Consider the following 65,000-nt stretch of genomic DNA (forward strand, 5'->3'; position numbering starts at 1 on the left):
ACATCTTTCTCTCTCAGAAGTTGTCGCATCCAGCGGTTACCCTTGTGTGAGGGTGATGTCTGATTGGTTTGCCATAACTTTTAGGAGGGAGGTCTGGTAGAAGCTTGATGCCCCGCATCCGCCAGTCTCAACCTTCGACCTTTTAGGAGTATTCTAGGCCAAGTTTTAGATATTTCAGACCTACTTTGGTTTATTATACAGCAGAGTACATATGTTTTTTTCAGTCGCTCTAACATGCACTCCAAATAATTTCAAATCAACAGAATCAAATTAACATCTCTCCTAATCACTGGTTTAAGTAAAAAAACCCTTTTAACTCAATCCAGACCCCAACCATGCAATTGTGGATCTGGTCAGGCCCAAATAGCAATTGGATACAAGACACGCGCTTGGGGCTGATCGTCCAAGCGAGCCGGCCTCAGCGTGAGGGTGTATAGTGTTTAACGGCCGAAACACCCGATGATCCTGAGGTACACTACTGAAGAGGTTGTCTTGAACATTTCCCTCACTCTAACTGTTTTGGGGGAGCAGGAAAGAATAATGACCAAAATGTCCTACTATAACAAATATCGTCCTTGAAACATGGCATTTGCCTGAAACAAAACTTCTTGGCGTGTTCTCACATCTACTCGCAGCCTTCAAAAACCCAACCGGTTCAACTCGGGTACTGTTAAATCTATAGATGGACCAAACCGCGCTCTAAACCTAACCACCATAACCGCAGCATTTAAAAACCTAGCCGGTTCAACTCGAGGACTGCTATTTTTAAGGCTGGACCAAACCACACCCCTAAACTTAACCATCACAGACCCAACGATTATAATTTAACTATGACATTAACCGTCTTTGATAACATGGCAGTCTGGCTGAAACTGGACTTCATGACGGAACGCGATGCTGGGTCGGGATCGTCGGACTCTGAATTTCGAGCTGTGGTCTGGTGAGTACTGCTAAATTTAAGGCTGAACCAAACCACACCCTAAACTTAACCGTCACAGACCCAGCGGTTTACAAACCTAGTCGGTGTAATTCTAACACAGCTAAATTTAAGGCTGAACTAAAACACACCCTAAACTTAACAATCACAGACCCAATGATTATAATTTAACTATGACATTAACCGTCTTTGATAACATGGCAGTCTGGCTGAAACAATACTTTTTGGCAGAGCACGATGCTGGGTCGGGATTACCGGTCTGCGACCTTCGAGTTGTGGTCTGGTTCGTCGATCTGGAACAAGTTCAGTCAAGAACTTTGTGTTCTCATATCTACTTAGATCTAGATTGAGTGCTGGAACAAACTGCACTCTCAAGCTAACCGCCATAACCTCAGCAATTATGAACCCAGCCGGTTCAACTCGAGCACTGTGAAACTTAAGGGTGAAAAAATTCAGAGCCTAAATTTAACCAAAAACATAACTTTCACTTTTTTAGGCCCAATGCTTAGACAAGCACAGCTCCTAGACCGGAGATGATCTCATGCGATATGGTATAGTCTGACAAGCGTGGGCCCGTGCACCTTTCCCTCAGTCTCCCTATCCCAAACCGGCCTAGACGAGGGCTAGGTTGGGGGGAGCTGTTGTACTTTTCCAAATCTAACCCTAACCCTAACCCTAACCCTAACCGTCACAGACCCAGCGGTTTAAAAACCTAGCCGGTTTAATTCTAACACAGCTAAATTTAAGGCTGAACTAAAACACACCCTAAACTTAACCATCATAGACCCAGTGTTTATAGTATAACGATGACACTTACCGTCTTTGGGACAAGGCAGTCTGGCTGAAACAGGACTTCATGGCGGAACGCGATGCTGGGTCGGGATCGTCGGACTCTGAATTTCGAGCTGTGGTCTGGTGAGTACTGCTAAATTTAAGGCTGAACCAAACCACACCCTAAACTTAACCGTCACAGACCCAGCGGTTTAAAAACCTAGCCGGTTTAATTCTAACACAGCTAAATTTAAGGCTGAACCAAACCACGCCCTAAACTTAACCGTCACAGACCCAGCGGTTTACAAACCTAGTCGGTGTAATTCTAACACAGCTAAATTTAAGGCTGAACTAAAACACACCCTAAACTTAACAATCACAGACCCAATGATTATAATTTAACTATGACATTAACCGTCTTTGATAACATGGCAGTCTGGCTGAAACAATACTTTTTGGCAGAGCACGATGCTGGGTCGGGATTACCGGTCTGCGACCTTCGAGTTGTGGTCTGGTTCGCCGATCTGGAACAAGTTCAGTCAAGAACTTTGTGTTCTCATATCTACTTAGATCTAGATTGAGTGCTGGAACAAACTGCACTCTCAAGCTAACCGCCATAACCTCAGCAATTATGAACCCAGCCGGTTCAACTCGAGCACTGTGAAACTTAAGGGTGAAAAAATTCAGAGCCTAAATTTAACCAAAAACATAACTTTCACTTTTTTAGGCCCAATGCTTAGACAAGCACAGCTCCTAGACCGGAGATGATCTCATGCGATATGGTATAGTCTGACAAGCGTGGGCCCGTGCACCTTTCCCTCAGTCTCCCTATCCCAAACCGGCCTAGACGAGGGCTAGGTTGGGGGGAGCTGTTGTACTTTTCCAAACCTAACCCTAACACGATCTCTACTTACCTAACTCTTAGTTAGGGTTAGGTCTAGGTAGGGGTAGGGGTAGGGTTAGGGGTAGGGGTAGAGGTAGAGGAATGGTTAGGGTAGGGTTAGGGGTAGGGTAGGTGTAGGGGAAGGGTTAGGGGTAGGGGTAGGGGTAGGGTTAGGGTTAGGGGTTGGGGTAGGGGTAGGGGTAGGGGAAGGGGTAGGGGAAGTTGTAGGGTTCAAATGCCAAACTTTACAGTTGGAATAACGTTTGCAGCCTTATGGAAAAATTATTTCAGTCTATATAGTTAATTTTGCCTTTCATGATAACTATGGGGGGTGGATTTTTTTATAACTCATCCATTTAAATTATATTAATCCTTAACGTTTTGCATAATTAAGGGCATGGCTACTGGAGTGACATGCGGATTGCAGCTGCTGTTAACACTGTCGCACTATGTGTGCGTGGCTTCAGCATCCAGCTCAAGCCTTTTTTTTTATTATTATACCAAAGTGAAGTGCAGTGACATGCTGCAAAGATGGTGACAGTCTGCTTTACCCACTTTTGGTTGCAATAACTCTCTTCAGGTAACCTATGGGTGTAGTAAAATTTCAATACAATTTCTGCTTTGACAGTTGGGGTATAAGCCATAAAAACGTAACCATCCATGGTAGACTTAAAACCAGATACGGCTGTACTAAGCGATAGTATATGCTCATATAAACGCCAAAGGTTCATGCGGCACTAACCTTTTTTTGAGATAAATGCCTTTTATTTGCGATGTCTTGGCTCACTACTTCATTACCCACAATCCTGAACAATCCCACAATCCCACAGTGTTGCATCTGTTTGGTGAAGCTCGTGTAACCATCTGGTAAACCCCACAAAGGTCCATGAAGACTGAAGATCATTAATAAAAAAAATTAAATATAATAAAAACCTGTGTTGCGTTTTTGCACAGTAGACTTATCAGTGCAATCAGGATCTCCATGGCTGCCATGAGAGTTTTGCAGGGAGGTTGGTAACGTTAGTTAGCATTATGGTTCACTTTAGCTAGGCCTTCATATGGTATGAGTCATATCAAACATTTTATAATGCCACTGTCAAAACAATATTTAGCCTAGGCATACCTTTTTGTGCATTTACTGAACATTTGTGTAATGGCAACGACATGTGTTGATGACTGAGCGGTGATTGCAGTCAGGTATAAAGCACTGCACCATGTTGCTGACGTTATCGTTAACCACTTTCACACATGCACACAATATAAAATACACTATGATAAATTTAAAAATCAATACACATTACATATATAAAACACTATTTATTTACACGATTAATACTGGAAGATCTGCCATTACTGCACATTCACTATATAAAATAAAATTCACTGGAGGAAAAAGTTTGCGCAGGCAGCCATCATCAGAATTGGAAGTCGCCCAAAAGGCTCGTTCGTGGTTGTGGCTTCAGTTGAATTTAGTGAGGCGCGGTGTTTCATGGGATGAGAAGTTCCTGCGCTCGAAATGAAAATATGTACACAGTCTTGTACCTTTGACTTTTTTTGGATTTTCCCTTAATTCTTTCACTCGAAATTATATGTTATATGCTTATGAGTTCAGCCATAGCTGGTTATCCTCACACAAGCTCTAAAACTCTTTAGATACAGATTTTTTTGAAAGTCAATGGGAGAAATGGGAAATTTACTTCCAGCACCAAAGCTCTCCTGGGCTATGGGTGGGACTGTGATACTCTATAGTTAGATTACAGTCGAATACATGTTTATAATGACAAGGTTGCATTGGGATCAGAATTCATAGATATTCTGAAATCTATTGGGGTTTAGACAACATGTCTCAGGACCTACTCGTTTTTGAAATCATACTCTAAATTTAATACTGTCACATGAAATTGATCTTGATAGTGTTGAAATTATACAGCCAAGCGATTATATCTCAGATTATTATTTAGTTTTGTACAATCTTCATATAGCTAAAACTGTAAATTCTACTCCTTATTACAAGTATGGAAGAACAATCACTTCTACAAAAAAAAGCCTGCTTTGTAACTAATCTTCTTGATTTAAGTATATTCCTTAGCACATCCAAAAACTCTTGATGATGTAACAGAAACTATGGACTCTCGCTTTTCTAGAATTTTAAATACAGTTGCTCCTTTATGCTTAAGGAAGTTTAAGGAAAACAGTCTGACACCGTGGTATAATGAGCACACTCACACCCTAAAAATAGCAAACCATAAAATGGAACACAGCTGGAGGAAAACAAAACTACAGTTATTTTGTATTGTTTAGCTTGTACTCTACACTATCGAATAGCACTGTCTTGAGGCCATAGTGTTTTCTTTATGGAAAATGTTTAAAGTGCAGTTTTGCGCATTGCATATCTTGCGTTTATATTCTGGGCTCATCTACCGGTATTTAGTATGCAACATAAGTGAGATGTATTCTGAGTTTACTCTTTTAATAGCTTTCACTGTGTTACTCCAGTGAGCCACGTGAAGCATTTGATTTATTTAAGTTAGAATAAGTTATATATTACAGTTTAGCATCACACAAGCCATGATTCAAAGTTAAGGAAAAAAAGCAACCAAAAACAATATATGTCTCCTTCCAATGTAATGTTAGCTCTGTACAATATCAGCATCAGTTAAAATAGCATTATAATTTCCTTTACAGAAGAGAAAGCTGCTTACATACAGGCTAAACTAGTGACAGCGAAGATGTTTAATTAAATGTAAACACAATCAGCTTTTCCACATATACCTACTGGCCCTGATTAACATAACTTCTGCTTACCGCTTGCTTCATTACTGCAAATCAGTTTTTATGAATGAATGAATGAATTGTGGTACCGGTTGTTTTGGTCTTCATCAACAGGCACCTGCGCCTGTGCCTTTTATTGCTGATCTGGTAGGTGTTTCCACAGTCTAACCTTCTGAATGTGAAATAAAGATAAGAGGGTTTAACAGGGATAGCTTAAAATGCCACAAGAATGTAAAGAACCTTGGAAAGAAAATTAAAATTTCATACAATATTCCTGATTTCAATATGACATCATTTTAAATATGCTCTTAAAGTGAAATCTTTGTAATTACTAGTACAATGTGATTGCACAAGTTTGTTTCCGTAGACTCTGAGCCATTACAGGAAAGCACAGTCTAGCGTTCCATGTAAGGCCGATGTAGCAGCGGGAAGGAACTGACATGCACTGCACAATGACAACAATACACAGAACAGTGCATCTCTCGCTCTGTCCATCCACAGTAGAGCTGCAGCAAAAACACATCCTCCTCACATCCATCCAGAGCTGTCTGCTCTGGTCTGGCGTGTTTCTCCTCAAACCAAGATTTGTTTTCTCCTTTGGTGAACATAGTAAAGGCATCTTTTAAGTACTGATAATACAAATCACTTGGTTCCAAAAACAACAGTATGTCAGACATAATTAGAACTAAATTAAAACAGTCCTTACTCAAACATGATAAAGAGCAATAGGGCAGAATAACCTTATATATGTATATATAGATATCAAAATAACAACAACTCTGTAACACAGCGGTTTACAACTGCGACGTCCGCACGGTCCAGACTGTAAACCAGCAATATAAACCGAGTTTATAAAACAGCTCTGAGAAATGTATACAAAACAGCAGCTTGCGCTCTTTGGCCGCACTTCACCAGCGAGATTAAACTATTGTAACTTTACACTACCTACGTTCATCCGCACATCCCTATAACAAACACACATTTAGACTATAATCGGCGGCTAAAGAAATAATAATAATAAAACAAGCAACTCATTTAACTTTATTTTTAATTTTATTATGTGTTTTTTTAACATTCCCTTATTGTATAGTTGTATCTACATTTTATATTTTGATCAAGATATTTAGGCTTTAATATTAATGTTATCTGTGTGCACCGGGGTCTGAGAGTAACGCAATTTTGATTCTCTGTATGTATGTACTGTACATGTGGAAGAATTGACAATAAAGCAGACTTGAACTTAAACTTCTCACCAGGGAAATATAGGAAAATATAAACCAACAAGACCTTTTCTGTCCACACAACACAGGGGAAGAATCAAAGCGGCTCACTTGAATATGCTGTTTATAAAGCCACTAACACGCCTCAATAATTGCGTGGCACAGGTGTGTTCAATGCCAAGGCTCAGCTCCACGGAAGTGCGCACGTCTTCGCCTTTGAAATACACCCATTAAAATAACACCAAATAAACCCAAATGAATAATATTTAACCAGTCACACATGTAAAACTGCTTCTGAGACCTTTATCAGAGTACACAGCAGATGATTCCCAGATCTTTAGCAGACGTCTTACAGATGCAATAAATAAATTACATCTGATAAAATGTACTTTTATTAGTGTCATTCATAATGTGTAAATATAATTTAATGAATACAAAAATATAAAGGCTATATTAAGGATTGGAAATGGCCTAAAAGTAATTCTCTGCTACCATCTACTAGTGGTCATTTAATATCTTTATTTTACTTTTAAATAAGTGTTTGCTTTCCTACATTATAAAACTTTTAGTTACATACATGGGGGAAACCTATTAATGGGATAGTTCACCCAAAAATGAAAATTATGTCATTAATGACTCACCCTCATGTCGTTCCAAACCCGTGAGACCTCCGTTTATCTTCTGAACACAGTTTAAGATATTTTAGATTTAGTCCGAGAGCTCTCAGTCCCTCCATTGAAGCTGTGTGTACGGTCTACTGTCCATGTCCAGAAAGGTAAGAAAAACATCATCAAAGTAGTCCATGTGACATCAGAGGGTCAGTTAGAAGTTGTTGAATCATCGAAAATAAATTTTGGTCCAAAAATAACAAAAGCTACGACTTTATTCAGCTTTGTCTTCTCTTCCGTGTCTGTTGTGTGAGAGAGTTCAAAACAAAGCAGTTTGTGATATCCGGTTCGTGAACGAATCATTCGATGTAACCGGATCTTGAACCAGTTCACCAAATCGAACTGAATCACTTGAAATGGTTTGCGTCTCCAATACGCATTAATCCACAAATTACTTAAGGTTCAAACAAACCAATATACCAGAGTAATTCATTTACTCAAACAGTACACTGATGAACTGCTGTGAAGAGAGAACTGAAGATGAACACCGAGCCGAGCCAGATAACAAACAAAAGATTGACTCATTCTCGAGTCAAGAACCGTTTCTGTCAGACGCGTCCGATTCGAGAACCGAGGAGCTGATGATACTGCGCATGTGTGATTTAGTGTGATGAACAAATATTGTCATAGTAAAAATATCGTTCAAACTTGGTAATACTTAAAGCATTGAATTTTTAGGAAAAGTTGTGTGAAGCATTTAAAATCACTCGAAAACATTGGACAATTTCTGCCACAAACTTTCCCTGTAGTTTTCTGTTAAATCTATGGTGAATGGATGAGATTCTGTGTTTATTGAACAATGTTTTTCCTGGTTTCCATATCAGTGGTGTTTGTTCTGATCAGCTTTAACAGAATTCTTTGCTGAATTTGAATGTTTCTCACAAAATTTCACAGAGATGTTGATTCTGTGGTGAATTGGACAGCTTTCTTCACTGTATCTCCTAGCGCTGTGTATAATGGTGTCTAGATCAGCTCGAGCAGATAAACGGTCTGCGCAACTCAAACTAGAAAGCGATTAGTTCTGCTTTCGATTTGTTTATCCAATGTAGCTCTTGTAAATCCATAGACAGTAAAAGAAATGGACTCAGCGACCCAATTGGAACTCAGTTGAGACAAGAGAAGCCCCTTTTTAGCGTTTTTTAGCACTTCCATTTCTGACGCGCAGACCACCCGACAAGTAAACTTAACTCAAACGGTTTGAGTAAACAGATATCCTTAAGTTATGTTAACTCAAACCATTTGAGGAAACCGATTGCCTTAAACCGTCTAACAGTTATGAGTACTCTGAACTTAATTCAGTTGAGTTCACTGAAAGTGTCACGGTAGGAGATCCAGTGTTTCCTCCGTGTCATGTTTTGTGGTTGTTTTTGTACTTACGTTGTCTCCATGTGCTCGTTTAGTTGATTGTGGTCACCTGAGTGTTGATTGTCTCGCTCCAGCTGATCCTCATCACCCTTCAGCTACATATACTCACCTCTCTCTCTGTCTGTTGTCAGATCCTCACTCATGTTGCAGTCTCCCTGTTGGCTTACCATCTCCCGTGTTAGTGTTCTGGATTGTGTTCGTGTTGTCGTCTTCGTGTTAGTGTTCCGGTCACTTCCTGGTTTCATCCATCGACCGTCTACACCGTCACCACCGACTTCACCATCCAGCACTTCTCACGCCACTGTAGACCTTCCGTCACCATTGCCCACATCCTGGACTGTGCCTTCATATTTCAGTTTCGCTGTATTTTCTACCATCAATAAACAACCATTCTAATTACCTGCAATTGCTTCCTCCTCTCTTACGAGTCGTCACAGAAAGAAGATGCACATTGCAATTAAATGATTAAGTGATTAATTGAGTGATAATTGAGGTTTAGTGATGAACAGCTGCTGTTAACAAACAGAATTACTGAAGAAAAGAGAGAAAGGAACTACAACTGACTTCAGACACAGCCTCACTCAAACCTGACAAGTTATTTTAACTCAAACCGTTTGAGAAAACCGATTGCCTTAAACCATTTAAGTTGAAAAAACTAACAGTTATAAGTACTCTGAACTCTGAACAGCACTCGTTAGCTTGTCATTAGCGTTTTCTTTTCTCCTCTCCTCTCCTCTCTCACGCTGCAGTTTTCCACAAGTTCATCAAACAACCGCAGTAAGAATATTTCATCAAGCACGGTGAGTAATGGCTTCTCCTACAATTGTTATTTGCACCTCTTGCCACATGTACAGTTTATCTATCTCTGTCGCTGATGAGGGATTCATATGTGATAAATGCAGGGAAACAGTTAGGCTGACAGAGAAGATTTCAGAATTAGAGACACGCATCCAAACTTTAATTGAGGACAGTAAGAATGTTAGGGCTCTAGATATGGCTTTGGATGCGTCTAGCTCAGGGATTCCTGTACATTGTCCGGTTCCAGCAGAGCCCCTGCAGCAGGGCAACTGGGTGACGGTGAGGCAGCGTAGTCGTGGGTCAAAACACCGCTCTTCTGTTCCGATCAAAACATTAAACAGGTTCTCCCCACTCAGTGATGCACCCACTGAGAAACCTGATGAAAGTGCTCTAGTTATTGGCGATTCTATTGTACGGAACGTGAATATAGAGACACCAGCCACCATAGTCAAATGTTTACCGGGAGCCAGAGCGCCTGACATCTTGGCAAATTTAAAAGTGCTGGCTAATGCTAAACGTAAATACAGTAAGATTGTTATACATGCCGGCGCTAATGATGTTCGACTTCGCCAGTCGGAGATCACTAAAAATAACTTTAAAGAGGTGTGTGAACTTGCAAGCACGATGTCAGACACTGTAATATGCTCTGGTCCCCTCCCTGCTTACCGTGGTGATTACCCAGGTCAGGAAGCAGACAGACTGGCTAAACCGACCGTCTGCTAGCTGCCTCACGTCACACAGGTCAGTTAATTCTCAGCACATAGAGACTCTTTCACCTAAATATCACACTATAGAGACTGTGTCTGTTCCACGAACTAGAAAATACAAAAAAACGTCCAAACCAAGTTAAGGTTAACAATTTAATTGAGGTTCAACAAATAAAAAACAAATGCAATATGGATAAACAAATGATAAAGATTGGCTTATTGAATATCAGATCCATTTCTACGAAAACACTTTTTGTAAATAATATGATAACTGATCATAATATAGATGTGCTCTGCTTGACAGAAACCTGGCTAAAACCTGATGATTACATTATTTTAAATGAGTCCACCCCCCAAGATTATTGTTATAAACACGAGCCGCGTCTAAAAGGCAAAGGGGGAGGTGTTGCTTCAATTTATAATAACGTTTTCAGGATTTTTCAGAGGGCAGGCTTCAAGTATAACTCGTTTGAAGTAATGGTGCTTCATATAACATTATCCAGAGAAACCAATGTTAATGATAAATCCCCTGTTATGTTTGTACTGGCTACTGTATACAGGCCACCAGGGCACCATACAGACTTTATTAAAGAGTTTGGTGATTTTACATCCGAGTTAGTTCTGGCTGCAGATAAAGTCTTAATAGTTGGTGATTTTAATATCCATGTCGATAATGAAAAAGATGTATTGGGATCAGCATTTATAGACATTCTGAACTCTATTGGTGTTAGACAACACGTTTCAGGACCTACTCATTGTCGAAATCATACTCTAGATTTAATACTGTCACATGGAATTGATGTTGATAGTGTTGAAATTATTCAGCCAAGTGATGATATCTCAGATCATTATTTAGTTCTGTGTAAACTTCATATAGCCAAAATTGTAAATTCTACTTCTTGTTACAAGTATCGAAGAACCATCACTTCTACCACAAAAGACTGCTTTTTAAGTTATCTTCCTGATGTATCCGAATTCCTTAGCATATCCAAAAACTCAGAACAACTTGATGATGTAACAGAAACTATGGACTCTCTCTTTTCTAGCACTTTAAATACAGTTGCTCCTTTACGCTTAAGAAAGGTTAAGGAAAACAGTTTGACACCATGGTATAATGAGCATACTCGCACCCTAAAGAGAGCAGCCCGAAAAATGGAGCGCAGCTGGAGGAAAACAAAACTAGAGGTATTTCGTATTGCTTGGCGGGAAAGTAGCATATCCTACCGAAAAGCATTAAAAACTGCTAGATCTGATTACTTTTCTTCTCTTTTAGAAGAAAACATACATAACCCCAGGTATTTATTCAATACAGTGGCTAAAATAACGAAAAATAAAGCCTCAACAAGTGTTGACATTTCCCAACACCACAGCAGTAATGACTTTATGAACTACTTTACTTCTAAAATCGATACTATTAGAGATAAAATTGCAACCATTCAGCCGTCAGCTACAGTTTCGCATCAGACAGTGCACTATAGACCCCCTGAGGAACAGTTCCACTCATTCTCTACTATAGGAGAGGAAGAATTGTATAAACTTGTTAAATCATCTAAACTTACAACATGTATGTTAGACCCTATACCATCTAAGCTCTTAAAAGAGGTGCTTCCAGAAGTCATAGGTCCTCTTCTGACTATTATTAATTCCTCATTGTTATTAGGACATGTCCCCAAAACCTTCAAACTGGCTGTTATTAAGCCTCTCATAAAAAAGCCACAACTTGACCCCAGAGAACTAGTTAATTATAGAGCAATCTCGAATCTCCCTTTTCTGTCCAAGATACTAGAAAAGGTGGTATCCTCACAATTATATTCCTTCTTAGAGAAAAATGGTATATGTGAGGATTTCCAGTCAGGATTTAGACCGTATCATAGTACTGAAACTGCTCTCCTTAGAGTTACAAATGATCTGCTCTTATCATCTGATCGTGGGTGTATCTCTCTATTAGTTTTATTGGATCTTAGTGCTGCGTTTGACACAATTGACCACAACATTCTTTTGCATAGACTTGAACACTTTGTTGGCATCAGTGGAAGTGCATTAGCATGGTTTAAATCGTACTTATATGACCGCCATCAGTTCGTAGCAGTGAATGAAGATGTATCATATCGATCACAAGTGCAGTATGGAGTACCTCAAGGCTCAGTTCTAGGGCCGCTACTCTTCACGCTTTATATGTTACCCTTGGGAGATATCATCAGGAAACATGGTGTTAGCTTTCACTGTTATGCTGATGATACGCAGCTCTATATTTCCTCGCAGCCCGGTGAAACACACCAATTTGAAAAACTAATGGAATGCATAGTCGATATAAAAAATTGGATGACGAGTAATTTCTTACTGCTAAATTCAGAAAAAACAGAGGTGTTAATCATAGGGCCTAAAAACTCTACTTGTAATAACCTAGAACACTGTCTAAGACTTGATGGTTGCTCTGTCAATTCTTCGTCATCAGTTAGGAACCTAGGTGTGCTACTTGATCGCAATCTTTCCTTAGAAAGCCACGTTTCTAGCATTTGTAAAACTGCATTTTTCCATCTCAAAAATATATCTAAATTACGGCCTATGCTCTCAATGTCAAATGCAGAAATGTTAATCCATGCATTTATGACTTCAAGGTTAGACTATTATAATGCTTTATTGGGTGGTTGTTCTGCACGCTTGGTAAACAAACTACAGCTAGTCCAAAATGCAGCAGCAAGAGTTCTTACTAGAACCAGGAAGTATGACCATATTAGCCCGGTCCTGTCCACACTGCACTGGCTCCCTATCAAACATCGTATAGATTTTAAAATATTGCTTATTACTTATAAAGCCCTGAATGGTTTAGCACCTCAGTATTTGAATGAGCTCCTTTTACGTTATACTCCTCTACGTCCGCTACGTTCTCAAAACTCAGGCAATTTGATAATACCTAGAATATCAAAATCAACTGCGGGCGGCAGATCCTTTTCCTATTTGGCGCCTAAACTCTGGAATAACCTACCTAGCATTGTTCGGGAGGCAGACACACTCTTGCAGTTTAAATCTAGATTAAAGACCCATCTCTTTAACCTGGCATACACATAACATACTAATATGCTTTTAATATCCAAATCCGTTAAAGGATTTTTAGGCTGCATTAATTAGGTAAACTGGAACCGGAACACTTCACATAACACCGTACTTTCTACATCATTAGAAGAATGGCATCTACGCTAATATTAGTCTGTTTCTCTCTTGTTCCGAGGTCACCGTGGCCACCAGATCCAGTCTGTGTCCAGATCAGAGGGTCACTGCAGTCACCCGGATCCAGTACGTATCCAGACCAGATGGTGGATCAGCACCTAGAAAGGACCTCTACTGCCCTGAAAGACAGCGGAGACCAGGACAACTAGAGCCCCAGATACAGATCCCCTGTAAAGACCTTGTCTCAGAGGAGCACCAGGACAAGACCACAGGAAACAGATGATTCTTCTGCACAATCTGACTTTGCTGCAGTCTGGAATTGAACTACTGGTTTCGTCTGGTCAGAGGAGAACTGGCCCCCCAACTGAGCCTGGTTTCTCCCAAGGTTTTTTTCTCCATTCTGTCACCGATGGAGTTTCGGTTCCTTGCCGCTTTCGCCTCTGGCTTGCTTAGTTGGGGTCACTTCATCTACAGCGATATCGTTGACTTGATTGCAAATTAAAACAGACACTATTTAACTGAACAGAGATGACATCAATGAATTCAATGATGAACTGCCTTTAACTATCATTTTGCATTATTGAGACACTGTTTTCCAAATGAATGTTGTTCAGTGCTTTGGCGCAATGAATTTTGTTTAAAGCACTATATAAATAAAGGTGATTGATTGATTGAACTTAATTCAGTTGAGTTCACTGAAAGAAGATATGTATTGCAATTAAGTAATTAACTGAGTGATAGTTGTTAATTAGTTATCAATCAGCACTTAGTTAATCACTTAATTACTTGAATGCAAAGTTTTAAAACTTACAGGGTTTAAATCAAGGCAAACTGTTTACTCAAACGGTTAGAGTTAAGTTAACTTGTCGGGTTTTACTGCCATCGTTAATCTTGCAGAGACGGCGAGCTTGAGCGGGGAGTTCTTTGGCGTGAGTGAGCAGGAGTAAGTATTCTGATTAATTATTTTGTATAGTATTTTAAAATGTAACGCCTGTATGGCATATTAAGTAAAAAATATGTGGCAATTACAAAAATTTGCGATCTTTTAAGAAAAATGAGGAGTTTGCTTGATTTTGCGATCAATTCAGCGATAGCAAAATCGTGAAATACTGGAGGGAGTGTCTATGATCTTCCCGATCTCTATGGGGAACACGTGACTTCTAGGGTTCTAGGGTGAGTGGAGATTCGGGGCTTAGCCCAGAAAAATCCATGTATGTTACTTTTTATTTTAATAAATCAGAAAGATTTAATTTGTTTAAAATAAACAAAAACAAAAAACAAATGTAAAACATTTTATTTAAAGTTTATCCCTTGTATACTGACACATATGCTGATGTTGTGTCTCTATCTCAGTTTTTTTTTTTTTTTTTTTTTTTTTGTCTCTGTCCCTGTTTTCTTTTATTTTCCAATCAAGCCTGACTGGCTACACTCGTCCTGGTAGAACAGGGATCAGAAGCAAACATTAAGCAGTGCACTAACACACTCTTACTCTACAAAGATATCTGGTCAAAGGACTTTATCTCTGTGTTTATGTACACTCAAAACCAAGTGTAATTATAAATGCAGGACTCTATACCTTTATATTTTTGAAGGAGCACTTACACATTACTTACAAATTGCATAAATAATCTTATAAGGCTAATGTATCAAATATAAAATTTGGAATACAGAAATATGAAATTATGAAAAAAAAATTGAACGGTACTTTGCCACTAGGTGGCGGCATGCCACTGCCTTAATGAGTGAGTCAGTCTGTCATTTAATCAATGGATTCGTTTGAAACGGATGATTCATTCAGAAAAAAAGTACGCTAAAAGTTACTCGAGCAAATTTATTCAGTAAACACCGCTGTGTGTTGCTGCAGAGCACAACAACATGCTTTGTTTGGAAACATTTCCTTTGCGAAATATGTATTTTTGAATTGTTGTCTTGACAGAAAAGTCTGCCACAGACCTTGCTAAGCAAACATTATAACCGCTCTGTGTGTGTGTGTGTGTGTGTGTGTGTGTGTGTGTGTGTGTGTGTGTGTGTGGGCATGTTTTTGTGACATATCAGGACACAACTCTGTATAATGACATGGGTATGACACAGCTATTACAAGGAGAGGGTGACTTATGAGCACATAACCCATGTCCCCATTTTTCAAAACGCTTATAAATCAAACAGAATGAGTTTTTTTTGAGAAAGTAAAAATGCCCAAAGTTTCCTGTGAAGGTTAGGGTGTGTGTGTGTGTGTGTGTGTGTGTGTCCTAAAGACTGTGCTGCGCAACCGTTAACTGTTAGATGTTCAAAATGTAACGTTAAGACACAATTTACAACCGAAAAAGAAATATAATACTATGATTAAAAGTTACAGATACCTGAAGCTGTTGTATCTTGGCGTTCAAGTGTTGGCTGGGGGTGTTTTATTCCTTTTTTTTTTTTTTTTTTTTTTTTTTTTTGAAGAAGAAGAAGAAAAAGAAGAAGAAGAAGAATTTTGAAATATCCATTTTAATTTTCAAATAAATTGATCTAGTAAAATTCTACACGCCAACAAACCGCCTGCCTCCAAAAGATCTCATTTCATTGGCTGGATCGTACAGACGCTCATCGATGGTTGGCCAGTTTCATGTCAGTCAGAAGCACTAGATTCAGTGGGCGGTTTTTGTCGGGTGTGAATGACAACGCGTAAATTGACAGACACTGTAGACGTGAGAGTCGAGAGATATTTATTTATTTAAATTCTAATATAAATTACTTTATTGGGCATGAAAACTCATTGATGGCATGGTGGTATTAAAACATTCGGGGCCCACCCCTAACACCGCCCCTGCGTGACAGAGTAAAAGCATTTCAATGGTTTGGACTACAAGGTCCAGAGTTCATAGTGCTTCAGAACGCGGAAGTGCCCTCGATCCGTCCACAGAGGAAGTGCGGCTGTTGAAAATGCGGTAAAATATCGATAAAATACCCAATTCACGCATGTAATTGATTTTATTTTAATTTTGCTGAATTGCTTAAAGTCAATAAGGTTCATCTCTGATATTTCCTGCTCGTGAATCCGTGTTGACGTTTTAGCTCATGCTGTCATGTTTTGGTTGTTTAAACATTTAGCTTAACGTTACACAATTAGGTGTAGTAAAAAAAAAAGTGTTAAAATAAAAAGGCTTTTAATGCAGTTTATTAACGAAAAATGACAAACAGCGTTGAAGCAGTTACTTATAGGATAAAAACAACAAAAATGGTTCATTAACTGGTAGCATGCAATATCTTTGCCAGTGTTTATCTCGTTTATTTTAGATATTTATATATCTATATGTCTCGTTGTGTAGCGTTTTTGAGGGGATAAAGTGTAGTTTGTCATATGTGATCCTACCCAGCATTCAAAATATAAAAAGATGCTATTAAATCTTTATAAAGTGAAGTGAAGGTGAGTGAAGTGACATTCAGCCAAGTATGGTGACCCATACTCAGAATTTGTGCTCTGCATTTAACCCATCCGAAATGCACACACACAGAGCAGTGAACACACACACACACACTGTGAGCACACACCCGGAGCAGTGTTCATCATTTATGCTGCGGCGCCCGGGGAGCAGTTGGGGGTTCGATGCCTTGAGCAAGGGCACCTAAGTCGTGGTATTGAAGGTGGAGAGAGAACTGTTCATGCACTCCCCCCACCCACAATTCCTGCCGGCCCGAGACTAGAACCCACAACCCTTCGATTGGGAGTCCGACCCTCTAACCATTAGGCCACGACTTCCCTTATCCTCTTTATTTTTATTATTATTATTATTATTATTTTTTTTTTTATTTTTTTTTTATTTTTTTTTTTTTAAGTGAAGTGAAGTTTTAAAGTAAAGTCTTTTATAGTACTTGATATAGTATAGTACAGTTATTTTCATTGCATGTGATCAATAATTCTCAGATGATATGATTATGATTGTTATGAGCTAGTTGAGTCACAGAATTAAAAGAGTCTGTTGCTCAGTATAAAGAATAACTGAACTGTGGTTCTGCAACAAAGATGGTGTGTGTGTGTGTGTGTGTGTGTGTGTGTGTGGAGGACCATGTCGGCAAACACAGAGTTCATTCAGAAGTGCCATTTAACAGAGACCGCTAACAGCGTGTCAATCATGGGATTTAACGGTCTTCTCCTTTGAGATGTATTTCATTCTGCTTGAGTATCATGTTCTCTTGAATGTGTGTGTGTGTGTGTGTGTGTGCAGGTGTCGGTGTGTGTGAGCAAGACATGGTGCCAGAACATGGGAATCAGCAGAAACGCTCGTCGCAGCCGTCTAATAGCGAGGGTGACGCGGACGGATCGTTCGTGTTCGAGGCTAAAGAGGCCTGGAAGGATTTCCACAACTCCCTCACACAGTTTTATGAGAACGGAGAGCTGTGTGACGTCACTCTGAAGGTATCTGACACCGTGAATATAGTCTCACAGCAGCTTCTTCTGTTTCTAAGTCTCTCCCTTTTGTTTCTCGCTCCAGGTTGGGAACAGACTGATACCATGTCACAAACTGGTTCTGGCCTGCGTGGTGCCGTACTTCCGCGCCATGTTCCTCTCAGATATGGCCGAGGCCAAACAGGACTTGATTGAGATACGAGATTTCGACGCCGATGCCATCCAGGACCTGGTGCTCTTTGCGTACTCCTCGCGCCTGACTCTGACGGTGGATAACGTTCAGCCGCTGCTGTACGCGGCGTGTATCCTGCAGGTGGAGCTGATCGCTCGGGCCTGCTGTGAATACATGAAAGCACACTTCCACCCCTCCAACTGTCTGGCCGTCCGCACCTTTGCAGAGAGTCACAACAGGGTGGACCTGATGGACATGGCTGACCGCTACGCATGCGAGCATTTCAGTGAAGTGGTGGAGTGTGAGGATTTCATCTGCGTCTCGCCGCAGCACCTCAAGACGCTGCTGGCCTCCAGTGACCTGAACATTCAGTCTGAGACTCAAGTGTACAACGCCGCCGTCAAATGGCTTAAAGCCAATCAGAAACACCATGATGTCTGGCTGGATCAGATCATGTCTCAGGTTGGCTGCTCAGGGCTGGGATGGGAAGTTTGTTGGGATTATTTTCACACCCACTTTTTAGTGTTATATTTAGAAAGAGCCTTTTTCCCAGGTAGGCTATGTTTACACATACGAAGAATTTGTTTTAGTGACAAGCTTCCACAGTTTTTGCAGAATGACAGTGACTAGAAAGATGATAGAAAGAATAAAAATGGAATATGTAATTAGGATATAACCATGTACAATACATAAATGTATAAATAGTGTTGAGTTTAACACGTTTGCGGCCAAGTTAAGTGTTCATGAGATGGATTGTCTGAGCGAAGAAACTTCTTATGTCCCGACCGGACCGCAGCGGTTCAGAAGTACTCTGTCGGATCCAGCTTCAGCTTGTGGCCAGTGGGGGCGCTGTACAGATCCAACATCATATTTCAGAAACAGGCTTGGATTCTTTTTAAGCTAATGTTGTCAACAAATGTATTAAAAGTCTGTTCTGATGGGCTTTTCTCACACAGGTGCGTCTTCCTCTGCTGCCGGTGGATTTCCTCACAGTCACTGTTGCTAAAGAGGAGATGATCAAGGCTAATTTGAGCTGCAGAGACCTTCTGGATGAAGCAAGAAATTATCATTTACACCTGAGCAACAAGACCGTTCCTGACTTTGAGTATTCGATCCGTACGACTCCCCGGAAGCACACCGCAGGTCAGGAGATACAGCCGTGATTGTTCCTGCTCTCTTGTGTTGTTCTGCTGTGTCTAACGGAGAACCCTGACAGGTGTGTTGTTCTGCGTCGGGGGACGAGGGGGATCCGGAGACCCGTTCCGCAGTATCGAGTGTTACTCCATCAGTAAAAACAGCTGGTTCTTCGGCCCTGAAATGAACAGCAGACGCAGACACGTGGGAGTGATTTCAGTAGCAGGTGACAAAGAGATATGAAAAGCTAATAAAACAACGATTTAAGGAGAATTACAGAGGGATTAAAAAACTTATGACTTGACTTTTACTTTACTAGTGTTTTAAAGTAGGGATGAACTGATACCACTTTTTACAAAATATCAGGGTGTTGATTTATGTCAATAGAGGACATCCTTAACCCAAGTCTGGTTAAATAATTATTACTGTTATAAAACAGACCAATTTTATATATTATTATTATTATTATTATTATTATTAGAATTTTTGTCAGTGTGGGACAAAGTAGTACACAAGTAAAAGCTACAGTGAATACTGGAACCTTCTGCTTACAATAAATGACTCTAACATAAGAATAAAACTTCACATTCATCATTTTATAGGGAAAGTTTATGCTGTTGGAGGCCATGATGGCAACGAGCACCTCGGGAACATGGAGATGTTTGATCCACACACCAACAAGTGGATGATGAAAGCCTCCATGAACACTAAACGGTATGAGGAATACAAGGTTTCATTGACTTTGGGTCCCTTCTTTGTACGTCGCTTACATCCAAGATTAAATTTCACATCCAAGATGATATCATCACACTAATCAGGGTCTGGCTAATTCCAATCTTCAAACACACCTGTTGTTGATGATTAGTATAACTGGATTGAGTTATCTGAGATAATCGCGCGTTCATGGGTTGGGTTTAAAAGGCGTTATGTATCGATACTCGAAACCACGATCAGCAGTGCAGTGATTGGCTGGCGGCATGATAGTGACATAATGACATCATATAATAAAAAAAGACACCTGACGAAAAACTTGACACATTTTTGAATTTTTATAAAGAAACAGCCAAATGAACAAAACAACATAAATGTTATGATAGATAAATGAAATGTGCACTGTTTTTAATTTACATTTTTTACATGAATTCCAATTATTTAAAGTCACGGCTTCTAATATTTTTACAGGCTTTAAATTTTATTTCGATGTAGTAATTAGCAATTAATATTTCAGCTTTAATTTTATATTTGAACAGATTTGTTATGTGGCAGCATTAAAGTTTCTTAAGGGTCAAGATATTGTTATCTGCATCTCCTGCTCCATCAAGCCACGACTCTATATTATCTGTGTGTAAGACTTGAATACAGTTATGAAGTAATTCTTTTATGATAAATAAATCTTTCAGTGAGTAAAACTGGCTGTGTCTATAGTATTGTAGACTACACAACATTATTATGTTATCTTTTAATTTTTAAATGATTATTATTTTAAATGACTCTCCATGGATCAGTAGGATACTCTAGTAATAAAGTAGTGGTGGTAGTTGACGGATTTAAAAAATAAATTCTGCTTAAAAAGATGCGATCTAATCCTGTTTACACGAAATAAGCTACTCTCGAGCAGGTTTGAGTTACTATGACAGCAACTCCACACATGGTTCGGCACACGCTGGGACGGCTTTTCAACTTAAATCTGATAAATTATCTGTAAAACAATTTGCTATAAATAACACGTTGACAAACAGGGTTCTGCTAATGTATGTCTGTTGATGGATGCACATTCTGGACAAACCATTCAGTCTTGTTCAATGTGAATGCTGTATGCCGAATATGAGCAGTAATTTACGTCTTTATCACCCGAGTGCTGATAGCTCGCATGCGCAGGTGAGACCTGAACATCACATGTTGATATCATAGACGGTATAAAAAAACGTGGATGTATTTGATAATACCTAGAATATCAAAATCAACTGCGGACGGCAGATCCTTTTCCTATTTGACGCCTAAACTCTGGAATAATCTACCTAACATTGATATCTCCCAAGGGTAACATGTCAAACGTGAAGAGTAGCGGCCCTAGTACTGAGCCTTGAGGTACTCCATACTGCACTTGTGATCGATATGATACATCTTCATTCACAGCTACGCACTGATGGCGGTCATATAAGTATGATTTAAACCATGCTAATGCACTTCCACTGATGCCAACAAAGTGTTCAAGTCTATGCAAAAGAATGTTGTGGTCAATTGTGTCAAACGCAGCACTAAGATACAATAAAACTAATAGAGAGATACACCCACGATCAGATGATAAGAGCAGGTGCTGTTGCTTGTAGTTAGATTATTCTTATTTTCTTTATTTTTATTTGACAGTTTTTCTTTAAGTAGAGCACATACCTAACCGTGACTCTGAAATTCACAAACCGAACCGTGTGAGTTGAACCGCTCCACCCCAGTATTGACACAGAAGACGGAGCTGAACATGAAGAGGGAGATATCGTCCTGTGTTTGTGTTGGGCAGGAGGGGGATCGCGCTGGCTGCTCTCGGCGGACCCATCTACGCTATCGGAGGTCTGGATGATAACTCCTGCTTCAGTGATGTGGAGCGCTATGACATCGAGTCGGACCGCTGGAGCGCCGTGGCTCCTATGAACACACCCAGAGGAGGCGTGGGATCTGTGGCGCTCGGGGTACAAAACCTCATCAGGAGTCACTTACACACCATTGTACACTTGTTTGTTTATAGACTGCCATGTTCATATGTATATTATACACCATTGTAGAAATAAAACAAAATAGAAAGAGAATGAACTCTCCTAAACATTGGTAAATCCTTTCATAATAACTATCAACGTGAATCAATAGAGATTCATTGTGTAATATAGACGACTTCAGAGATCATAACTTTATTTTAACTGAATCATCCAGCCTGACTGTACACAATATTCACCAGCCCAGACGAGCTTTCACATCTATTGTTTTGAGAGGGTAAATGACTTCTGTTCCTTCTGTTTATGGGTTTGATTGTGTTCAACAGGGCTATGTGTACGCGGTCGGGGGAAATGACGGTGTTGCGTCGCTGTCCAGCGTGGAGCGCTTCGATCCTCATCTGAACAAATGGACAGATGTGCGAGAGATGGGGCAGCGGCGCGCTGGAAACGGTGTCAGTGAACTCAACGGATGCCTCTACGTTGTTGGTAACAATCAGAATTTGTTCATCTTCATAATTTGAGATTGATGTGAAACCAGGCTCAGCTACGCTCTGCTGGAGGGAGATCTGTGAGCTTCATGTGATGTGTATTTGTCTGAAGGTGGGTTTGATGATAATTCTCCGCTGAGCTCAGTGGAGCGCTTCGACCCCAGGACCAATCACTGGGAGTATGTGGCGGAGTTGACCACGCCCAGGGGCGGAGTCGGCGTTGCCACAGTGATGGGGCGTGTCTTTGCAGTGGGGGGCCACAATGGAAACATCTACCTGAATACGGTGGAGGCCTTCGAGCCCCGGATGAACAGGTGAGATATAAAACTGAACATCTCTGCAGAAGATGGGTTGTGATTAGGGCTGTAAAAAAAAATCAAATTTTGAATATTCGTCGAATTTAAAATAAAAACCCACATTGGAATGCAAAAACGTTGCATTCTAATTTTAAGTGTGCAGGAAGCTGCCTTATGAGCCCCGGTACTGTTGCATTCAATCTCCCCGCGCGCACAGCCGTGTTACACAACTTTCAAAGGCAGTAGCTACTGTCTCATCTTTCACCTCGTGTACGCTCACCGTCCGCAGTCTCAAACAATGCCAACACGCGGATGAAGAAAAGGGCATAATGCAGATAGTGTGTGGACGGCCGAAGTATACTTGATCTTTATCAGTGGCGCACGAGATGCGATGACGATGTGTGTGGCATTGCTTTATAAGGTTATGTTAGCCTATCCAGTTGAAGCCACTACAAAAAAAAAAAAAAGAGAACATCAATGTGGAGAAGATCTTGTTTACATCAAAACTGAAACCAAGCTGTTCACACAGAACGCATATTTCGCACATTTTCTAGAGGGACACCGTTGGACTCGCGTCTCGCACAAGAGAGCCGCATATTTAGAAAGACATGTAAAATTAATGTATTTAATTTTCTAAAAATATCTCGAGACTTTATGTTGGGTTTTTGTTCCCCATCCCACTGCATCTGATGTTTTAAATGAAAAAAAATTATTCTGTGTGACTGGTTTTCTGCCCTTTTTATTTATTAAACAATGCATGCATGCATGATGCTGGTTTGTTTATAGTTCGTAAAGCAACTTAATAATAATTGGTTAATAAAAATTATTTTAAATATTGTTTTTTCACAGTCATGTATTTTAATGCTTTGAATAAACGTGCAGTAATATTTTACTCGATGTCTATCTTGAGGCCTCAGAAGAGAAGTAAAAAGCTTTTCTTCACCCTAACTGAAATTATGCATTTTAAATTCGAATTGAGTTTTTCAGCTATTCTGACAGCCCTAGTTGTGATTAAGTTCAGATGTAATTAGTTTGTGTGTGTGTCTGCACCAGATGGGAGCTGGTGGGCTCTGTGTCTCACTGTCGGGCCGGAGCTGGAGTCGCCGTCTGCTCCACTCACATCAGTCAGATTCGAGACGTCGGCCAGGGCTCCAGTAACGTCGCTGACTGTATGTAGCTACATCGTCAGAGTTAGACACACTACAACACTAACGCTTCAGCCTAATTACACACCAAACACCTGCTTTCACCTGTAATGTGGCTCTGAATCTTCTGTGTACTACACCACAAGAAAACTTTGTGTTTTAGCTTGAATTTTGTGAGTGGAAAGTGTTTGTTTTTTTTTTAGCAGTGAGATCACACGATCCCTGTATGTGGTGTTTGTACGGATTATAGTGCTCAGAAATCAGAATTGATGTTCAGTCTGAATATCCATGACATGAGTTCAGTAAATCATTCTTGTGTTTGATTGGCAGAATGACTTTAGATTTTTATAAATGCACACACTTAAAAAAAAAAACTATTTTATGACTTCAGGACACAAAGAATGATCAAAAAGAGATTATTCTATAACCGAGTGTTTGTTTGCGTGAGGACAATCACAGTAATCAAGATAAAGTGAGAGATCCATGAGCACGAGCAGAGTCATTTCTAACGTGACGCAATTATACTTCTGTTGTGAGCCACGTCTCATTTATGACTTCAGCAAGACTGTCTTAATGGAACCCTGCAGAGGATCTAGACTGGTTTTGGGTTTATATTTGTGCTGGACCGTCTGGAGCGATGATGTGTGATAAAGGACTGTGCTTCTGTTGTGTTTTTTCACTGCCAAACATGAGCCGAGAGAAGCTCAAAGATGCTTGTTTATGTTGCTTGTGTATTACAAATGTAAAGCTTTTCTGGCTTGATTTTGTGTTTACTGTTTTACATTATTACAAAAATTATTACATTTTGAAACCAATCCATTATGCATTGAGGGAATACAGGTTTTGTTTTTAAATAGATCTTTGGTGGGTTTTTCTTTGACGAATCTTATTTTTCCTGAAGATAATTTTTTTGTTTTTTCTGAGATTTGTAAAACATTCATATTGTTGCTTTTATTCAGTTGTAATTGGTTGGACTCCAGCATGTCCATCTGATTATATTTGAGATTTGCTGTTGAAATGTTGATATTGTTGAAATGTTTTTTATATTTTTGTGGTGTCACAGATGTTAAAATATTGCATTCGGTGATGTGAAACAACATTAAATATATTCATAAAGTGATTTATTTAACATTTGTGCAACTTTATTCTTTATTATGACAGAACGACTTTCAATTGTAGCTGTATTTCTGTACCTGCTGATTTAAGAGCAGTATGTTTGTTAGATATATCTCCTGAAGTCGACTCTTTTTAGCATATTTTCCCATGTGAACATTTTTGTGTTTTGCACAATGTTTATTTCCACTTTTTCTTTTGTGAAAAAAAATAAAAATAAAATATATATATATATATATATATATATGTATGTGTGGTTTTTTTTTTGTTTTTGTTTTTTTTAACCTTTTGTAATGATTGAATAAAAGAACAGAGCAGTTTCCTTTTTACATTTCTCTGTTTTTAAAGAAAAAAATGGAAAGAATTGGGTTCGTAATCCGTTTCATGAGATTTGCTTGAATGTGAATAGAATAATATCTGAAGTGTATGTATTACAACAATCTGCCCTGAAATAGTAAACCGATTATCTAACATAAATCCATGCATGCAGTTTATTGGATGCATCGAATAATTTGTATTTTAGTTTTGTATTTGCTTCATTTTTATTGTTTACTGTCAATTTGGTAGTCATAAAAAAGGTTAAAGTGTAACGTGAAGGTAAAAGATTTTATTCAAACTATATTGTCCTAAAATATGTGCTGTCACAAGGGTTTTGAAACGACCTCTTCGGACTTTGAAATTTTAATTTTATTAGAATTACAAAAGAAACCGAATTGACAAAAAATATACGGAAAGAATTTATTCCAGTACTTCATCAGCATTGGGTTCTGCACGTTACATTTAAAATAAATCAGGAAAAACCCTCTGTAACAGCCGATGCTCTGGAACTGTTAGATCTGTTGTTTCTCCAGGTCTAGCTGAGGACGATGGATCTGTGCTGCAAGGGTTTGGATCCACACACTTCATTTCTTCACTTCTCCAGTTCTGTCACCGATTGAGTTTCAGTTCCTTGCCGCTCTCTCCTTTGGTGTGTTTAGTTGAAGATACTTAATTTTTGGCATCACTGTCGACTTGATTGCACACTTTTAGAGGAGAGCTGAGCTGGCTGATAACATCACTGAATCATCAATGACTTTAACTGAAAGACTGACTCTTCTTGACAAACTGTAAAGCAGCTTTGACCCAATCAGTATTGTATACAGCGCTAAACAAATAAAAGAGGACAATGTGTGTCTATAAAGGCTTTTGGTTCCTTTCAAGTGCTTTGAAATAAACATTTTATATCAAAGAAAAGATCTGATATTTCAACTATGTTCATATTTGCTCAGTTCTGTGATGCTCTCGTACCAGAGGTCATCTGTTTCCTGACCAGAGCAAGAAATCAGGCAAAGAGTCAAATCTCCTGTCTCTGGACACTGGAACTGAAACAGAACATTTGAAGTACATATGATTATGTGATATGTGCAGACTGAAATGTTTTTGGTAGAAATGTTTTATTTAAAAACATGTAAGTGCAGCTGTTTTTAAAGGAATTTTTTATTTTTATTTTTTAAGTTCAAATAAAGTCACTCTTAACTGAGAGAGCCCAGTTAAAGCCATTCAATGTTTAATGAAAGAAAGACATGTCTCAAGCAAAGCACCGAGAATCACTCGCATGCAAATGTGCTACTATGTGACCATACCCTTCAGAACAGAATGTCACATGTTTTTGTCTTTCCAGAAGGAATTTGATGTAAAATGAATATGTTGAACTTTACCGTGTGTCACAGCATCAGATGATTATGAATGTTTTACTGTTTAATCTTTGGACTCTGGTGAGGGTAAAAAGAGCCTTCGATGTGTGATGATGAGCAGATCTCCAGAGGACAGGCGTGTGGACAAACAGAAGGAATGACAGGAAAATAAACCCATGTAAAAACAATATATTGAATCATGCTTTTGTTAGCCTTCACCCTCATTGGCCTCGTTCATTCTGGTAAGTTCACTCATTTTCAAAGTAAATTGAATAGGATAACACATTTAATAGAATAATTAATTTGTAGAAATGGCAAAAGCTTAATTCTTTTTTAATCAGTAATGTTTCTTCCTAGCAGTTTCATCCAGGATCGAGTCATTCAGAAACTCTATAACAAAACAAAGAAGTATTTTATATTTAATATATGAAACATATTGTTATATGGGTTATGAATCCGCATTCTCTGTGTATAGGATCCAAAATATGTTTTTTTCCCTGTTTAAAATACAAACTAAATGGAAATATACATTTAACCTTCAGATAATGTTGATCAAACAGTATATATTATGAGATGTTTGGCCAATTTTATGAATGTAAAGATTTGTAAATACTTTTTTAAATTCAATGTAACCTAAAAAAAATAATCATTTAACAAAATTAAGTATGCATTATAGTGAACTAATGCTGACAGTTTTAAAAGCAGTCGGAAACAAATGTGTGCTCTGTGTCTTTACTACAGTCATTTAACTTTGTAGACTTTACAATCGAGGTAAACTAATAAAATGGTGATTCTTCTACAGCGTCTGATTCGAACCATATAATCGTTTATGACACCGTTTCCAGTAAAACATTAGCAGTGCATATGACAAGCTCACATCTCAGTCATGAGGCTATTTTATGATGGAGAATTTAACCATTGTCTTTCACAAGCAGAAAGTTTGTTTTCAGCAGCATAGAATAAAACACAATTTGTCTTAGAAAAACTGTTTAATGAATTTATTAACCAAGTTCTGTCTGTACATGCAATGATCTCGTAGAAAGGCTTGTGAATAGTAATACTGAACACATAGTTTCTCTTATTTGTTCTCTTTCATTTCTGACCTCATGTTGTTTCTGAGTAAATATGAGAAACTAAAGTGCACTGTTGTGTGTAAGGCTTCAGTCAGTGTGAGGAGGGCTGGCGGCCGTACGAGGAGAGATGCTACTTCTTCTCTTCTGATTTGAAGTCATGGCACGACGCTCTGGAGGACTGTGTCAGTAAAGGAAGTAATCTGATGAGCATCCAGGACATTCATGAGCGGGTGAGACACACACCACAGTAACGATGAGAAATAGATCACATCCACATCTGACATGCTCTTCTGTCTCTGTTCTGTTCAGATGTGGGTCCGAACGCAGATCAGCACCTCCATCTTCTGGATCGGACTGAATGACGTGGCGTCCGAGGGGAACTGGGAATGGAGTGATGGCACTGTTTTCTATCCCTTCCTCTCGTGAGTCAGAAAATCACTGGTTTCTGAATGTGTTCGTTGTGCAGCTCCACATCATGCAGATGAAAAGACACTGCTGTTAGAACTCTTGCAGGAACACGGTTTATATTTTGTAAATCCCTACAACATGAACAACAGATATACAATCAGTCACATAATCAAGCAGACAGAGATCGTAATCCAAGATAAGGAAGCATGGAACTGAAAACTGAGACAGTCTTCTACAATTATTTAACTAAACTCTGTTTTTGAGCAGGTGTGTTAATATTAGATCTAGCCGACATATTAGGGTTAGATGTGTTGGTTTGTGTAATGCTGGAGAGTGGATAGTGTCTGAGAGGCAGAGGTTTCTGGACGAGCAAAGGAAGAAACAGATCCGCTGAATTGCAGGTATTGGAAGGAGGGTCAGCCGGACAACTGGGCAGATAATGAGGATTGTGGCCAGGTTTTGGGAGCCAATGAAGGCAAATGGAACGATGAAACCTGCTCAGCCAGACGGCAGTATATCTGTAAACGATCAAACCGTACGTATAATGTACTTACTATTAACTCCATATATCAACCATATATATCTGCTTGAGTATGTGTGTAACACGTTGTCCTGTGTCTCTCAGCGAACCCAGCTCCGGTCTGTGACTCTGCGAACGGCTGGCAGGGCTTCGGCTCTAACTGCTATAAGAGAAGAGCAGGTGTCCGGAAGAGTTGGGCTGCGGCTCGCAGTGACTGTGTCCGAGAAGGAGGAGACCTGGTGTCAATCACATCTTCTGAAGAGGAGCAGTATGTCACAAGCCGTCTGGACGCGTCCGCCTTTGACCTCTGGATTGGCTTTTCCACAATGGTGAGAATCATCAACGTCTGTGAATAATCAACACTGGACCACTTGATTTAATACACGACATGCACCACAGTGAAATCTGTTGAATCGTCTGTTAAACAACTAAGACAGTACAGTGCGTGACCAATTCTTTTTCATTAAAAAAAAAATTATTTAAAGGCAAGACTAGGCTACATATTTTGTCACATGTTAAATAGTCACAGTTCAAACAGTTATATTGCCAGTGTGTAATTTGTAATCAGTTTTATACTTTTCACAGAAATGCACAACTTTATCCTGTCAAATACAACCAAATGCCACGACCTTCTCCTGGTCAGATGCGAGTACATCCACATACACAAACTGGCCGGCAGGACAGCCGGATCTCACGTAAGACAAATGCTAAACTAGTTATAACACATGATTAGTGTTATTACTATGGCCTTCTCAAAATTGTGATAAAGAAAGTGCTTTTCACTATAGCACATTAAAGCATTTAAGTGTTGACCTGCGCGATAATAACTCAAACTCTCACTGTGGAACCCAGTGACAAAGCCAACGGTGTGTGTACTGCTATGATAAAAGAATCAGGAGAGGATTATGGGAAATGGAGAACACACGTCTGTCGTTATGAGCGACCTTACATGTGCAAGAAAGCTTTGAATAGTAAGATCCAAACTTCCAGTCATTGTCCAAATATATATGCACTGAGATACAATATGATGTGTATGATTCTGTTGTTAATATTTTATATGCATTACATAATTTAGTAGTTTTTTCTGTTCAGTGATATGCTCTTCTGTTTCTGTGACTCCAGCCATCTGTCCTCCTGGATGGTTGAGTTACTCAGGAAACTGTTATTGGGTGGTCAGTAACCAGAATCTGCTGACCAGCTGGTATCTGGCTCAGACCAAGTGCTCTGAAATGGGAGGAAACCTACTGACCATCAAAAAGTGAGCATGAGCACTGAAGTTTAGGGAGATTTGTTTGGTTCTAATGGGTCACACACATGCTCATATGTTTGTTTTCATCTCAGTGAAGGGGAGCAGTTCTTCATTAATGCACAGTTGCCTGATTTTCACCAAGCAGATGTTCCTGATCTGTGGATTGGCATTTCAGGTGAGTGATGCATACAATACAACATTTTACCTTTGTAAAATTGACCCTAATCCTTATCAAAATTAGGTTCTTTGAATGCTTCTATCACAGAAAATAACTTTTAAAAGTGAGCTTCAGTTCAGTGACTCAAACAGTGGGTTACAGAATGTGTATTTTAGCCAAACTTCTGACCCTAAAAGGCTTCAGTTCACATTTATTTGTTTTGCATTTTCACAATACATATTGTTTCTACGTTAGGGTTAAGAGTGATCTGTTATCAGAGGTTCCTGTCAAAGTAATGTTCAGTTAAAAAATTTAAAAAATCATACACACATTAATGTTTCGTGTTCAGAAGCATATTAAAGCAATGATTCATTTGTGTGATCAAAATGATTACAATATAAGGAAAAGTTGGCATCATCTGAAGTCCTCGCAGGGACTGGCTTCATTTCTTCATGGTCATCTGAAATCTTCGTAAGAGGCTAGATCCAATCTGAAGCTGGCACAATCTCTAGTTATAAATAGAAAAGCAGATGGAGGATAAATAGTGTAGCTGCAGTTCATAATGTTCACAAGATGGTCTCTGATCAGAAATACTATGATCTGCATCAGATATCTGAATGTGAACAGTCCATTACGTTCCATCACTCATCTTGGTGTTGTCTTTCTGAATTATAACACAGATAAGGAACAAGATGGCACATTTAGGTGGGTGGACAAAACTGCAATTGAGTTTTCAAACTGGAGCCCAAATTTCCCTCAGAACTCAGCAAACCAGTGGGACTGTGGTCAGATTTACACCGGTAAGATTGACCATTGAGTTACAGAGAGACTCAGAGATTGACCATTGAGTCCAGGGAGACACACAACGACAGCCTTAAAAGATTTCCTTGTAAAAATTGAGCTGAATCTGTTTTTTTCTCTTGTAATAGGAAACTATGCTGGAAAATGGGAAACCACCAACTGCTTTAAAAACCTGGGATATATTTGCAAGATGCCTGGAGGACAGAACGTGCAGCCCACAGCGGCTCCAGGTGAAAACAGACGGCTGTTAACGCTTGTTTTCAGAACGACACAAACTTTCCCATGACCTCAGTTTTACAGAGAAGGGTTCTAGTCTCTTTTCCATCACACTGAAAAGAAAAATGGCCATCTAATAAGATTTGTACTTTTGGTCAGAGCTGTTACATAAAACAAGCTCTCGAACAGCTCACTTGCAAACAGTGTATAGCACAGGAAGAATCTACCACCTATATCTACTTACAGAGGGATTTTGTACTTTCATTCTTCCTGTCTGCTGTTTTTTTTTCACATTGGTCTGAACAAACTGAATGTGATTGTATTAGAATGAATATCCTGGTAGAAGGGTCAGGGTTGTGTTTTAACTGTGGTTCACTGAATGCTTTTCTGCAGACTCACACTGTGATGAAGGCTATCTGCTCTACGATGAATACTGCTATCACTTTGAGACTGAAACAGTCATGAAATGGCAGGATGCAGAGAATTACTGTGTGGCTCAGAATGGACACCTGGTCAGCATCCACAGCCAGGAGACCGTCAGCTTTCTGACAGGTGCGATTGAAGACCGGATCTCTCTCTTCATTATCTAGAAAAAATAATGTAATATGTTTTCAGATTATTTGTTTCATATGGTTCTTGTTATCTAGTTATAAACACTTAGATAAGGGCTACAATGTACAGTAGGTGCCCCGTATATGAAGTTTAATTTTGGCCTCTGATCTCACAGCCCACATGAGCAGATCTTCCTGGGTGGGTCTCAATGACATCAGCAGAGAGGGAACGTTTGTTTGGACCGATGGCACTCCAGCAGTAAGTGACCAGCCAATCAACTTCTGCACATGAATGAATACTATGCTGAGATTGAACATAGATTCTTAAATCTTAAAATGTATTGAGCACATAGATTATATCTATAAGAAGGCAAGCCAAAGATTGTTTAGTTTTAATTTGTGTAAGGGAGTCCTGAGGATGGTTTACACCAGTTTGCTGGAAAGGGTTATTTCCTAAAACATCACCTGCTGGTATGGGATCACAAAGATTATTAATATAGACAGTAAGATCATATTGGACGCCCAGAGGCAGCAAACAGACCTGGAGGAAAGCCTCACAAATAGTTCAGGACTCACTAACTCTCCAACAGGAATTAGAAAAACTTCCTTCAGGCAGACGATACATGGTACCCATCGCAACAAGAAATATTTATATAATACTTTTATATTTATGTATTTATGTATTTGATTACACAAAGTGAGAAGCTTCTGGTGATGGATTCTGTCCCTGAAGAATGAGCAGCAGTTCTGCATCCAGTTGTTTAAAGCTTTATTTTGTTCCATGTCAAGCATGTGAGGATCATTGTCTGTTCTCTCTGGCTTCTGCAGGAATTCCTTCCCTGGGAGACGAATCAGCCGGACAACTGGCAGAATAATGAAGACTGTGTTCACATCCGCGGAACCGAGCACCAGGACACGGGAAAATTCAACGACCTGCCCTGCACATCCACGTACCCCTTTATCTGCCAGAAAGGTGGGACAAATCTGAGGTTTTCCTGTTGGATCAGTCTTTTATTTAATTTGTTAGTTTTATTGTATATTAATCACACAATGATTTCACATTCCGTATTATATAAAATGCTTTAAAATAAAGGTGATTTACTTTGATCAGAGAATTGTTTTTGAGACACTGATGTTTTTTTTTGTTTGTTTGTTTGTTTGTTTATTCCAGCAAAGGGTCAAGGGCCACCGCCTCCCCCCACATCTGGCCCAGGTACAGGTTCTCTCTCTACACACCAAACACTGAGACATTCACACACTTGTGTTTGTTTCGAAGTCTTACGGGACATCTGTCTCTGTATCAGACTGTAAGCGTCTGGTGGTTCTGTGTCTGTTCCTGACTCTTGAACTGATTTCATCTGCTCTTTCTGTCAGGTTGGAATGCAAAGTGCGGCTCCTGGGTTGGTGACCCGTTTAATGATTACTGCTACCTGTTTATTACTCTGTCCATGAGGAAGTGGGCCGACGCTCGTGCAGATTGCTTGAATCAGGGTGGAGATCTCGTCAGCATCACGGAGCCGTTTGAACAAGGTTTCATCCAAGGTTAGTATCCAGTTACTCAACAGACTCTCGAGATGTTCCAGATCCACGTATGCTCACACAACTCTTGTTCATCTGCAGCTCAAATCCAGTCTGTTCCCACGGGCGTCTCTCTGTGGATGGGAGCGCATGACTCCATCACCGAGGGAGGCTGGACATGGACGGACGGTTCTCCATTCCGCTATATAAACTGGGCTTCAGGTGAAGCTGTGAAAAGATTTGAGATGACAAAACACCATTTAGGCTTTTGATAAAATAAATCAAAATGATGTTTAATGAAGAAGATAATCTGTGCCTCTCATTTACTGTTAAAGGAAACCCTGATGATTACTATAATGAAGACTGCCTGTCCATTTTAATCAACTCTGGAGCGTGGAACGATGATGAATGTGAGAACAAGAGAGGATATATCTGCAAGCGTCGCGGTACGTTCGGCTGCTCTGTTCAGAGGATCAGGATTTATATTTAGTGAAGTATAAATGTTTTGAAAATAGACCTTTTTGCTTTTTCAGGGAACACCCCCGAGCCCCCTCCGCCGCATGATGGTACGTTTGGCTTCTGTTTCTTGTGTGCTATGAATCTCTTGAGGCTCTCGAGCCTCGCTGAGTTTGTTCTTGTGTTGTACTCTAGGTTTCTACACAACATACGCATGTCAAGACTCAAGCTTGGTCCTTCACTGCCCCCAGAACAGCGTCATCAACATCCAGTCAGCTTTTTACGGGCGCCGCAGTGACAAGATCTGTCCGTTTGGAGACGGAGCCTCTGGTAAATCACAGTTGAGAGTGTAATTGAGAGCATCTGAAGTGTTCATGCAGGATCTGTGATGTACTGAATGAACCTTACAGGTGTGTGCACTGTTGAGGGCACGCTGGCTTTGGCCAGGAAGAACTGCGATAACAGAGAGTTCTGTTTCCTCTTCGCTCGCACCGAATCTGATCCCTGCCCCACCGTCTCCAAATACCTGGAGGTGGTCTTCAGCTGCGAGCAGAACGGTGAGGGAAACACCTATACTAAGAGCGTGATTATGAATGAAATGAATGATGAAAGGTTCTGGGGAAAAAGGTTTGAATGACAAGATGTGTTTGGTGAATCATACCAGTCCTCGAGATGAAGCTCTTCTTAAGGAGAGGAGGAAGAACTTCTAATACAAAAACACACAAAATCTGTATGTGACACATTCCCTCATGAGTGTGTATTGTTTCCAGTGTGTGTGAGAGGGCTGGGTGTGGAGGACGGAAACATCACTAATTCAATGCTCTCAGCATCATCGTCTCTCAGTGGAAAAGGAGCAGATAAAGCTCGACTGAAAGGGAACTCGTGCTGGATGCCCTCCACCTCCGGTCTGTCTCCTTTATATTCGAATGAACCACAAAATCACCCATAATATTGTTTCAGGAATCTGAACAGAAAACTCAAATCCTTTCCGTTCAAACTGTATTTCAGCAAACTCTTGGATTCAGGTGAATGTGGGTCAGCTGAAGAAGATCACAGGGGTCGTCATTCAGGGCTGCCCATCTTCAGATCACTGGGTCACTAAATTTAAGATCCAGACCAGCACAGATGGCCTGTCCTGGAAAGACTACAGCAACGATGGAGGGGTAAACACACACACACACACACACCACTCCTAGATGTTTGGAGTTGATTTAATGAAAGAAAACCTCTCAAGAGCTTGTGAGGAGCATCTGTCTGTGAGAAGATCAGATATGTTCAGTTTAAAAGGTTCTGACGCTGGTTTTGTCACAGGAGTATCCAGGTTCTGTGGACAGGACGTCTCCAGAGACACGTTTGTTGGGGACACCGATCTCAGCGCAGTATGTTCGTGTTCTTCCGCTGGAGTGGAATGGTCAAGCAGGGCTGCGACTGGACATTTTGGGCTGCTTACCAGACTGTGAGCTCAACTAAAGCTTGATTCAGAAGATGATTCATCTTTAAAACTGAATAGAACTATAATTTATCCCAGTCTGTTCTCGGTGTAAATTAAGCCAATGTCTTTCCTGTTTGTGTTTTTTTGGCTGTTTTCAGATGCTGTGACTTGCAGTGCAAAACCCAACCTGGACCACTCTGTAGACAGAATGACGTAATTGATTCTTTGAGTATCTGAAACCCTGGTTAAGTCTTAATGTGCAGTCAGTAGTTCATCATCCAGCGCTGAACACCTTCAATCTCTCCATTATTTACTGATTTACATAACTACTGGTCTAAATGTTCTAACAGGAAATTCTGCAGTTGTGCCATATAGATGTTATGCATGTTTTGGGGGGTTTACATTGCATTTAAAAGCATTTTGGTTTGGGTTTTTGTTTGTTTCAGGGTTCATTGTCCTGCTGGTTGTGCCAGTGAGGTTTACTCTGTGTACGGGACAGACATGTATCGTGGGGTACGAGTGTAATCGATTATCAACCGACCGCTTCAACCTAGTATGAGCATCAATCATGCATTTTTTCTTATGATTGATGAATGCCATTTGTTTCAGGACTCTACTATCTGTGCCGCTGCGATTCACGCTGGAGTGGTTCTCAATGACATCGGAGGAGACTGCACTCTTCTCAAAGCTGAGGGTCAGAACTTTTACAGCGGATCCACCAGAAACGGCATCGTGACCAGACAGTAAGCCTCCAGTCTTGGACATATCTGCTTGTTAGAGAGTTAGGGTTAGAGTGAAATGCATTGTGATGTGTCACAGGTTTGATGGGCTCTACTCCGTGTCATACCACTTTGCTGACGGAGGTGAGACAATTTTCTTATTAATCACAGCATCATTACTTCATCGCAAAAGCTGCTTGGTCTGAACAACGTGTCCCTTCAGAGCTGAGGTGTTCTGGTCCAGACTGGTATGAGTTTGGAGAGTTCTGCTATAAACCGTTTGAGGAGAAGAAGACGTGGCACAGCGCAAGAACATCCTGCAGGCAGTTAGGAGCCGATCTGGTGTCGATTCTGTCCATGACAGAACAGAGCTGGCTGGAGAGTTACCTGTACCAGGGTACGTGTGCCTTTACTAGACTTTTAGGTGCAAATAAACACAAAAGAATGAAATCACAGTTATATCTTTTTCATCCATTCACAGTTGTCAGAAGGGAAAAGTTAGCTTTATAGACCAAACCAGGCTGTAAACATATTTTTTCTGTTGTAAAGTTGGGTATTTTAACAGGGGGGGGGGGGGGGGTCTATGGAATTGACTTGCTTTCGGAGCCAGTCTCTAGCGGCCAGTTGATGAATTGCAGTTTAAGTCACTTCCATGTTGGTTTCACGAGAGAGACTGGAAGGTTCCCACTTGGTTTTATCGAAATACACAAAAGGTCACAGACGTTTGGACATACATAGCCAACTGCACGTGTGTGTGTGTGTGTGTGTGTGTGTGTGTGTGTGTGTGTGTGTAAAGGCTCCACACACACGACGCTTATATTCGCTCTTCTCACAACATTTCCTCTTTGTCCCGTCAAACAGCCACCAGTGACGTGTGGATCGGTCTCAATGATCTGGGCTTCTCAGGTTTGTTCTCGTGGTCAGATCATCATGAGGTCACGTTCACATACTGGGCTCCCGGAGAACCCAACAACCACCTGGGCTTCAGTGAGGACTGTGTGGAGATGTTCCATCAGGTACTGCATTTACTGACAGACACAAGACTAAACACAGGTTCATGAATGTCATCGTAATGCTTTGTGTCTCAGACGGGCCGATGGAACGACGTCACCTGCACGGAGCTAAACACCTATGTCTGTAAGATGCCCAAAGGTCACTATCCTCTGCCCTCCGTCCAGCCCACCATCTACGGCTGTCCTCAGGTCAGTCATGTACTCTCGTGGATGGTCATCGGTGACCCTGACTCCCACACGCTAACTACATGTGTGTGTGTGTGTGTCTGTACTGCAGGGCTGGGAAGTTTTTGAGTATTCTTGCTATTGGTTTGAAGAAGCAGCTCGAAGCCGTGAGGAAGCCAAAGCGTTCTGTGAGAGTCAGAGCAGCACTCTGCTGCACATCATGGACTTGTGAGCATCTAACCCTCTTGTGTTCCTGTTGATAGTCTGTGCTCATGTAGCTCCAGTCACTCAGCTGCTGTTGACCTCTGCAGGTATGAACAGGCTCACTTCACGGCTCTGATGAGCCGGTACTCCGGCGACTGGTGGATCGGGCTGCGGGCGAGAGGAGGGGTGGCAGGTGTCGACTACTACTGGGACAATGACGCTTTAATAACTTACACCAACTGGGGCCGCAACGAGCCAAGTAATTCAACCGTTTACACTGTGAATACTTCTGTCCTAGACAGTTACACCTGAGCGCTGTTTAGAACTGCTGGACAAATGACATCACTGTTCATGAACCAATCAGATTTCACTGTATCTCTAGATAATCACGCTGGATCCTGTGTCACGATGTCGACCAGCCCGCTGGCAGGATTCTGGAATAACAAACAGTGTGAAGAATCATTCCCGTTTGTGTGTGAAGCTCCTCGTAACGGCATCTCTCCACCGACTCGAGCTCCGACACTGCCTCCGGTGACCGGGTGCGAGAGCGGCTGGGGCGGACAGCCTCACTTCAGAAACTGCTACAAGGTGATCTAAGCTATGCCTTCTGCTGACGAAGCTTACATGCACACCACAAAGTGGGTAATTGCTAGGGAGTGTCATTCCCGTGAACATGCACCTGCACATACAGTATTGTTCAAAATAATAGCAGTACAATGTGACTAACCAGAATAATCAAGGTTTTTCGTATATTTTTTTATTGCTACTTGGCAAACAAGTTACCAGTAGGTTCAGTAGATTCTCAGAAAACAAATGAGACCCAGCATTCATGATATGCATGCTCTTAAGGCTGTGCAATTGGGCAATTAGTTGAATTAGTTGAAAGGGGTGTGTTCAAAAAAATAGCAGTGTGGCATTCAATCACTGAGGTCATCAATTTTGTGAAGAAACAGGTGTGAATCAGGTGGCCCCTATTTAAGGATGAAGTCAACACTTGTTGAACATGCATTTGAAAGCTGAGGAAAATGGGTCGTTCAAGACATTGTTCAGAAGAACAGCGTACTTTGATTAAAAAGTTGATTAGAGAGGGGAAAACCTATAAAGAGGTGCAAAAAATGATAGGCTGTTCAGCTAAAATGATCTTCAATGCCTTAAAATGGAGAGCAAAACCAGAGAGACGTGGAAGAAAACGGAAGACAACCATCAAAATGGATAGAAGAGTAACCAGAATGGCAAAGGCTCAGCCAATGATCACCTCCAGGATGATCAAAGACAGTCTGGAGTTACCTGTAAGTACTGTGACAGTTAGAAGACGTCTGTGTGAAGCTAATCTATTTTCAAGAATCCCCCGCAAAGTCCCTCTGTTAAAAAAAAAGGCATGTGCAGAAGAGGTTACAATTTGCCAAAGAACACATCAACTGGCCTAAAGAGAAATGGAGGAACATTTTGTGGACTGATGAGAGTAAAATTGTTCTTTTTGGGTCCAAGGGCCACAGGCAGTTTGTGAGACGACCCCCAAACTCTGAATTCAAGCCACAGTACACAGTGAAGACAGTGAAGCATGGAGGTGCAAGCATCATGATATGGGCATGTTTCTCCTACTATGGTGTTGGGCCTATTTATCGCATACCAGGGATCATGGATCAGTTTGCATATGTTAAAATACTTGAAGAGGTCATGTTGCCCTATGCTGAAGAGGACATGCCCTTGAAATGGTTGTTTCAACAAGACAATGACCCAAAACACACTAGTAAACGGGCAAAGTCTTGGTTCCAAACCAACAAAATTAATGTTATGGAGTGGCCAGCCCAATCTCCAGACCTTAATCCAATTGAGAACTTGTGGGGTGATATCAAAAATGCTGTTTCTGAAGCAAAACCAAGAAATGTGAATGAATTGTGGAATGTTGTTAAAGAATCATGGAGTGGAATAACAGCTGAGAGGTGCCACAAGTTGGTTGACTCCATGCCACACAGATGTCAAGCAGTTTTAAAAAACTGTGGTCATACAACTAAATATTAGTTTAGTGATTCACAGGATTGCTAAATCCCAGAAAAAAAAATGTTTGTACAAAATAGTTTTGAGTTTGTACAGTCAAAGGTAGACACTGCTATTTTTTTGAACACACCCCTTTCAACTAATTGCCCAATTGCACAGCCTTAAGAGCGTGCATATCATGAATGCTGGGTCTTGTTTGTTTTCTGACAATCTACTGAACCTACTGGTAACTTGTTTGCCACGTAGCAATAAAAAATATACTAAAAACCTTGATTATTCTGGTTAGTCACATTGTACTGCTATTATTTTGAACAATACTGTACATGCACTCATGGCTATAGCAGAGGCATTTCATCAGAATTGAACAAAAGAAAAGACTTTCTGTCCATATCAGCAAAGAACAACCATCCAGTGAAACATGGGAAGAATTGTGTTTTCTTGCACAAACCTACACCTTGAATACTAGGTGTTTAAATGTAACAACAGGAATGACTGACATTAGCCCTGTAAAAATACACTGTTTAAACCCCAGTATTGCTCTTCTTTAAATAACTACAATGAAAAGACAAAATTTGCTAGACTTTTTCATTGTATGTCGGAGTGTGGAGAGGAAGGGGTAGTAACATTAGCACTAAAATATTGTTATGATGCTGTGTGTGTGAATGCAGAATGAAGATTAATTTTATGTGATTGTATGAGTTCAGAACACGCTGACAATAAGAGTACCGACCGATTATGAAACAGGTTGCAGCACACACATAAGGAGAATCTTTGCAGATCTTCTCTGAAACTTTAAACATGCACACAGTACAACATTTTATTAAGATTGTCATGCCAGAGGAAGTGCCTCACATGGTTTGCCAGCTAAAGCCCAGGATAAGCAACATGTAAGCCATGGTGACTATTAAAATACATGTTAATTGTCTACTTGTTGCTGTATTTCTGTTTTTCAAAGCTGTTCACAGTAGACTTTGCCCAGAAGAAGAGCTGGGAGGCGGCTAGAGAAGACTGTCTCGCCCGCGGCGCCAATCTGCTCAGCATCCACAGTCCAGAGGAGGAACTTTTCCTGTCCAGCTTCTCAAAGGGAAAGACTAAGTGGATCGGACTGAGCGTCAACCCAGTAGAGGGAGGTTCGTTTGCTCGCCGGTGTTTCACTTCTGAGAATTACTTGTAGTTGGAGCCGAACCGTTTCTAGCCTTTCTTCTCTAAGGTTACCACTGGAGCGACGGGACGCCGGTCAGTCACACAAACTGGGGCCACGGTGAACCAAATAATCACAATGGTCGAGAAAACTGTGTGGAGATGGTGACCACCGAAAACGGGACATCCTGGTGGAACGACCTGAACTGTGATGCCCACCAGGACTGGATTTGCATGATTGCTAAAGGAAAGAAACCCATTATACCTCCAGCGCCTCCATCTCCTGAACCAGGTGCCAGTGCAATCAGTTATTACCAGTGAAATAATGCTCTGTTTCTGTTTGTGAAATGCTGAGAAATGTAGTTAATGTAATGCTACCCATTCTTAAAATCTGGAGCAAATAGCTAAAACACATGGAGAAAACTGTTTGTGCGTGTGGGATCAGAATTAGTCGATTTATTGTAGGTGTTTGTTTATTAATGTTTTTTATTTTATTTCTCCAGCTCCTGAGTGCGGATCGAACCCTGGCTGGAGGAAGAACAATGGCATCTGTTATTACTATAATGACACAGATATTGTGGACTTTCACATGGCTCTTGTGAGGTGTTACGAAGAGAAAGCTCAGCTGCTGTCCATCGCTGATGAAGCCGAGCAGTCTTTCGTGGTCAGCCTGGTACGAAAGCTTTTGAATGTTTGATCAGTGATTTTTAGCAATGACTTGAATTCTTCACAAATGTCATGAATCCTTGTAAGACTGCACATCAAAGATGAATGTAACTGTGTGATCAGTGAAAGCACTGGGCTGATTATGTGATGTTTTCAGGTGGGCACCGGTCAAGCGGCTGCGGCCTGGATTGGAATGATAATGTTTGGGGTTGCAGGAGGAGAGTATCTGTAAGCCTTAAAACATTTGAATATTAGTATTATTTGTTTCCACATATGTGTTTTTACCTTGTTCTCTGGCATGACAGTCAGTCCTATCGAGCTGTTTCTGTGTTCAGGTGGGTCGATCTGTCTCCGGTCACGTATGTGCACTGGGGTCCTGGAGAACCCAACGATGCAAACGGAGAAGAACAGTGTGTGCAGATGAACAGACATCCAGGTGCACTAATATTGTTTTACACTAAATCAGGATCCTTCATATTAATGGCCATTTTATTTAACTTCATATAAACATACCATATAAATACTATATATATATATATATATATATATATATATATATATATATATATATATATATATATATCAATAACACTAACTTAAAATTATTATTATTATTATTATTAAAACTGTGAACAAAAAAAACCCTAACAATACTGATCGCCATCATCATATTCTTGTTATAAAATAACACTACCATTTATTATATATTTTTTTAATGGATGCATTTTCAAAACATTACAATATATCAATATATTATGCATAAAATTATAAACACATTCAGAAAAAAGTGAACAAGAAAAAAATTCAAATGTAGTACATCAGTCAGTGCTTCACATTCTGTGTTATTTGTGCATTTATTATCTGTAGCTGTATTTATTTATTTATTGTATACTAACATGTGATGCTTTTAGGATTCAGAGATGAAATTGGTATAAATTGGAATGTTTTGTTTTCGATAGGTTCGTGGAATGATGCAAACTGTGGACGTGCCAGTGCTGGTTATGTGTGTAAGAAATATCCAGGAAATGACCACACACCACCGCCTCCAACGGCACCATGGGACGGAAACTGCCCCGAGGGTACGGCTGACACAAACCAACAGTCAATGATCAGCCAATGATCAGCCAATGATCAGCCAATGATCAGCCAATGATCAGTCAACGATCAGCCAATGATCAGTCAATGATCAGCCAATGATCAGCCAATGATCAGTCAATGATCAGCCAATGATCAGTCAGGCTAATCTCACAAAAGTTCAGTGATTTTATTTTTCCTGAAGAAAGATTGTAATTTTGATTGTTCCAGGTTGGATGAAATTCCGCAACAAATGCTACATATTCAAAGGAAACCACTACCATCAGACGGAGATCAAGGCGAACTGGACTTACGCACGAGATTGGTGCCGAAAGCAGAAGGGAGATCTGGCCATCATCGATGATCAGAATGAAAACGGTACTTCACAAGATGTTATAACAGCAGTCCCCTCCTTTGTTAAAAGAGGATAAGGACAGTGTTTGCATGTGAGCCCCAAGCTGAAACTTCTCTTTTTATTATGATGGCTTGGTAAACATATAGTTGTTATATTTTGACTTCCACTTTCTTTTTCTTTTTTTGAACTTCATTCAAATCTTGTTATGTAAGATCATTTCACTTCTATTTAATTATCTATATCCAGCATCTAACCCATAAAACGCTGTGCTTCAGGAAACACTGGTTCATGTTGTCCCAATGTGTGAAATTTTGATCCTCTCTCCAGATTTTGTGGCTAGTTATCTCAGGGACCTGGTTGTACCCGTTTGGATCGGTTTATCTGATTCGCTTCATGAAGGGAAGTTTGCGTGGAGTGATGGAGTCAGTCCGGTCTTATACACAAACTGGGCCGATAAAGAGCCAAACAATGCTGATGGCAAGGTGAGAAATTACTGTTGTGTTGTACTTCTATATTTATGGTATTTTTTAAATATATAGCTAGCTGATGACACCTGCAGAGGAGATGATGCTGATCTCTGATGTCTTTGTTTCAGGAGCATTGTACTTCAATCTCCCATAATCACCTGGTCACGGGCCGCTGGAACGATGAGAACTGTGACCACCAGCGAGGATGGGTGTGCTCTAAGAAGAAATGTACTTACATCTTCACTTGTGTCTAATTTTAAGTGTTGTTATATAAACGCTGCTGCTGATGGCATGGCCTCGAGTTCCTAGCCTGAATTGACTTTTCATTAGATAACCCTTAACTCTAAGATGACTTTAGGTTTAAGACAGCTCTAACTCTTGATGATTCTCTGGGTGTTTTCTGCAGCGAGCAGCATTCCTGTCCCGCCGCCCACCAGCACCCCGTGTCCGTCCGGATACATCACCTGGTACAGCAGCTGCTATAAGCTGGTTTCAGAGCCCAAGACCTGGGAGGAAGCTCAGCAGGCCTGTGTGAAGGAGGGAGGGAACCTGGCCAGTGTGGACATGAGCTACGACCAGGCCTTCATCTCCGCAGCTGTGCAGCAGGGCAAGACAGACGCCTGGATCGGACTCCGTCGACTGGTACTTCCTCACAGTTTAATGAGCATAACTAACGTTAAACAGAACTCAAGCTGTTGCTCTTCTCCTGCAGGCTGACAGTGATTCGTACAAATGGTCTGATGGCTGGCCGGTGTTCTTCACGCACTGGGGCCCGGGGGAACCGACCAATCACGAGGGAGAAGGGTGTGTCAGCATGCATGCACCCTCACACTTCATCCAGGGCACCTGGAACGACACGGCCTGCGCCGCCGCCAAGCCCTACATCTGCAAAATCACTAAAGGTAAAGCTGACAAACGCCACAGACGTGTGGCAAGTGCTTCACATCAGTTACAAACACCGGTCTCCAATCTCTCTGCAGAAAAGCCTCCGTCCACGCCGGCTCCTGGAGATGGGAAGTGTTTGCTGGGCTGGTGGCCGTACGGACGTTACTGCTACTACGCATATAACGGAAAAGTGGGTTACTCGTGGCCAGAAGCGAGACACCTTTGCCAAGAGGTGAACGGAGGAGAATTATCCTCGATTCACAGTCGAGCCGATGTGGAGTTCATCAGGAACCTCAACTACACCAAGTACCACAACATGTGGATCGGCCTCACCAGAGACCGCTCATGTACGCAGATGATCTCTCTGTCCATCATCCATCACCTGCAGGCCTTTCGTGGGATTTCAGATCAGATTTGCTGATCATGTGCTGATTGTGATTGTAGATGGCTGGGGCTGGACGGATCTGACATCTCTGGGCTTCACAAACTGGGCTCCAGGAGAACCCAATGAAGCCATTCATGATGGCGACGTGGGGAAAGAGAACTGCGTGGAGATGTATCACGACGGAACGTGGAACGACAACAACTGTGTGCAGAAGAGAGGCTTCGTGTGTCGACACCGGCAGTGTAGGTTCCCCTCCTTCACACTCTCAAACCGTGATCGATGAACATCAGTTCATGTTTAGTGAGTGCGGCTACAGCTTTTAGAGACACAGCTCATATCTCAAACTCACAACACTCACAGTTCAGAGCGATCTGACAGAAAAGTCGTGCCAGTATCTTGTTGAGTATCTTCTAATAGAATGTGCTCTTGTTTTCAGATTACGTGACCGATGATAATGGGATCGTCATCCCGACTGACCCGTCACCGAGTGAGTTTCTGAACTGATTTCTGTGACACCCTCGTGTTCATGTTCTGCTGTGACTGAAGCTGTTGTGTGTGACAGTGGATGGAGGTCTGATCGCTGGGGCTGTTATTGGAGCGATCGCAGGAGCCGCGCTGATCCTGGCCATGATGTACTACATCTTTAGTGTGAAGGGCGTAAAACCAGGAGATATCAGCTTCTTCAAACACGAAACTAAAAATATTGATGTGGTAAGTTTTATGATCATCTCATTTTTTTCTCAGTGTGACCCACCATGTTGTGTGAGTTTAACCTGAATAAGAGAAAACTGCTTAAAGTGCGTTCAACATGTTTGATGCCAGCAAGGAGTATAGAAACCTTTTCTGCATTAAAAAGTATTTTCACAATCTGTTAACAGCCTGCGTTCTCCAATCCGAACTTCGCTGGAGAATCTGACACATGAACCGTGTGAGATTCATCTTCTTCTGTACAGGAACTAAAGCACTGAAATATCTTCAATCAGCACTGAAACTTAATCATACAAGCATCCTTCTACAGATCTTTTGTTACTTTTTTTATATTAATAAATATGCACAAATGCATTGTTGTGGTAATGTTTATTGTCTGTACAGTTGTTTCTTCAATGAATTTAAAATAAAGATATTTACTAAACAGCATTAGACATTTTTTATAGCTTTGTGTGTGTGTGTGTGTGTGTGTGTGTGTGTGTGTGTGTGTGTGTGTGTGTGTGTTTTAAGGTGTATCTTCTGTTTGGCAGCTAGTGGAAGCGGGGCTAAAAACACCCAAACTGCATCTTTAGAAATGATTTCAGAAAACACAGACGCAATCAAACGTCGTAAGTCTCTGAACAAACGCTCACATCTTGAGGATGAAACGCTGACACTGAAAACATCTCCATGGCCCAACATCAATTCAGATCTTTCCGGATCTGAAATGTAAAAGCCAGTAATAAAAGTAAATTAAATAGAATAATACACATGGCAATCAATAAAACGCTACAACAGACACATCTCATTAAAAGATGATCTCTCACAATGATCTTGTTTAACCCTTGTGCGACCCACACTGGCCCTTGTTTTGTCCTTTTCTGTTTATTTTTTGATCATTTTGCCTGTTATTGACAACTGCATGTATTTTGGCACGTGTGTATTATTATGGGACTTTTACTATTTTACTTCCATTCCTTTAATAAATCTATTTTTGCATTTAGATCACAAACTAGTTCCTCTCCATTGAAACCCATTACAACTGCATTTTTAATCGCAGTAACATTCAACTGTAAAATTATGCAATTTTTGTTAATAGGCTTTTATTCTGTTGGCAAGGGTTAAAATTTTTATTTTTGTCCTATAAAGCTGTGATGGAGTAGAAAATGTCTACTACCCCGGGTTTCACTGTTAATCTTGCAAATGTTTTGGTTTATTTGTTCTCTTTTTAATTGTCGTATTAATTGTATTTATTTACTTGAATTAATTTCTAAATCTTGTTCCAATTTGGGTATTAAAGATGGCCGCTGCTAGAAGCAGGGGGTGAACAGATAAAGCTTGGACAAGACTCAATGTTGTAGAGGGGAGTCGGTACTGTTTTTAGTACTTGCAGTTCTAGTTTTAATTATAATCTTTGTTTTAAGCTCTTATACCTATTTTATTTGCATATTTTTGCACACCTGCTTAAATAAACAACACTTTGGACCCCAGCTTCGCTATTGATCCTCCTTGTGACTGCTCGGGTCGTTATCACAAAAACAAACACTAGCTTCATTCCTGTTTTCTGCTTATGCATATTATCGAGCCAATAATATAAATAATGCATCTATAATTGTGTGTGTGTTGGTATGGATGTCAGAGTGTGTCATAAAATAAACTGTGTGTTCTTGTAAAATTTGAGAGAGAAAAAAAAATCACAAATCCACTGTGTGCATCAGAATATTAGTTGATATTAGGTTTCCTTTGTTGTGTGTTTATATTCTCATGTGTTGTGAATAAGCTGTACTCCTGCAAGGTACCAAAAACAAACCATAAAGAATAATAAAAATTTAATTCAATTCATATCCAAGTGCATCCTGAGGAAACAGATCTTCAGGTCTCAGTATTAATGTCAACTGAACTCAGTCACCCAAAACAATAAGGCACAAAAACCACTTTCAATGAAGATTTGATAATCAACAATCAAATCAGACTTTTGCCCTTTAGGAGTTTAGTTAGGTTGTAGAAAACCAGGTGGGATTTAAAATAAATGCAAATAGTTTCATATTGATATTCCATTTTTACAGTATTTTAATCTTCCAAAGTTCACAGAAAGTAAAAAAAAAATCCTAATTTGGGAGTCAATCCACATCAGCTGCTCTTGACCCAAGATGAAGAAAGAAAGGAAATACTGATGGACAGGAAATACTTGGTGCTCTATTTAAAAAGTGCCAAAGGATTTGACCAATGAGACGTCGCTATCTAGAAGAAGCAGGTTCTGTGTGTCGTGTCTGATCCAGTGCAGGCCGTGTCGTGTGTATCGCACTAAAGCGCTGGTGGAGGACGTCAGACTCGGAGCACCGACGGCTGAATCCAGCTCTCGCAGCAAACCTGCAACACACACACACACACACACACCACTGCGTTCATTAAACAGGAAAAACCGGGAACAATCCACACAGGTGTCCAGCTCAAATCATTCCCTTTTTTTAATTCATATAAAAGGTCTACATACATGGGCTGGGAGAAATCTGCAATTAATATTTGCCATTAAACACATAAAAAAGCAACTACCGTTATCTACTCAGCATATGTTGTGTTTCCCAATTCCTAATGTCTGCTCTGCACAAACCAGCTCCACATAGACAAAGGGTCTTTTTTCTTTTTTAGAAAATTAATCATTTCAATAATTATTTGTCATGATAATGAAAATAAACTTGAAAAAAGGGGAAAACTGAACTGATAGCTAAAAGATGTTAAATGTTTAAAATCAAATCAGTGTCCTGCAGCACAGCAGCATCAGTGTCACAGACGTATATTTGTAGAAATACACAACAATACACTGTATGGGTCAAAATTATCAATTTCTCTTTTATGCCAAAAATCATTAGGATATTAAGTAAAGATCATGTTCATGAAGATATTTTGGAAAATCCCTACCGTAAATATATCAAAACTTTATTTGTGATTAGTAATATGCATTGCTAAGAACTTCATGTGAACAAGTTTAAAGATGATTTTCTCAATATTTAGATTGTTTTGCTCCCTCAGATTCCAGATTTTCTAATAGTTGTATCTCAGACAAATATTGTCCTCCGAACAAACCACACATCAACGGAGAGATGATTTAGGGTCACATATGTGTATCATGTCTAGAGAATCTCACTGAATGCGTGTCATTTTAATGGCAGCACTGAAACACAGATCAAATCTCATCTGTTTGACGGTTTAAATTGTCTCTGCATGTAGATCAGAATCAGAATCAGAATCAGAATGAGCTTTATTGCCAGGTATGTACACATACGAGGAATTTGTTTTCGTGACAGAAGCTCCGCAGTACAACAGAATGACAGCGACAGAACATAAAACACATAATAAAAGAATAAAAAATACAAATAAGTAGAGAGTGAATAACAATATACAAATGACAATTGTAGGCAAGTATATTACAAAATGAAGTTATGTATGTACATATATATTGTGTGCAAAATTTAAGTGTATACTAAGTATGTGTGTTAGATAAATAAAGTGTGTGTGTATATAAATATAAAGTGTAGTGTGTCCGCCGTTATTATAAGCTGTTCATAAGATGGATTGCCTGAGGGAAGAAACTGGTCCTGTGTCTGGTCGTTCTAGTGCTCAGTGCTCTGTAGCGTCGACCAGATGGACACAGTTCAAAGAGGGAGTGTGCTGGATGTGAGGGGTCCAGAGTGATTTTGACAGCCCTTTTTCTCACTCTGGATAAGTACAGTTCTTGAATAGAAAGGAGGGTTGAACCGATGATTCGCTCAGCAGTCCGGACTACTCTCTGTAGTCTTCTGAGGTCAGATTTAGAAGCTGAGCTGAACCAGACAGTTACTGAAGTGCAGAGGATGGATTCAATGATGGTGGAGTAGAACTGTTTCAGCAGCTCCTGTGGCAGGTTAAACTTCCTCAGCTGGCGGAGAAAGTACAACCTCTGCTGGGCCTTTTTCACAATGGAGTCAATGTGAATGTCCCACTTCAGGTCCTGAGAGATGGTGGTTCCCAGGAACCTGAATGACTCCACTGCAGTCACAGTGCTGTTCATGATGGTGAGTGGGGGGAGTGCAGGGGGGTTTCTCCTGAAGTCCACGATCATCTCCACTGTTTTGAGCGTGTTAAGCTCCAGGTTGTTGAGACTGCACCAGACAGCCAGCTCTTTTACCTCCTGTCTGTAAGCAGACTCGTCACCGTCCTGAATGAGGCCGATGAGTGTGGTGTCGTCTGCAAACTTCAGGAGCTTGACAGAGGGGTCCTTAGATGTGCAATCATTAGTGTACAGGGAGAAGAGCAGTGGGGAGAGAACGCAGCCCTGGGGAGCTCCGGTGCTGATTGTACGGGTGCTGGATGTGTATTTTCCCAGCCTCACTAGCTGCTGCCTGTCTGTCAGGAAGCTGTTGATCCACTGACAGACTGAGGTGGGCACGGAGAGCTGATTTAGTTTGGGCAGGAGGAGGTTTGGGATGATCGTGTTGAAGGCCGAGCTGAAGTCCACAAACAGGATCCTCACATAAGTCCCCGGTCTGTCTAGGTGTTGCAAAACATAATGCAGTCCAATGTTTACTGCATCGTCCACAGACCTGTTTGCTCTGTAGGCAAACTGAAGAGGATCCAGCAAGGGCCCAGTGATGTCCTTCAGGTGGGACAGCACCAGTTTTTCAAATGACTTCATGACTACAGACGTTAGAGCCACAGGCCTGTAGTCATTTAGTCCTGTAATTTTGGGTTTCTTAGGGATGGGGATGATGGTGGAACGTTTGAGGCATGAAGGGACTTCGCACAGCTCCAGCGATCTGTTGAAGATCTGTGTGAAGATGGGGGCCAGCTGGTCAGCACAGGATTTCAGACAGGCTGGTGTAACACAATCTGGGCCTGGTGCTTTTTTCCTTTTCTGCTTCCGGAAGACCTGGCGCACCGCATCCTCGCTGATCTGAATTGCAGGTGTGGGGGAGAGGGGGGATGCAGGAGGTGAGAATGGTGAGAGTGCTTGATTGGAGAGGTGTTCAGGATGGGTTGCAGGAGCTGTTAATGGTGTGAACGGTAGTTTGGAGAGGCATTCAGGGCTGGTTGCAGGAGTTGTGAAGGGTGTGAATGGTTTTGTGGGGAGGCGTTCAGGGCAGGTGATGGGTGTTCTTTCAAACCTGCAGTAAAACTCGTTCAGATCGTCTGCCAGTCGTTGATTCTCTACAGTGCTGGGGGGTGGTGTCTTGTGATCTTCTTTAGACTTTTCCACACTGATGCGGAGTCGTTGGAAGTGAACTGAGTCCTTATTTTTCCAGAATAATTCCTCTTTGCCACTTTGATCTCCTTTTCCAATGTGTATTTAGCCTGTTTATACAAGACATTGTTTATTGTTTATTGTTAATTTGGATCCCCATTAGCTTCCACAAAGTGGTTGCTAATCTTCCTGGGGTCCACAGAGTTGCACAATACAAAAAAATCATTCAAACAAATAAAATAATAACAAAAATACAATTGCTAATCCAGTCACATCACAAAACTATACCCATACATATTAATAGTAGCAGCACAAGCAGAAGTACGTCTATACCTTTAACAACATGTTTACACAATTTCTTTTAAACACATGTGTTGAATTACTTTTACGTATATTTATAGGAACAACATTCCAAGCAGCAGAGCCACGATAAAATACAGTCTTTTTCAGCAAATTTGATTGTGGACATGGTAAAAACAGTTGAGACTTACTCACTTGACGTGTTTTATGATCGTGTCTAAAACCAACATATACAAGCTTTTCAAAGAAAAAACATGGTGTATGATACTTGATTACCTTATAAAAATATACCAACACTCGTAAATGTAATTTGTCCTTCACTAAAAGCCATGATAATTTTCTATGCATATCAGCAACACTGGCCTGAAATTGATAATGGAGCACCAACCTAGCTGCTCTATTCTGAACAATCTGAAGTTTTTTTAAGTGCTTTTCTGATGCACTTGACCATATTATAGGGCAGTACTCAAGATGCGATAAAACTATTGACTGCACCACATCTTTTAAAACCAAAGACGAAATAAATGCAGAACATTTCCTGGCTACTGCTATACCTTTACCCATGCTGCTTACTATATGATCTATATGTTTGGACCAGGACAATGTATTGTCAAGTATCACGCCCAACAAAGTAACATCTGTTACTTGTTCCACTGGCGTCCCATCAATAAATAAATTCAAATCTGCAGCCCTAGAAATATTGTATTTTTGGCTAAAAGTTATGCATTTAGTTTTTTCTATATTTAAAATTAATTTGTTAATTTGAACCCATTTAGAAATTGTTAAAAGCTCATCACTCAAATTTTTCTTTAGTTCAGCTGAAGAATGTGCTGCAGAAAACATTGTATAGTCATCTGCATACATAACTATATTAGCATTATTAACAACATATGGTAAATCATTTATAAAAATAGAAAACAATAAAGGACCTAAGCAACTTCCTTGTGGAACACCACAATAAGTATTTTTAGCATCTGAAAAAGATCCATTATAAAACACTCTCTGTTTTCTATTAGAAAGATAGCTTCCCATCCAATTAAGGGCTGTCAATGAAAAACCATAACATTTTAGTTTAGCCATAAGAATATCATGGTCAATGACATCAAAGGCTGCTGTAAAATCAATTAAAACAGCACCAACCAGTTTCTTATTATCTAGACATGCTAACCATTCATCTGTCATATGTATAAGAGCAGTACTTGTGGAGTGTCCTGGTCGATAGGCATGTTGAGCATTGGCAAGTAATCCATTTGTACTAAAATATTGTAAAATTTGCTTGAAGGTAATCTTCTCTAAAAGCTTACTCAAAATTGGAAGTATGCTAATTGGTCTGCAATTAGAACCTAAAAAGTCTGTTTTTCCCTTTTTAAGTAATGGAATAATTTTAGATTCTTTCCAAAGATTTGGATATTTGCCACCAATCAAACACCTATTATAAATATGACAGATCGGTTGAGAAAGCTGTCTAGCTACCATTTTTAGCAATTTTCCATCTAACTGATCAGCTCCACAAGGTTTATCATCTGGAATTGAAAGCAACATCTCTTCTACAGTAGTTTGATCAACAGACCTAAAATTAAAACTGCATAATTTATTTTTCATTATTTTAGAAATAGGACTACAGGCTGATTGAACATCATTGCCATACATGCTAGATCTTAAATTGTTCACCTTATCATTAAAAAAGGTGTTAAAATAATTAGCTATCTCTAATGGTTTAGTAATAAACTGACCTTCATTTTCCACACACCCTTGATAATTATTTGTCTTCCTACACATTATTTCATTCAGTGTTTTCCATATTTTCTTGGAATCACCAGCTGCAGACCTAATTTTTTGCTTATAATATTCCCTTTTTTTAATATGATTTAATTTAGAAACCCTATTTCTTAACTTACAATAGAATTTTTTATTGTAGTCACTTCCTAATTTCTGTACTACCTCCTTTGCCTTGTCTCTTTGCAGCATTAAGCACTTCAGCTCATCATCGAGCCAAGGAGCATTTTTAGTTTTTACTGATCTTTTTCTAAGTGGGGCGTATTTATCAATTATCTTATTTATTATATCCATAAAAATATTTAAGGCTTTATTAACATCTTTTTCTTGACACACTTCAGTCCACTGCACACTCTGAACTTCATTAATAAACAGATCTTGATTGAATCTTTTATATGACCTAGATAATAAAATCCTGGCTCCTGATTTGGGAATTTTTGTCTTTTTAGTTAATGCGATCAAATTGTGATCACTACAGCCAACTGCCACTGATACTGCCTTTGAACACAATTCCTGGACATTGGTAAATATAAGGTCAATACAGCTAGAAGTACTAACCTTGTTTGCCTTCATAACAATTCTTGTTGGTTGGATAATCATTTGTGTGAGATTACAAGTATCAGCCATAGATTTTAACTTTTTTGTTAATGAGCAGTTTTTAGCCATCCAATCAATATTAAAATCACCCAATAAAAATATGGCCTTATTTTCATCTGTGACCCTGTTCATACTTTCACATATTCTATCCAAATACTGCACATTAGCACTAGGAGGCCGATAACAACAACCAGCTAAAATTGGTTTACAGTGTGGAACAGAAATCTCTACCCATATGTCTTCAATATAACTGTTCATTAAGTCTTCCCTTAACAACACACCAAAATGTTCTCTAATATAAAAGGCTACTCCACCACCATATTTATCCCGGTCTTTCCTATACAATTTAAAACCATTAATCATAAGCTCAGAATTACTCATAGCCATATCTAAATGTGTTTCTGACAATGCTAAAACTTGAATATTATCTTCAGTGCATATTCTCATCACCTCATGAATTTTGTTCTTGAGGCTACATATATTTAAATGTGCAATAATTAATCCTTTCTTTGACAATTTTGTTAAAAGAGATGCCATAAACTTGTCTTGCTTCCTAACAAAACAGCAAACAAAAATGTAAGATAATAATTACACAATCATTCTAAAAATGCATTGCAATTATGTTTGAGTATTTCCAGTTCTGGACAAGATGACTAACTTGTCATATTTCAGGAAGGCTCTTTCACCTCTGTCCCGGGCAGCTCTTAATTTTGGAAGGAGTTCCCTCCTTCTCAACTGAAGAGCCTCAGAAAAGTCTTCATTTATAAAAATGTTTGTGCCTTTTAACCTCTTGGCTGATGACATGATAGTCTGTTTATCTTTCAAACGTAGAAGTTTAACAACAACTTTTCTGGGCTTACCCCCTTCTTGATACTGTCCGATCCTGTGAGCTCGCTCGATTTCCATTTCGGAGTCATCTAGCCCCAATTTACTTGAAAGGATATCACGAACTTTCACCTCTGATTTCATCCAGCTTTCATCTTTTTCATCAGAGATCCCATCCACAATGATGTTTGTCCTCTTCATCTGATTTTCCACATAATCCAGTTTGACAAAGAATCCGTCTAGTTCCTCCTTTGACTTGACAATATCCTTTTCAAACTGCTTTATTTTTATTTCAACATCCTTATAACCAGTCATCAATCCATCCACTTTATGTTGTGTGAATTCCAAACTAGTTTTTATATCTTGAACATCTCTGATCACTCCATCCAATCTTTTGTTTGTTCCATCTACTACCAACTGAACAAAGCTCTTGAAGTTGTCTTGTTGTTGATGAAGCATCTCTCTGTAAAATTCTCTCTGTTGATCCATTAATTGAGAAAGTACACTCATTGTAACGACTGAATCATCCTCAGAAGGTGCAGTCTTAGATTGTTTGGGAGGCATGATTTCTTACCACGATGTATCCGGAAATAGAGCAGGGAGAGGTTCAAGTGATGTCCCCCTTCACGTAAGCATCTTCTTTGGCCTGACGGAGCTGTCTGAGTTTTGCAGTGAACCACGGTTTGTCATTATTGTAAATTAGTTGAGTCTTTGTAGGAATACACATATCCTCATAGAAACTGATATATGATGTTACGGTCTCTGTGAGTTCATCCAGATCAGTGGCAGCAGCTTCAAAAACACTCCAATCAGTGAGGTCAAAACAAGATTGTAAATCCTGCTCTGCTTCATTAGTCCATCTTTTTACAGTCCTTGATACAGGTTTAGCTGATTTTAGTTTCTGCCTGTAGGACGGTATTAGATGAACCAGAAGGTGATCAGAACGTCCCAAAGCTGCTCGTGGAACAGAGTGAAATGCATCCTTTATTGTGGTGTAACAGTGATCCAATATATTACTGTCTCTTGTGGGACAAGTAACATGCTGTCTGTATTTTGGCAGTTCACGGGACAGATTGGCTTTATTAAAGTCCCCGAGAATGATTAAAACAGAGTCCGGGTGTTGTTGTTCTGTCTCTGTGATCTGATCAGCGAGTTTCTGTAAAGCTGAGCTCACATGCGCTTGAGGATGGATGTAAACACTGACCAGAATGAACGAGTGAAACTCCCGCGGCGAATAGAACGGCTTGCAGTTAATGAAGAGTGTTTCGAGATCAGGACAGCACGTCTTCTTTAACACAGTTACATCTGTACACCACCGTTCATTGATGTAAAAGCATGTCCCGCCGCCGCGCGATTTCCCCGTTGATTCTGTGTCACGATCCGCTCTAAACAGATGAAAGCCCGGCAGATGGAGCTGTCCGGTATGGTGTCATTCAGCCAGGTTTCCGTGAAACACAGAGCAGCAGAGTGTGTGAAATCCTTATTTGTCCGAGAAAGCAGAAGGAGTTCGTCCGTTTTGTTGGGTAGAGAGCGGAGATTTGCCAGATGGATGCTAGGCAACGGCGTTCGAAATCCGCGCTTCCTGAGTCTGACGAGCGCTCCCGCTCGCTTCCCCCGTCTGCGCGTCCTGAAGCGCTTGATCAGCGCCGCCGCTCCTCCGATAACAACGTTCAGTAAAACGTCTGAATAATTGAAATCCGGTAAAATATCCTGTGGTGTGTTCTGCCGAATGTTCAGCAGTTCTTCCCTGGTGAAACTGATGGCAGGAATATAACTAAAGACAGGACAAACTAACAAAAACACAAAAACATATGCGGAGCTCGTCACGGAGGCAGCCGTCCTGTATCGGCGCCAGATGATCCTAACACAAAGCTCTAAACTCATCGATTTGACCAGAAGACATTAAGAGATATTAAATATAAACCACATGATTTTCTTCTTTTAATTGACTGATGGCAATACCCTGAACCTATTATGAACAGCATTTCTTTTTTACAGATGAAGGACGAGCATGTTTCTAAAATCCAGCTCAGCTTCCTGTGACCTCTGACCCCGACTCACCGCTGCCTCTGAGAGCGATATCGTCCGCCTGCTCCCACGCCTCGAGAGCGCTCAGAAAGAGTTCGGTGATGCTGACGTACGCCACCGCCACCTGCTGGATGTTCTGAGGATCGACCAGAGACGAGACCGCACTCCTGTGAAGAGCAGAAGTGCATCAATCTGAATCAGTGAGGAGCCATGAGATGAGATGAGGACGCTCACTTGGACACAGAGGGAGACGCAGACCACGACAAGCTCTGAAAATAAACAGAAGACTATGAGGCTGATGTCAAACAGTCTAAATCATTGTGAGAATAAACTGCACCATGCTGCCGATCACACACTTTGAAATGATCTGTGAGCGTCTGCGAGTGTTTGAGCGCCAAATCTCGTCTGTAGCGGAACATGGCCATCTGCAGCAGAGCCTGGCATCGCATGCTGTGGACACACACACACACACACACACACGTCACACGTGGACAGACTGACGATCTCTGGGTCAGTTCTCACCACAGGACGCAGAAGTCTCTCTCGTGGACAGCAGCTGACGGATCCGTGTAGTTCTTCAGCTTGAGAATAAACCTGAACACACATCATCATGAGCCAGTGGTCAGCAGCACTAGCCACACACTGAACACCTGGAGAGATTTCACACCTGATCAGGTCCAGCGTCTCAGAGAACATGGTGTACGCAGATTTGGGCGTCTGTGGCTCTGTCTCCATGGCGACGCCACTCTCCACGAATGACAGTGCAGCTTCCAGATATCGGAGCGCTTTATCCATCTTATCCAGCTGAGGACCAGAGAAACACGGTCAGATCAGCCACAGACACTGCACTGACCACATCAGAGTCAACGGAAGGCTTGATAAACACCGTAGCATCTGCTTTGTGCTTCAGCTTTTTGGCTTCCTTCAAATGATCTTCCACTGAGAGTTTCCTGGGAACCAGAGGTCAGAGGTCAATCACAGAAACACTATGTGCATAGCGAGAGATGGAGACACTCATGGTTTACATTTAGGCAGACATTCATCACTCGTATCACATCGCTGTATGATAGCATACGCTAGTATAATGAGCATTAGAATTAAGTTTGTTTATTAACTATTTAATGCTTCTTTAACTTTTATTGGGGTAAAAAAAAGGACATGATGATATTTACTATTTTTACACACCAGAGACTTTTAGATAAATTGTGAATCTAAAATGTGTGTGTAAGAGAATGTACAATTGGTTTTCATTGTGTCATTAAAAATTACAATTGTTTGTTGTTGCCGTTTGTACTGTGTTTAAGCTCAGTCAATATGTTCTTTTTATCGACAATTTTTACCTTAAAAATAAATGTTATACACCATCATTTCTGTTTCTGTAACGTGTGAATATATCCTCTATCGTATCCTACAACAAAAACAATCAGAGCGCCTCGTTATCACTAGTTTTATTATGATCTCGCAGGTCCGTTAGCATCGGCAGCGTGGTTGCTGCTAACCACACTTTCATTACTAATACTCTATTCACAAACATTACCACTGCTTTACTCACTGCTCTTTTTCTTTTATAGCTAACTTAGTTGTTATTCTCGGCTTTAAACTTCAAAAGCCATTTAAAATTAAATATGTACACAGTTTGGATTAAATGAAAGTATGGTCACATTTTTTAATTAGCCTGCTTCTGTGTTTTGCTTTGGTGCTGGTGCTGAATGCCGTGGCTCTAGACGTGTGATTGGTGTGGAGCTGCAGAGAAGTGGTGTGCAACTGAGTCTGTGAGCGACACACACCTGCGATCGGCCGGCAGCAGCGCTCGAGGACACACCTTCACCGCGACATCCTTCCTGCTCTTCTGTGTAATAAAACAGTTCTTTATATCAGAGCAGAAACCCCACAAGCACTCAGAAATGAGGATGTCTGCAGTACCTTCCCATGAGTGTCTGCTTTCTTCTGCTGGCGTCCCGAGTCTTTGTGTGACTCCTGAAGAAGATCTGAGCTGTGTTTCACACTCTTCTTCTTCCTCGTTGTGTCTCTGATGGAAACACGTGAAGAACGTTTAGATCAGCTTCTATCAGACAGAGAGCATCAGAAAAGCAGCAGGACGCTTACATCACATTAATGACTCACAGTAAATGACCCGGAATATTTGGTAAGGAAAGATTCACAAACACTTTGCAAATGTTAGTTTCTTACTCGTGGATCATGTTGATACACCTGTAGTTTTCAAAACAATCATCCTAGTGTGACATATAAGCAAAGACATCCCATCATCATCATCATCATCATCATCATTAACAACATTTATATTTAATGTTTCAGTTTAGATGGGAAAATGTCTTGAGAGACCCTGTGTTAAATGCATTTTGGAGACATGGATATTATGTATGTCAGCTCTGATTGGCTGTGTGTTTCTGTGACTTACTCTGATTGGTGGAGGCTTTGCTGAGAGAAGGAAGAATGTTTTCCCTCTTTGTCCAGTTTCTGTTTCTTCTTTGAAGACTTTTCATCCCTCTCCACCTGCAAACACAAACACACACAGGGTCGGAGGGTCGGTCAGGTCGAGTGGAGGGTCGGTCAGGTCAAGTCGAGTGGAGGATCGGTCAGGTCGGGTGGAGGGTCGGTCAGGTCGGGTGGAGGGTCGGTCAGGTCGGGTGGAGGGGTCGGTCAGGTCAAGTCGAGTGGAGGGTCAGGTCAAGTCAAGTGGAGCGTCGGTCAGGTCGAGTGGAGGGTCGGTCAGGTCGGGTGGAGGGTCGGTCAGGTCGGGTGGAGGGTCGGTCAGGTCGGGTGGAGGGTCGGTCAGGTCGAGTGGAGGGTCGGTCAGGTCGAGTGGAGGGTCGGTCAGGTCGGGTGGAGGTGATGTAGGTGCAGGTTGGTTTAGCTGTGCTCACCGTTCTCTTGCGTCCTGAAGAGGTGTTGCTCTCAGAGGAAGCTGGAGCTGGTTTGGGCTCCTGAGGGATTCTGGTTCAGCTCTATCTTCACCAGCAGCGGCTGACGTGTGTGTTTGCTGATTTTGTTGTCTGTTGTCCTTCTCTTCTGCTCTGTGTGATGAGCCGTTTTCTTTCTCTTGTGTTTTGCTGTGTGTGTGGATGTATTTTCAGCACGCTGAGAGATCTCAGTGGATCCCCACACCTGTTTTTGCTCCCCACAATCTGATCAGACGCTTTGCCGCCATCAGTCGGGTCACTATGGTAACTCTGTGAATAAGTCCTTTCAGAGGAGTTTGGCCTAATGACATCACATGGGCTCCTAGGGTTCTGCTGGTGATCCCTTCTTTCTAACCATCGTCCTAACTGCCAGTCACTCTCTTTCTGTGGCTAAACACACACACACACGTTAGGATGGTGAAAAATTGAGGAGGAGGATGCATGTTCTTTCTCATCAAGACAATACGTTGTATACATAGTTTGTGTGTGTGTGTGTGTGTGTGTGTGTGTCTGTGTGTGTGTGTGTATGTGTGTGTGTGTGAGAGAGAGAGAGTGTACCTGTCTGTGTAATGACTCAGGATCTGCTGGTTCATCTGGGATGCTGCTCTTTTCACTGCCTGTTTCAAAAAGGCTGCCAGTATCACAGGAGCTGCTGGAAACGCCTCTATACACACACACACACACACACACACACAGAGATAGAGCATGTAAACAGCTTCATGTAGACTAGAGACAAAGATCTGATCTGATACTCACTGAGATTCCAGCTGAACTTGAACTTGTCTGATGATTCATTAGCTTCTAGTGAAGAATAACACAACAAATTAAAGGCACATAAACAGACTTCCACAAAACACACACACACACACAAACACACACACACTTACTGAGAATCTGGAATCCACATGTCTCCTGTCAAAGCAGTTACAAGAATGAATGCCCAAAAAAGAATGAGCTCAAGAATGAGTTCACATGCTAGTGTTTTTTTATTCAGTGACCAACTAAACCATTTATTTGGATCTAACCTCATTAGTGGAGGAGAACTTAGGAGGCTCTGCTGTGGTTGGCGTGCAAATGGTGGTCAGAAGTGGAGGCCACAAGGTCATTTCCTGTGTATGAGAGAGACATTGAGCTCCTGTGGCTTTCCTATCAATCGAGACTGTCCCAAACTCAACTGACCTGCAGAATGTCCTCCACACACACACCACACACACTCTGCAGATGGGCAGAGAGAGATGTGGCCTTGTTTAACATTTGGATGATAAAACACACAGGCTTAGTTTCACTCTCACTTTAATATCTGCAGATAAACACTCACATCAGCAGACTGCAGAGCGGGAAGGTTTGTTTTGCTGCTATCCTTCAGGTCCAGTAAGTGCTCATAAGACTCCGGTGAGGCCTTCAGTTCGGGTGAATCGCTGGTCACCTGATCCTGACCGACCGTCGGCCTCACATATGCTGTGGGTTTCTTGGCGTTTGACAGTTTTCTGTTCAAATTCAGTGGGAGCGTGTGAGTCAGCGGAGGCGCGTCCGGCCTGCGGCTCGAGCCGCTGAACTCTGGAGACGGACCGCCGTCAGAGTCACTGGACTGTAGAGGGGACAGCGGCTCCAGCGGGGGACACAGGGCCGGTAAACTGTCCCAGCTCTCAGCCGAAGGAGGGCCGGAGACGGACACACAGTCTGGAGCGGCTCTGGAGTGATCCTTGTGTACCGACTGCTCGTCCACGTGAGGGAAGTGTGAGGAACGGTCATAAGGAAGCGCAGGACAAAGTTCCTCAAGTCCGTCATATCCATCTTCATAATTACCCAGCATCCTCTGGATAAGACTGGACAGCTCATCATCTTTGATTCTCTGCAAAGTAAATCAGACAAAGGAATAAGTGGATTTATGGTCCGTGATACTGAAGCACTCACATCTAGGGTTAGCGGCTCAGGTGTGCTTGATTAGCGCTGAAGCCTCCATGAGTACAAGTGAGACACCAAGCTCCCAAAGCACTGACACACAAGACATCTATGTTCACTAGCATACACCAACACATCCAATATGACAGTACACTGATTTATAATGTGAATAAATTTCAGCATACGGCTGTGGCGTCCTGTGATCTTAAGAGTCTCCATTTCACTGAAATTGCACAATTTGGGCTTTCTGAGCGATCAGTACTCACGTTTTCAGAAATGCCATCATAATAATAATGAATCACTCACAACAACACATTTTGGGCTGTACTGATTAAACGGAGAGAACACACACCAGGAGAACACACGCTCGGAGAACATGAGAACACACGGAGTGAACACGCCCGGAGAACACCCGGAGTGAACACACGCCCGGAGAACACACGGACAGAACACACGCCCGGAGAACATGAGAACACCCGGAGTGAACACACGCCGGAGAACACACGGACAGAACACACGCCCGGAGAACACGAGAACACACGGAGAGAACACACGCCCGGAGAACATGAGAACACACGGAGTGAACACGCCCGGAGAACACCCGGAGTGAACACACGCCCGGAGAACACACGGAGAGAACACACGCCCGGAGAACACGAGAACACACGGAGTGAACACACGCCTGGAGAACACACGGAGAGAACACACGCCCGGAGAACACGAGAACACACGGAGTGAACACACGCCTGGAGAACACAAGAACACACGGAGTGAACACACACCCGGAGAACACCCGGAGTGAACACACGCCCGGAGAACACACGGAGAGAACACACGCCAGGAGAACATGAGAACACAAAGAGTGAACACACGCCTGGAGAACACAAGAACACACGGAGTGAACACACGCCAGGAGAACACGAGAACACAAAGAGTGAACACACGCCTGGAGAACACGAGAACACAAAGAGTGAACACACGCCCGGAGAACACGAGAACACACAGAGTGAACACACGCCTGGAGAACACGAGAACACAAAGAGTGAACACACGCCCGGAGAACACACGGAGTGAACACACGCCCGGAGAACACGAGAACACACAAAGTGAACACAGGCCCGGAGAACACACGGAGTGAACACACGCTTGGAAAACATGAGAGCACACAGAGTGAACACACGCCCGGAAAACACACGGAGAGAACCCTTAAAAAATGGGGACATGGGTTATGTCCTCATAAGTCACCCTCTCCTTGTAATGCCTGTGTCATACCCATGTCATTATACAGAGTTGTGTCCTGATATGACACAAAAACATGCCCACACACACACACACACACACACACACACACACACACACACACACACACACACACACACGGGTTATGAGAAATGTCACTTTATATGGTTTCCTGAAGAGAGGAGCAGTTCTTTCATACTGTCTCTCCTCCTGCTGCACCCTCTGACTCCTTCTCTCCTTCTCCATCCATCGCAGCATGTTGCGATCCTCCATCTGCACACTGCTTGAAAACACACACACACACACACACACACTAATGAGAGACAGGGTGCAAACATAAATACAAACTTGAAATCCATTTAAACTCAACATTTAGACATGCATGCCACACCTGAGCCGGGTGTGTGTTTATGATGACTCTGAAGGGTGTGTTCTGTGTGTGTCTCAGGTGTGTGTCCTGAGGGAAAAGTGTGTAAAGAACATCTGCCCTCAGTTAAGTCTCTCTCTATCACACACACACTTATGCAGATCAGAGACATGCTCGTCTTGTCTGTCAGATAACACAATATTAGCATAATAGTCACTCATGCTGTAACCAATTTTTTTTAATAAAAATGAATATCTCATATTCTAAATTCTGATTAGATGAGTCACGCCTGAATAGGCCCATAACAACACGTTCTTCTTTATCTTGACTCATTTTATATCTTCATATAACTCACTCTGACATGTAAATAATGTACAGCAGAATCTTACAGTATAAACAGACACATTCATATTTGTGTTGATGTGTGACTAGGGCTGGGAGGTATTTATAAAAAAATATATATCTCAATATTGTCAAACTTTTTACGATATCTCTATATGTTTGCATTTGCATTTAAATAAATAAAATAATAATATCTCTAGACCAAGTGATCACTTACTGCTTTTTATTAACTGAACACATGTATATGTAACTGAAGTAGTGCAAAACTAGTACAGAGAGTGACTACTGCCATCTTTTTTAGTGCATGCAATTCACAATTTACACTGTGCAACCGGGGGAATTTATTAAACTGAGATAAGCATTTTCTTTAGCTAAGAACACAGTAGTCTGTCTGTCTACTGTCTCTGGTTTAAGACCAGCTCTGTGGCATAAAACTATGTTCCCACTGTCACTAAAAACCCTCTCAGATGGGGAGCCATAATAATACCAAAGAGTTATACTCTCTCGGTCTATATTATGAAAACTGGTAAAACGAATGAAAAATATTATAACAGTGAAATTCCTATCAGTAATTCCACATTGCCATAGTCTATGTTTCTCTATTCACACAGCAGCGATTGAGTTTTTTGAGCATTTATTCAGCGACCACAATCACAAATAATACACAGACCGGCTGAATCAAGCTTTCATTTAGATGCTAAACTCTTCAGATCATCTGAAGTGGCCCTTCTGCACTGAGGAGCGAGCGTTTGTCTGCGCATGGTTGCCAGATTGATTCAAATAAGCAAAGCACCATGAAGAATATGTATCTATGTAACAGTGAAGCTCTGATTCGGGGATTTAAACTCTTGTTATCTGGCAACCGCTCTCGTGAAAGCTCTCGTAGTAGAGGAGTGTACAGCAGTCCACAATAACATGTTCTGTTTTTTGGATGTTCGGCACGTTCTTTTAGGAAAGTATGCTTGAATTAGAAATATTCAATATTCACGATATTTTCTCATTTTAAATTGTCATCAATATTATTGTGATATTATTGCTAATATTCAGTATATCATCCAGCCCTATGTGTGACATCCAGCAGATACAGTCACACTCATCAGATATATTACTGAGATTATTAGCACTTACTGAAGGTCAAAGGTCACCACAGCAAAGACCACCTCTCTCGCTCTCTCTCACACACACACACACACACACACACACAGCAGAAATCCCACATCCAATGTGCGTCTAGCCACTGTGAGTGTCTGTGATTGTGTTTGAGAGTGTGTGTCTCTCGCTCACACACACACACACACACACACAGAAAGCACAGTCTGTCACACACACACACTCAGCGAGCATATCACTGGTGAACACAAATTTTCGACTGCACTGCATTTAACACCACAGTTTTACAAGTTCACTTTTTTTATTAATCTCTGTCCATATAGACAATACTGACTTGAGCCTAAATAATTAACTAACAATCTAGTTTACATAAAGTTCTTTATTTTGAAGCACAATTCTTCATGAAAGGTAACTTACTGAAAAAGTGTTGGTGCTTAAAGCGCTACACTGAGCTGAAATGTAAACTTAAAACATCTCAAGATAAATTAAATAAAAAGAAAATCGAAATTAAGTAGCTATTTTAATGGCTTCAAGTCTCATACACTCACACACGCGCGAGCGCGCGCACAAATCACCAACACACAGATAATACATTTGACAGTAATCATTAATTAATTTATAGGGAATAAATCATATCACTTCAATATGTAGGTGATTCAAACTCTCGTTTGTGTCAGTCATTTACACGTGACACTTTTATTTTTGTATTTATTTGTATGTCCACTGAGTCCGCTGATGACGACACAAGCCGCCGATTTATCACATTTCGTCAAATCTAGAAATCAAGGTTGATTTTCCTAAATCGCAGTCGGACTGAAGTGAACTCAGCAGCAGAATGCAGCTCCGAGGACGCGTCCACTCCTGAGCCACAGTGTTTTAGATTAGTGTGTGGAACAGACACGATTAAACTATATATTGAACAATAGACCCATTATGTTCACGAGTTCATAAGACATCTTAAGAATTTAACATTAATTCGTATAATTACTCTTCCGGATATTATGAAGTGAAGTGCACAGCCCCGTGCAGTATTGCACGAGCGCGCACGCAAGCAGGCACGTCATCACGCAAGCGCAGTGATACTGATTTACAATAATACAGTGTTAACTTATAAATGTATACATACAAACACTGATAGTAAACCCTTAGATATGTATGTTTTAAATAAAATAAATAAATGTTAAATAGCTAAATGAAACGGTTTCTTTAAATTAATTTGATTGTCATTTTTAATTGCTTTTCAGCTGCCGTAAAACAATTAGTGTTTTTAACTGTCATGTCATTCAACTTAAATAGCACTAGTCTGTTCTGTTTACGCAGTCTAACTGACTAACTGACCGAGATAATGTAGTTTGGACTCCGAAAGACTAGTTTATTACCATACAACACTTCTGTAAGAAATACCAGCACAAGTATGACTTCAGGTCGTGTCGTGTCTATATCTGGGCTGAAGAAGAAGAAGGTAAAGGTCTGCATCCCGCGACTCCACACGAACACATCTTCTGCGCCGCGGGATTAAATTCCCGAATAAAACGCGGTAGCGGTCGGTAACTCTGGTGTATATGAACAGGAGCTCCCGTTCCCGAAGTCTATATCCGACCACCGATGCAGCTGCCCTCGGCTCGGACACAACACGCTTCTAGTGGATGAGTGACGGCAGAAGAAAGATCTCTTCTCGAAGGACGTTCCACTCGGTTTTGTTTATATTTTGCTTATTTTAAATGACAGATGTCGTATTTATTTATTTTTCTCTGCGACACTTTTCCTACTGTGTTTACAGAAACATTTCAAAGTTTAGAAAATCTTAATAGACTATTTTTGTACCACCCAA

General features: G+C 40.9%; 3 protein-coding genes across 5 annotated transcripts; 2 read left to right on the top strand and 1 right to left on the bottom strand.

Moving 5' to 3' along the window:
* The first annotated feature begins 16,074 nt into the window (after positions 1 to 16,074).
* klhl8 (kelch-like family member 8) lies at positions 16,075 to 24,739 on the top strand. 2 transcript variants are annotated; one of them, XM_052537812.1, is made up of 10 exons: positions 16,075 to 16,219; positions 17,498 to 17,688; positions 17,765 to 18,313; positions 18,808 to 18,994; positions 19,068 to 19,211; positions 19,588 to 19,699; positions 21,501 to 21,669; positions 22,017 to 22,176; positions 22,291 to 22,492; positions 23,528 to 24,739. In XM_052537812.1, the coding sequence occupies exons 2-10, from the start codon at positions 17,521 to 17,523 to the stop codon at positions 23,649 to 23,651; spliced, it is 1,815 nt and encodes a 604-aa protein (XP_052393772.1). In that variant the 5' UTR covers positions 16,075 to 16,219; positions 17,498 to 17,520; the 3' UTR covers positions 23,652 to 24,739. The 2 variants fall into 2 exon arrangements, with proteins under 2 accessions (XP_052393772.1, XP_052393771.1); XM_052537811.1 differs by having other exon boundaries at positions 16,089 to 16,252.
* A 1,741-nt stretch (positions 24,740 to 26,480) lies between these two features.
* On the top strand, positions 26,481 to 44,994 carry LOC127942174 (macrophage mannose receptor 1). 2 transcript variants are annotated; one of them, XM_052537809.1, is made up of 50 exons: positions 26,481 to 26,647; positions 27,563 to 27,708; positions 27,788 to 27,900; positions 28,288 to 28,421; positions 28,512 to 28,735; positions 28,992 to 29,101; positions 29,259 to 29,377; positions 29,529 to 29,664; positions 29,748 to 29,830; positions 30,493 to 30,612; positions 30,742 to 30,843; positions 31,223 to 31,381; positions 31,557 to 31,639; positions 32,209 to 32,353; positions 32,552 to 32,599; positions 32,755 to 32,922; positions 33,001 to 33,120; positions 33,234 to 33,344; positions 33,432 to 33,464; positions 33,550 to 33,684; positions 33,765 to 33,911; positions 34,125 to 34,259; positions 34,363 to 34,517; positions 34,666 to 34,810; positions 34,945 to 34,999; positions 35,233 to 35,299; positions 35,396 to 35,529; positions 35,606 to 35,649; positions 35,729 to 35,902; positions 36,367 to 36,521; positions 36,594 to 36,707; positions 36,796 to 36,911; positions 36,995 to 37,146; positions 37,270 to 37,475; positions 39,841 to 40,015; positions 40,096 to 40,317; positions 40,529 to 40,698; positions 40,849 to 40,919; positions 41,027 to 41,127; positions 41,651 to 41,770; positions 41,997 to 42,143; positions 42,448 to 42,602; positions 42,716 to 42,815; positions 42,994 to 43,229; positions 43,300 to 43,489; positions 43,568 to 43,819; positions 43,917 to 44,099; positions 44,294 to 44,344; positions 44,420 to 44,568; positions 44,736 to 44,994. In XM_052537809.1, exons 1-50 carry the CDS (start codon positions 26,605 to 26,607, stop codon positions 44,778 to 44,780), a joined length of 6,498 nt encoding a protein of 2,165 aa, XP_052393769.1. In that variant the 5' UTR covers positions 26,481 to 26,604; the 3' UTR covers positions 44,781 to 44,994. The 2 variants fall into 2 exon arrangements, with proteins under 2 accessions (XP_052393769.1, XP_052393770.1); XM_052537810.1 differs by having other exon boundaries at positions 32,552 to 32,593.
* Positions 44,995 to 46,356: 1,362 nt separating this feature from the next.
* On the bottom strand, positions 46,357 to 60,022 carry LOC127942239 (AF4/FMR2 family member 1). The gene is made up of 14 exons (XM_052537930.1): positions 59,528 to 60,022; positions 59,389 to 59,424; positions 59,235 to 59,318; positions 59,097 to 59,121; positions 58,898 to 59,010; positions 58,174 to 58,233; positions 57,708 to 57,802; positions 57,212 to 57,317; positions 57,076 to 57,137; positions 56,175 to 56,238; positions 55,956 to 56,092; positions 55,811 to 55,882; positions 55,322 to 55,455; positions 46,357 to 46,914 (listed from the first exon to the last, which is right to left on the bottom strand). Exons 1-14 carry the CDS (start codon positions 60,020 to 60,022, stop codon positions 46,745 to 46,747), a joined length of 1,653 nt encoding a protein of 550 aa, XP_052393890.1. The 3' UTR covers positions 46,357 to 46,744.
* Between the last annotated feature and the right edge of the window lie 4,978 nt (positions 60,023 to 65,000).

Source organism: Carassius gibelio, chromosome A21 (genome assembly GCF_023724105.1).
Source record: "Carassius gibelio isolate Cgi1373 ecotype wild population from Czech Republic chromosome A21, carGib1.2-hapl.c, whole genome shotgun sequence".
NCBI lineage: Eukaryota > Metazoa > Chordata > Actinopteri > Cypriniformes > Cyprinidae > Carassius > Carassius gibelio.

Excerpts from the sequence above, each read along its gene's own strand:
- LOC127942174 (XM_052537809.1), top strand. The coding sequence starts at position 26,605 with ATGCTTTTGTTAGCCTTCACCCTCATTGGCCTCGTTCATTCTG. Across the intron at positions 33,345-33,431 it reads ATATATCTGCAAGCGTCGCG|GGAACACCCCCGAGCCCCCT; the intron begins GTACGTTCGGCT and ends TTGCTTTTTCAG. Across the intron at positions 35,530-35,605 it reads AACGGCATCGTGACCAGACA|GTTTGATGGGCTCTACTCCG; the intron begins GTAAGCCTCCAG and ends GATGTGTCACAG.
- klhl8 (XM_052537812.1), top strand. The coding sequence starts at position 17,521 with ATGGTGCCAGAACATGGGAATCAGCAGAAACGCTCGTCGCAGCCGTCT. Across the intron at positions 18,995-19,067 it reads TCCCCGGAAGCACACCGCAG|GTGTGTTGTTCTGCGTCGGG; the intron begins GTCAGGAGATAC and ends GAACCCTGACAG. Across the intron at positions 22,177-22,290 it reads CGGATGCCTCTACGTTGTTG|GTGGGTTTGATGATAATTCT; the intron begins GTAACAATCAGA and ends ATTTGTCTGAAG.
- LOC127942239 (XM_052537930.1), bottom strand. The coding sequence starts at position 60,022 with ATGCTGGGTAATTATGAAGATGGATATGACGGACTTGAGGAACTTTGT. Across the intron at positions 59,425-59,527 it reads CCGCTCTGCAGTCTGCTGAT|AGTGTGTGTGGTGTGTGTGT; the intron begins GTGAGTGTTTAT and ends GCCCATCTGCAG. Across the intron at positions 59,011-59,096 it reads ATGTGGATTCCAGATTCTCA|AAGCTAATGAATCATCAGAC; the intron begins GTAAGTGTGTGT and ends ATTCTTCACTAG.